We start from the raw sequence: 72089 nt of genomic DNA on the forward strand, positions 1-72089 counted from the left end.
TTGCAGTAGAACACTTTTAAAACAACGTTATTTCCTTTTATCTTTGTTGGCCTTCAAATGGCATATTGTTTCCTTTTGTAATACTCTCAACTAGAAATTTACAGACAAGTTTTATGTGAGTAAAGAACGCACTCGAAAAAGTCAGAGACAGAGTTTCCTTCAAGCTTTGAATTTTTTTTCTTGTACAGTAAAACGAGAGTACAAATTAAGTTGAACTTGTCATTTCTCTATGTTCAATTCATCTCTTGGAATCAGTTTCCACTTCCAGTAACAGTACCTTCCAATTATTTCAAGTAACAATCTATGGTGCTGCTCCAGGTAAAATGAACGTTTTGTGGCTTCATTGAAATAGCACAAGTATATCTTTGTACATGAGGCAACATGTGTTTCAGAAACAACTGAGTCATGAGAAAATACAGAATTTAAATCGCTTATAAAACATTATACATGTACATATGGCCATATAAAATGATGTTAAATGAAATGGACTCCAAGATAGGACACAACGTGATTTATCTTTATTGTTACCTCACAGGTACTATGTGATTTTTTTGTTTCTCTTCTATTTTCTACCTCCACGGTATAACCTCTGTTTTCACTGTATTTGATGTCGGAGATCTGCATATTGCATATACCTTTTTCTAATGTGTGGAGGGGAAGCGAAATAACAAAACGCTGAAACAAGGATACAGTATAACCCATTGTCACAATGAGTTCTACAAGACACTATGTAGAAAATGAACTTTACAACTTGGGGAGGGGAGAGGGTATTTGGGGCGGCAAGGAGGAAAGGGAAAGCAGGGGAAAAACAAAAGAAGAGGTAACAATGCTTGATAGATTATGTACTAATTAACTTATTTATATAACTCTAACCCCTCTGTACAACATTTTTCCAATGAAAATCATGAAAAAAAAAACATTATCCTGGAGTACAATAAGTTCAAATTTCCTAAGTACTCTATAAATCAAGACCAATTTTAAGTGAGAATGTTCTCAGAAATATTTGTGTGTGTGTTATGCATAATTTCACAAGTGTATATAAGTTCACAGTAGGAGAAACAATATGAATAATAGGAGAAAAAGAAATTCTGTGTTTAAGTATGGTTGCTCAATACAGTTAGAAAACTGCAAATAAGACAAATTTGAAACAATAAAGCCATGGCCAGTATGTAGATCTACGGGAGTGATATAGAGAAAGCATTACTACTAAGTGGAACATGAAGGATGAGGCCACTCTGTTTCTTCTACTAGCTCTAAATCGTGGCAACTAATAATGCAAATTTGTAAAAAGTAGAATGGAAGAATAATTCTAGATTCAAAGCAAGTCATATATAAGAGCATGGACTTAACTGGAAAAATGTCATGTTGAGAGAGTAGGAATTATACTAGCAATGAACTGGTGGCTAAGTTCACATATATTTTTATTTCTTTATTTTTCTTTTCTTTTTCCTTTAGTATTTGTGGGGCTTGAACTCTGGGCCTAGGCACTCTTCCTCTATTCTTCAGCTTAAGGCTAGCAGTCTACCACTTGATCCACAGTGTCACTTCAAGTTTTCTGGTTGTTAATTAGGGATAAGTGCTACATAAACTTTCCTACTTGTGTTGGATTTCAACTGCAACTTTCAGATCTCAGCCTCCTAAGTAGCTAGGATTATAGGAGTGAGCCACTGTCACCCGGTTTAAGATCACCTTTCTACCAGTGTACACTCAATATATGTAATGTGTATGTTCATCTATCTTTTTTTTAATTTAATTTTATTTTATTTGTGAACATACTGTACAGAGGAGTTACAATTACATGGGCAGGATAATGGGTACATTTCTTACCAAGCATTGCAGGCTCCTCCTTTGTTTACCTTTCACATCCCTTCCCAGCTTCCCCCCTCTCCCCAATCCCAATCCTTCTCCTTCCCCCCATTTCCCAACCCCCACCCCCGCACCGACGTTGTAAAGCTCGTTTTGGACATGACAACTTGTACTTCTCATTGTTGCAACAGGTCCACCTGTATCCTTAAACAACTGGTTTTTGCCCATCTCCTCCACAAGTTATACTGACATCAAATATAGTGTAATCAGGGGTTATACTGTGGGGGAGGGACATACAAAGCAACAAAGAGATAATCTTATAAATGCGTTAGAAACACATGCATGAAAGAAAAAAAATTAAAATACACATCTAAGGGTTCATTTTCCTGACATCACATTATCTGACCTTTTCCGCTTGATTTATTCATATACTAGATATAACAAATAAGGGAAACCATGGGACCTATGAATAGCAAAAATGCTCCTCAATGGAAAGAACACTGCTGGAGGAATATCAATACCAAACTTCAAACACTACTATAAAGCCATAGTAATCAAAACAGCTTGGTATTGGCATAAGAACAGACCTCAGGACCAATGGAATAGAATTGAAAACCCAGAAATGAACCTACAGACCTATAGCCATCTAATCTTCGATAAGGGAGCTAAAACAGTAGAATGGAAGAAAGACAGCCTCTTCAGTAAATGGTGCTGGCAAAATTGGTTAACTACATGTAGAAAACTAAAGCTAGATCCTTATATATCACCCTGCTCAGAATCAACTCCAAATGGATCAAAGACCTTGAACTCAAAGCAGACACTCTGAAAACATTACAGGATGGAATAGGAGAAACCTAGGTCTCCTTGGCTCAGGCCGAAATTTTCTGAATAGAGACCCGGAAGCACAACAAATCAAAGAAAGGTTGGACAAAAGGGATTGCATAAGATTGCAGTGCTTCTGCAGGGCAAATGACATAGCTGGCAAGATCAATAGATAGCCCACCGATTGGGAGAAGATCTTTACTAGCCATACAACGGACAAGGGTCTCATATATAAAATATACTTGGAACTCAAAAAATTAAACCCCCCAACAACAAATCCTCAAAGAAACAACTGCCCAATAAATAAGTGGGCGAAAGACTTAAAGAGAAACTTCTCTGAAGAAGAAAGAAGGATGGCCAATAGACACATGAAGAAATGTTCAACATCCCTAGCCATAAAAGAAATGCAAATCAAAACAACATTGAGATATCACCTCACTCCAGTTAGAACAGCAAAAATCAAGAACTCTAACAACAACAGATGCTGGAGGGGATGTGGACAGAAAGGAACCTTACTTCATTGTTGGTGGGAATGTAAACTTGTTCAATCACTTTGGAAAGCACTATGGAGGTTCCTCAAAAGTCTTCACATAGAAATCCCTTATGACCCAGCAATCCCACTTTTGGGCCTTTACCCAAATGTTTACTAACAAGACCATACTAAAGCTATCAGCACAACTATGTTTATTGCAGCATTATTTACCATGGCTAAGATATGGAACCCACCCAGATGCCCCTCAGTAGATGAATGGATCAAGAAAATGTGGTATATATACACAATGGAACTCTATGCCTCCATCAGAAAAAATGACATTTCCCCATTTGTTAGGAAATGGAAAAAATTGGAAAAAATTATATTAAGTGTTCATCTATCTTTATATGAATTCTTAAGTTAAAAATCTGGGCTACAAGTTAAACTTTACACTCACAAAACTGTTTCAAGTTTAAAAGTTGATACTCCTGGAAAGATAAAACCTAAGAATGTAAAGGATTCTGGGAAATTCCATTTGCATCCAGCCTGGTGGAAAAAAAGTATTTGTGACAATTTCTATAATTAAACAGCCTAAACCTCCATTGTAAGAATGCTGAAGTGATGGAATACTAGGTATGAGCAAGACTGCTGAATAAGAGCTTGAGGTTTTGGCATACATACATGCAAGCATGCACATACACAGAGGCATTTATATGTGTAAACACACATATGAAACAACACTCAGAATGTGTAGAAAAAGTTAGAAAATAATAGAAAATATGTCCTAAGACTAGAAAAACTGATAATTTTTAATATTATACAGTCCTCAAGTGAACTTTCCCAAAAAAGCTTGAGAAAATTACAAATACCAGAGATATTAAGAAAGTCAAGAAATCATTATTAAAGTGATCAGATCCATGGACGAATGAATCAGAGAACCCTGCAGGTGCATCTGAAAATGTTCATATCCTGTAACAAATGTTAGAACGTCTTTGAAAATTGTACATAAACAGTCAGAGCAGTCAGTCTAGTGGATAAGATCATCGGAGAAGTTCAGAATTGCTAGCCTGTTTCTAGATTAAATAAACCAACAAACTATGGTAGGGCAATGTGATACAAGCCAGGAATTCTCGCACTCTGACTAAGATAGGAGATTAGATAGTAGAATTACATAGTGATACCTTCCCTGGACCAGGTAGTATAATTTTGTCTCAATAAAACAAGCCAAACAACAAGAAAGGAATACACAGGTGGAAGTTTGGGCTAATTTTATCACTATGTTTTGATAAGTCAAGTTTCTTATTGAAATGCACTCATATATAATCCTCACTTGTGTTTTACATGCTCTCTTCATTACAGAACATTGCTAGATACAAAATAGCTCATGATTCCCAATCAAAAATTTGAAAAAGTAAGCATCCTTCTGTTGGATTCCAAAGAAATGATGAAGGATTACAAAAGCTTAAGCCTGGAGAAATAGCAAAGTGCATCTTATGTAGGACTTTGGAGACCTGCCTAAATTAGAATTTAGATTTGAAATAAATGTTTTTTGTTTGTAATTTCATATTCTCTAGGATACTACAAAATTGTTTTCAACTAAAAGATATGATTTAGAAATTCACAAATGATTCTGGCATTCTATTTGCCTAGAATATTCTTTCAAGTGAGGTATAATTAGAAATTAGTTAAATGATCATTCCAACAGTTCATGTATTACATGATAATCTGAATAATATAGACAAAGTTGCCAAAAAATGGATGCTATTAATTTATAAATTTAGAAAAGGAGAATTTTTTGAGACTTTGGTGTAACATGGTATAAAGAAAGTAATTGTATGACATCTTTTTTCTTCTACCTATATATAGCACAGGAAGAAATTTCCTTATGTACCACTTAATTACTCATACAATGAGGAGGAAAAAAACCTAGTTTTAATATTTGTTTTTATTTTGTTTTTGTTGTTTAGTTTATGCTAGGGCTGGACCTCTGGGTTTGGGCACTGTCCCTGAGCCTGTTTTTGCTCAAGGCTACTGCTCTACAACCTGAACCTCAGTGCCACTTGTATCTGGTTATTCCTTATGAGTTTATTGGAAATAAGAATCTAAGGAACCTTGCTACCTGGGTGGGTTTGAACCATAATCTTCAAATCTCAGTATTCAGATCTCCTGAATATCTATGATAGATAAAAATAATATATAATAACATCAATATACAATAATAATATAAATACTATTTGCAAGTGTTCCTATCTCAAGAATACCACTGGAGGGAAAATGATGCAGAAAAGTTTAGTGTAGTGCTATTTGCACAATTGGGAGGGCATCACAGCAGAAGTGTAGTATTTTTTTCACAATAGTGATAAGCTAGTCATGATGTGAATTCAGGCAATTTTCAGGTGCACCTTATAAGTTGCAAACTGTTGGGCTAGGATGACTATACAGCATAAAACCTTGGGAATGATGGTCATAGAAATAATAGCTTACTCTGATGAACAAAGGTTTACTCTTCAGGAATTATTATAGATAGGTCACAGTTTTATCTTCTACCAGAATGTGGGTATTTTTATTGACTTTTAAAAATGTAACATCTCAAAAAATGGCAAAACCTCCCATGCTCCTGGATTGGCAAGATTAACATCGTGAAAATGGCAATACTTCCCAAGGCTATCTACAAATTCAACGCGATACCTATCAAAATTTCACCCTCATTCTTCAAGGAAATAGAAGAGGCAATCCAAAAATTCATATGGAACAATAAAAGACCCCGAATAGCAAAAACGCTCCTCAACGGAAAGAACACTGCTGGAGGAATATCAATACCAAATTTCAAACTCTAGTATAAAGCCATAGTAATCAAAACAGCTTGGTATTGGCATAAGAACAGACCTCAGGACCAATGGAATAGAATTGAAAACCCAGAAATGAACCTACAGACCTATAGCCATCTAATCTTCGATAAGGAAGCTAAAACAATAGAATGGAAGAAAGACAGCCTCTTGAGTAAATGGTGCTGGCAAAATTGGTTAACTACATGTAGAAAACTAAAGCTAGATCCTTATATATCACCCTGCTCCAGAATCAACTCCAAATGGATCAAAGACCTTGAACTCAAAGCAGACACTCTGAAAACATTACAGGATGGAATAGGAGAAACCTAGGTCTCCTTGGCTCAGGCCGAAATTTTCTGAATAGAGACCCGGAAGCACAACAAATCAAAGAAAGGTTGGACAAAAGGGATTGCATAAGATTGCAGAGCTTCTGCAGGGCAAATGACATAGCTGGCAAGATCAATAGAAAGCCCACCGATTGGGAGAAGATCTTTACTAGCCATACAACGGACAAGGGTCTCATATATAAAATATACTTGGAACTCAAAAAATTAAACCCCCCAACAACAAATCCTCAAAGAAACAACTGCCCAATAAATAAGTGGGCGAAAGACTTAAAGAGAAACTTCTCTGAAGAAGAAAGAAGGATGGCCAATAGACACATGAAGAAATGTTCAACATCCCTAGCCATAAAAGAAATGCAAATCAAAACAACATTGAGATATCACCTCACTCCAGTTAGAACAGCAAAAATCAAGAACTCTAACAACAACAGATGCTGGAGGGGATGTGGACAGAAAGGAACCTTACTTCATTGTTGGTGGGAATGTAAACTTGTTCAACCACTTTGGAAAGCAGTATGGAGGTTCCTCAAAAGTCTTCACATAGATCTCCCCTATGATCCAGCAATCCCACTTTTGGGCATTTACCCAAATGTTTACAAACAAGACCACACTAAAGCTACCAGCACAACTATGTTCATTGCAGCATTATTTACCATAGCTAAGATATGGAACCAACCCAGATGCCCCTCAGTAGATGAATGGATCAAGAAAATCTGGTATATATACACATTGGAATTCTATGCCTCCATCAGAAAGAATGACATTTCCCCATTTGTTAGGAAATGGAAAGGTTTGGAAAAAATTATATTAAGTGAAGTAAGCCAGGCCCAAAGAAGCATAGGTCCCATGGTTTCCCTTATTTTCAATATCTAGTATAGGTATGAGTCAAGCGGAAAAGGTCAGATAATGTGATGTTAGGAAAATGAACCCTTAAATATTTATTTTAATGTTTTCGTTTCTTTCATGCATGTGTTTCTAACGCATTTATAAGATTATTTCTTTGTTGCTTTGTATGTCCCTCCCCCACAGTGTAACCCCCGCTTTCACTATATTTGATGTCAGTATAACATGTGGAGGAGATGGGGACAAACAAGTCGTTTAAGGATTCAGGTGGACCTGTTGCAACAATGAGAAGTACAAAATGTCATGTCAAAACCAGCTTTACAATGTCGGTGTGGGGGGGAGGGGGGTATGATTGGGTGCGGTGAGGAGGGAGGCAGGGAAGGGAGGTGAAGGGTAAACAAAGGAGGAGGCTGCAATGCTTGGTAAGAAATGTATGCATTATCCTGCCCATGTAATTGTAGCCCCTCTGTACAGTATGTATTCAACTAAAATAAAATAAAATTTAAAAAAAAATATGTAACATAGCATTGGAAATTTCATCTATTGCAGAATTAATTAAAATGCAAACAGATACTGTTTTAAAGGTCTCTGATATGGTATGATCTAAAAATGATTAGTTAGTAGTCATCTGAATTTTGAAGAATACATAAATTCTGTCCTCTTAACAATTATTCAGTTTTAAAAGTTAGGAGTTTCCGTAGAATTGAACTGTTTTGTGTTTTCGTATGAGATAATGGGGTTTTTTCAACATAAAGGCAAGTATATTGTGAAGATATTGTATAGTTTGATAACATTCAATTTGATGACCGTCTGATAAACAAAGGGGGAATAGAATGGTATTTACTATATCAATACAGTGAAATTATATTTTATGTAAGTTATTTTTAATTGAATTTTATTGTCAAGGTGATATATAGAAGGGGTTGCCATAATTGTAAGATGGTGAATATATAACATGTCGAAATTTTTACCCAATACCTCACTTTTCTCACAGTTTTCCTTCACCCCAATATCTTTCACAAGTTGTAATGTAAATTTCCATCATGTTGTCTTGTGAACATTGCTATTACATTGGTTTGTCCTTTGTCCGTTGTCGCGCCATGTTGTTGCTCTTCTTCCCTTCCCTAATTAAGATAAATACATATACAATGACACATGATACTGAAATCAAATACAGCAGGGGACAAACCGTAGGGGAAAACACAAAAGAAAAAAGAATCACAGAGTACATTAAAAACAACAATCACAAAGTAAACCTTTGTTTCCATATGTAGGAGTTCATTTTGCTCATCGTCATCTTATACATAGCTACTGAGCCATTCTGCTCATCTGCTAGGAATATCCTAGATATTTCCTACTTGTTACAATTAGGGAAAACATGGAATCTCTTTGTTTGTGTCTTGTTTATTTTACTTAGTAGGATTTTTCCATTTCCGTATGAATTGAAAGCATAGAATTCCACAGTGGATATAAATATATATCACATTTTGTCACTTCATTCATCTACTGAGAGGCATGTTGATTTAAAACATGATTGCATGTATGATGCCACCTCTCCAGATATTATAAAATCATGATTTTTATGAAGATAGGATTTCATGGTGGTACAAGTGTTGAGATATCTGGTTAAGTCTAATGTATATCTTGCACTGAATTAAGCAGGAAGATATCAAATATCATGTGGGTTAAAATGGTAGTGACAAAATATTCCCTTGAGAAAGATATAGGAGGCTGCCAGAAGTAAAAAGTAGTTCAGATAATTTTGAAGGATTTAGAAATGCAAGGTCAAGAATGTCTCTTTAAATAAAAATTATGTATTTGGAAGGGCAAAAGATGGGGAGGAGGAAGAAAATGACTGACAGCAGATCATTGTCCCAAGTTAGAGTATAAAAAGACATAAACTACAACTTCCCAGTTAAAAGGAGAGTAATATACTATGTCCCACTTAATTTAGATACATGCAAAATATTTACTTGAGTTTTTCCTACTTTAACCCTCCAAAATAAGTGAAGTCATAAGAAAAATTATGTTATTTCCATTACTTCAACCTGAACACTAACTGTGATGAGCCCTCTTTTTCTCTTTGCACTTGGAAAATAGTCCCTAAGTTGATGATGATGTGGCTGATTAGTCAGAGTTAGTGGCTTCTACTTGTACAATTATCCCAGAAGAGTTTAAAGCAGTTTTCCCCAAGATATCCAACTACATTTTCTTAAGCTGTACTTTGATCACACTCTCACACCTGAGCACATAATTTGAAATTATACTTCAGCATTTCCTTGGCACATTCTACGTTGTGCCTTTCGCTTTTTTGCACATTCTTTCTGAGTTCATAGTTGCTCTATTTCCATTTCATCTATACAAACTGCTAAGAACATTGTTCAACTACTACTTCTTGTTTGCACAAGATCAGTCTATGTATGAAAGTACTTTGTCCATATTAAGCAATAAGGTAGTACTCACTCTTTGAGGAGAAAAGTTCCACAGTGTAACTCTATGCCCACATTAGAGGATGTAGAATTTAAAGCATTTTGAGACAAACTGATATTAGAATTGAAAGTACCCTTAGGTCAATTTACTTGGAGCTCTTTAGTTTTCCCATGAGAAATATAAATATCCACAAAATCTAGAGCTAATTAGTAAGTATCCGAATTAACACTAGATCCTAGATGTTGTGTTAGTACAAGTCACCATTGTATTATTGTTACATCAGAATCCTTCCCTACTTGCCAATGGGTATGAAAAAATGAAAGAAAGACATTAAAGCAAAATGTCTTATCTTTTTAGGCATTCCATAAAAGCTTGAAGTTTATAAAAGAATTCCCTACATATAAGAATTTGTTGCAGGTTGATTGACAGGGTTATTTCACCACGGAGATATCACTAACAAGAACTAGAGTTAAATAGAATATATGACAGTTATGATGTGTCAATCGCTATTGAGGCATTTTCTATTCTAAAGAAGAATCAATTCGAGGAGTCTTCAGTCACATCAGTAATGCTGTATGCTCAACCTAATACTTGATGTTACATGTCCTACATTTATAATGAACAGACAGGTAAGACATCCAAAGATATCTAAAGATATTTCAATAAAATCCCAAACTAATGTGGATGGATGGCCACACATTGGAAATGTAGGACAAATTAGGCTTGTCTGTGCTGTAGCTCAATTTATAAACTACTGAATAAACAAAGTCTTCAAAAATATTCACACAATACCTATGAGTAATGTTCATGACAGTTATATCTGTACAATTATTCTAAGGTCAGGATAAAAGCATTGGTTCCCAACATTTAAAATCAACAGGATCTGTTGAATTTATGGATTCAGAATTTTATGACTTCACACTCATAAACCAAAATTTTTCAATATGACTTTCACCAAAACAATGTTTTTATTGAACTTGTCTATGTCCTTTTACTTTTCAAATCCAAATAGCATATTTTTTTCAATATCTTCTTGCAAATTCCTTCCTTTACTACTGTCAATCTGTGTTTATTACTTTTTCCATTTCCTTATTTATCTCTTCCAATCTTGTTTATAGTGTTGCCCACATTGCTCACACCTGTGTCAGAACTTTCCTTTTCCTTTTCCCTTCAATAATGCCCCCAATTTTATTACTCTTTTTCATATTCATGGTAGTGGATATTTTGATGATGTTTAAACAGACCTATTTTGCATCTAAACTTTAGAACTATCAGAATTTTCCCCCTAAATCCATCATTTCCACCTGTGGTCCTCATAACTAAGATTAGCACTAACACAGTTGCCAGCCAAACGTGTGTAAGCACATTAGATTTCTTCTTACCCTTCTACTCGCTCCCATTAGATAAGATGAATGATCAAGATTTTCTCAGTTTTTTATCACTCAAATGATTTCTGATTTTTGGGTGATTCTGGTCGTGGGGCCTGAACTCTGGGCCTGGGCGTTGTCCCTCAGTTCTTCAGCTCAAGACTAGCACTCTACCACTTGAGCCACAGCACCACTTCCGGCTTCTTTTTCTCTGCTTATGTGGTGCTGAGAAATTGAACGTAGTGCCTCATGCATGCAAGGCAAGCGCTCTACCACTGAACCACCTTCCGAGCCTCCACTCAAATGATTTCTATATACTCCTTTTTTATGCCCCTGACACCAGCCTGTTTCATTTACTCAACACTGTCACCTCGTCCTAAAACAACCATTTCCAAATTATGCTTTTTCCCCATAGTCTTTTCATATTAGTCCTCTCCATCACCAAATTACTCTCTTTGTAAGCACACAGAGTGAAGAGTTAAGACACAAATTCTAGTATCATTATTTACTCACTACATTGACAGTTGGCCTTACATTTCTCATCTATAAACGGATGTAATCTACCAGAAATAATGAAGAATATATGTGTTGACTTCTAGAGCAAGAAAAAGAAAAAGTGAAGAGTCCTTACATTTTCCACCTTACCTTACAAATAAGGAAAGAGTCAAATTAAATTTATTGGTATAAATTTACAAATTGTTTCCTGGAGAAATAAAAATAAATTTCACCTCCTGGCTCTAAGATCTATGTCCTTTTAAGGTAACTACAGATATGTAAGTGGTACTATGTAAATAGTGTCATGTTTTTTCAGATGTATTGAAGAACATACTCTTAATATATCATTGGAAACACTGGTTATTGAATAGTATCTATATGATACTATATCTATATGAACTAGATCTATATGATACTATATCTATATGAACTAATCACACTAAGCTGAAAACTACATCTTAGTCCATCAAAATGTGAAAATAATTAAGTTTATTCATAAGAAAATAATACCAACAAGAAAAGTGTGTACACCTTAGAGAGACTGCAGGAATAACATTAAGGTTTTTACTGTCTCTCCCTGTTTATGTGATAGTATTTCTTGATATTGAAACTCTCCTCTTGTTATTCTTATTGTATGTAATCCAACGCTATTTATTACTATATATTCAATATGGGAAATATAGCTTCAAAAATGTGTAATGTTTTTTCCTTTTCAATCACAATATTGTCATTATCAGGGTACACTGTGGTCATCATCATCCTCATCAAAATTATTATTAGCATCATAAGTGCTAACTATTGAAACTCTGATATGTATCTCTGATTTTGTGAATATTTGTCTTTTGATTAATAATTTTAATGTTACCACTGTGCATGCATCCATATAAAAATTTTGAACAAAGAAAAAAAAAACTAAACCATAACAGGTAGCTTGACTCTGTGCTTATAACAAATTATAGGATAGATTTTTGAAGTATTGCAATTTCCTAACCAGTATGACTTAACTTCCTCTCTCCCCACCACTACACACAAATATTTAAGAGTTTGAACTGAATTATTTCAAGTAATATACTATAAATATTACTAGAATATCATGTGTGTCTCTAAAATTCCCTTAAAAGTAATAAATGCTACATTCTATTGAAATATTAGTTATTTTATTCTAGGAAACTCTTGGAAAAATAGACTGTATATCTTTGAAACAAAAAGGTAAAAAACAGTAGCATAAAAAGTTTTAGAGAGAGTCTGTTTTCAGAAATATATTTGTATATATATTATGTGTAGAAAGACATACATTTTAGAGATTATTCATTATCAGAAATATATACATATCTCTAAATTTATGTGTAGAACGATGAACATTTTAGTGAAACAAAAATCTTGCAGTATAATTAAAATTAAAAAAAATACATTGAACCAAGTGCCAGTGACTCACACTTATAATTGCAGCTATTCTGGGTAATGAGGTCTTAGAATTGTATTTGAAACTAGCCCAGACAGAAAAGTACTTGTTTAGATTCTTATCTCCAATTAAACACTAAAAACAGGAATTAGCTCTATGTCTCAAGTTGTGGAGTGCTGGCTTTGAGCAAAAATGGCTTAGGGACAATGCCTAACCTTGCAAACAACATCAAGAACAACAACAAAATATATCACAATAATTTCACAGAAGCATCTTTCACCTCCTGTGAACATTTCTTAGACACATGAATACACGCCCATGGAAAATGTTAGGTTAAAAGTATAGAATATTTACGTCTATGTTAAAGACATGACTATTTAGATTGTTTAAGATATTTAGGTTATGATTCGAAATTAAGAATAATGATAATATATTGGGAATGGTCTTTTATTCTATTTTACGATAGTAATAAAATGATATTTGTAATTATTCTGAAAAATTGCTCTTGCTTGGTTTTTAAATTATAATAAGTGATAAACATTTTTAAATTATTTTCTTAGGAAAGGATAATTTTAATGGTATTAATTCTTTGGTAATTTCAAAACAATTAAGAAAATTATTCCAAGGCTGGTTTGCTCTAAGACTATATTTGTTTTCTTGTTCTAGTTTTCATATGTTCTTACAAATTAAAATTCAAAAAATTCAATGGATGTTGGCATTCAGGATCATCTTCATAGATACTAATAATGGAGTCGCTTAAGTGGAATTATTTTAATTCATTCGTTTTTGTCACAAATAAATCAAGAAGATTGTGTATTTTGTTTCTTTTCACGTTATTGGCTCTTATCCTGAGAATATTTTTTCTAGTAAAGTAGAGAAAAGCAATTGGATTGAGCAAGTAACATATGGGTATCATAAAATGCAGATGCATAGATTTGTGTTTTCTATCATTTGCTAAAAGTTTCTTTCAGAAAAGGTTATCAATTTCGTATAAGTGATGTGTAATTCCTAGATCTTCCAGTTATCACATTCATTTTTGATTGGGTTATCTCTGCATAAACTCAAAAAACAGACAAAAAAACTCAAAATGAACAGAAATCACATCTTTGTTTTAGAAGCTGTAGTTTACAAAGAACTTTTAGCCAACACCAAAAACATCTTTTTAGGTATTTTGCATTTTGTGTGAAGAATTTTTAACTATAGTTTTATTTTTTTGCTGACATGAAATTCACATGCAATATATTATCTCCTTTCATTGTATACATTTTAGTGCTTTGTAAGTGAATTGTACAATCATAGGTTTTCCAAGCCGAATTTTCACAAACTTGCATTTCTTCAAATAGAAATGCTATACATTTTATAACAGATATTAAAATAGATATAAAATTCAGTTACAGGAATTTGTCCTGCATACATCTTGTATAGGGTGTCTTTTCAAAATTTGTTTTGGGGAATTATTTCCACATTCTCACTCATACTGTCCAAGTGCACTGTCAGTGAACTACATTCCCGATCCATATAAGTTTTTTACTTCTCTTTAATAGTAAGTGGAAGTGTAATGGCTAGAACATATACAATTCTCTTTGCCCTTTTGGAAGACTTGAAAACTTGCTTGCTAAAATGACTGCAGTATTACACAAATCATTCTGCTATGCGGAGTATATAAATTTCTCCACAAATGCATTAATATTTTGTGTCATTTTTTATATTATGGTCATACTAGTGAACTTTCTTTTTCTTTTTTCTTACATACTAAAGAGGAGCTTAATTCATATACTCCTCCTATTGACTATTAATTTACATATGTTCTTTATAGAAATATCCTGTTCAGGAAAAATTTATACAGAATTAGAAGATATAAAACTACTTAAGATTCAGGATCATTGTAGCATTAATATTGTAGCATTAACAAATATGTGCCCTCTATCTGTTGGATATGTTTTCACTACTTTCATAGAATTAAGAAAGGTTTTCAGTTGATATTAGTTTATTCTTGCTTTTCTTTAGCCACTAATGCTTTCCATGTCAAATTTTTGGAAACCTTTACTGATCCATTGTCATGAATTTTTACATTTATGTTTTGTAAGTTTTTACAACTCACTTTATTTTTTTATTTTTTTTATTTTTAAATTTTTTTAATAATTTTATTTTAATTTTTGTATAAGGTTTGAAGTAGTAGCCTAAGATCATCCTTTATAACTAGAGAGGCAATAATGCCTCTAAAATTCTATTTTTATTTCATTAAGTCATGGAATCCTTTTCAAAATCGATTGACAATAAAACTAAGAATTTATTTTTGATAAATCTGTTATATTCTTCTATGTGTCAGTTTTTTCACTAATAAACATGATAATAAGATTCAAATCTAGTATGAGGGCTCAAGCTACACCATTTTACAAGATTGTTCTGACTGACCTGAATTCCTTGAATTTACATGTTTTATTGAGCATACATGTTTTATTGAGCATACATGTTTTATTGAGCAGGTGGACCAATATTCTACAGATATCTAGATGTTTGATAGTCACCCATATTTTGCACCTTGTGAAAACACAAGACTCCATATATAGGGAAAAATGTCTTTAGAGAATGCTTAAAACAACTAAAATTAATTTAGGAATAGTTAAGATTTAGATAACACTATAGCATTATAAAGTTGAATGATTACGACTTGAGCTGTACTACAGAGAAGAGTGAGAATATAGAATGATGTAACACCTAGGAGCTGTATGTCATTGTTATTGGGTTTCAAAAACAGAAAAACTTCAGACAAGAGAAGGAGGAAAATAATCAAAGTGTCCTTAATCAAGTTTCTTTTTAATCCACCTAAGAGTGTGGACTGAGAGTCAGAGAAGATGGGAAAAATAAAATAGAAAATAAAGCATTGTATAGACCTGTTACAATGTAAAGAAATTGTAATAGGAATATGATAATTAATTTCCAAAGAAATAAAGGAAACAATAGGTAAACTCTAAAGGCAAAAAGAATGAAGAGAGAAAAGAAGCAAAGTAAAACCTTTATCAATAACAAATACAAGAATTTGGAAGTGAAAAAGAAGTGGAAATATTCTAAATAACAATAAAATAACAATAAAAATTGCTAACATGGATAGAAAATGGATCACATTTTATCATATAATTTTGAAAAAACATACTAGGAATGAAAATTTAAAAGTCGTCATTTAAAACACTATTTACATTATAACTACACAGTATAGTTCAGTGGTAAAATCTTGTTATAGCATATGTGAAATAATGGTGTGATCTCCCAAGCATTACAAAGTACACACAAAGCACACACACACAAAAACCACATAAACACACACACACACTCACACACACACACACACATACACACACATACACACACATCACATACACATATTTAGAATATTGATATTATAATAGTAAATAGAGGAAATTATCACAAATAATAAAAATAGGTTAAGGTATGAAATCATAATATTGCTCATACTATTTAAACGTTTAGTAGAAATCAAATAGTCATGATATACTTGGATTCTTATAGATTAAGTAAATTGAAAATTAAGAAATAGAAGAGATGAGAAACTTTGCAAATAACTTTTAAATAATGAAAATTTTGAAACATGTATCTTTTTATTTTGACAAAAGTTTAATGTTACTGGTGCTTTAACCTCAACAATTAGAATATGATAACCAGGTGCTCTCTATCTCGCTATGGGTGGCTAGATCGCTAATCATTTCACTCTAGATATTTTTATGATAAGGTCTCAGAGTTTCTCAGGCTCTCCCGAATTACAAACCCTATTTGCAGTTCCTACCATAGGTAGAAAATGGAAGCCACAAATCACCATGCCCAGCTCAAATTTTTTTTTTTAATTCTAGTACAAATATTTACAAAAAAGTGACCAGGAAATGAAACCTTTCTTTATATAGTATGTGCTTCTTGAAAATACAGTAATTATTTGTTACCTGGAAAAATATGTTTAGAACTATAAGAAAATCAATTTATTTATATTCACTAACCATATAAAAATTAAGAAAATAATTTTAAATATTCACATGTTAAATATTTTAAAAGCAACATATATGTGTCTGAATAATTTACATGTGTAAAAATCATGCAAAATTAAATTAACTAATCCTACAACTCTGAAAAAAGAATTATCCTAAAGAAAAAAGAAAATAAGTAATTAAGATCAAAATTTGAAATATAGAAAATAAAATGAAGTGTACTCTTTAGTTGACTTAAGTAACTCTAAACCCTTTTTATATCAATTTTATAATAAAAATGCATGAACAAAGAAAGCAAAAGTACATTTGATCAATAGCAACAGCAAAAGCATCAGAAATTGAGTGTACAAAAAAAAAATCGATGGAGGGGATATCAATGTTCCTTCCGAAAGAAATGTACTCATTACCTTATTTATGTAACTGTAACCTCTCTGTACATTACCTTTACAATAAAATTATATTGAAATTAAAAATAAAACAAATAATATAGCAATTAAGAATTCTTAGAAGCCATTAGTTAAAAACTTTATAAAAAACTGCCCCAAGTACCCAAGGATTATACTTTGATGATACCATTTAAATACTTAAACTTCAGCAGAAAAGCAAAATGTTTAAAAACTGTTACAAATAAAGTAATAAATCAGAATATATTACTATAATAATCATTGGATGGATTTTTAGTGGCAGTCAAATATGTAAGAAATGAGGTAATATGCCATTCGTTTGCACTTAATAAGTGAGAAAGAATTTTCTAGGTCTTTTAAAATATATCATAAATTTAATGAAGAAACTATTCTGTCACACCATATAATAATCAGATAAAGATGATATTAGAGCAAAGAACAGATTGTACAAAGATTTGGGATGTTAATGTATGTACTTATTTTGGTTTTGGAAAATTGTGGGGATTTCAACTTGGGGTATTGTTATTACTAGGCTGGCATTATATCAGTGGTCAATTTTAGGATAGGGGTTCCCTTTCTACAAGAACATGCACCTAATCTGTCCTTTTGTCCTTCCCATCATCAATGGCATCAGAGTTGCACACCAACTTGTCTAGCTTCCTGGGTCCTGCAGTCCTTCCAATCTTAGTCTCTAGATAGTGCAGGATGGTGGAAATGATCCAATGCACCCAGCTATAAATTGCGAAGGAACTCCCCTAAAATTTGTCCTAGTTTCTGTTCTCAAGCCTCCTAAGTAGTTAAGAGTACAGATTGGAGCCCCTGGTGCCAAGCAGTAACAGTATTTTTAAAGCAATTAGACATATATAAATGACAGGCTTGTGATAACCTCAGGAAAAGAATAAAAAGAGCAGTGAAGCATAGAGGACAGATAAAATTTTAACTAGCTACTCAGAGGGTGAATCAGCTTAGCTAACTACTCAGGAGGCCGAGATCTGAAGACCACTGTTCAAAGCCAGTCCAATCGTGAAAAAAACATATGATTATCTCCAAATAACCAGAAGTGCAGCAGTGGCTCAAGTGGTAGACCACCATCCTTGGGCAAGATACTTAGAGCAGGAATGATGAATGCATGCATGAGCACATGAACATGCATGTGTGTGTACAGGCAGGTGTGCACACACACACAAATGAGTATTTCAATGCACAGTTCCTTATTTTTTAACTTGCTGTACTTTATTTCCCTGTATTAGTTCACAAATTAACAAAAATCAGCTAAGCACCTATTTACATACAACTCATCATGTTTATCTAAAGTCTAATCTCCTTTGGCAACCTGCTTTTATTTGACCCAAAAGTAAATTATTTAGTAGATCAATTCATCTCCCTAAACTCTGTAATGTTAGATGATTGTTTAAGTTCTTCCTAGAAATATAATTTTGTGAAATCCTTCATCAAGAAGCATATTTCTTTAATGAAAAGGGAAGCCTATGGGAAAAAAAATTAAACTATAGGTTTTACTCCTCCTGCCAAGCATCTGGAAATTTATTATCTTCATACAATCCATGAGATGTCTGTGTATGCCATAGATGGCTGTGAATATAAAAAGACCCTTCTAAGCACAAAGAATTCGTATACCATTAATAGGTATGAAGGATTTTTTTTTATTATCCTGAAAATACCATACAAAGGAGTTACAATTACATGGGCAAGATAATGAGTACATTTCTTATCAAGCATTGTTGCCTCCTCCTGTGTTTCCCCTTCCTATTCCCTTCCATCTCAACTCTCCTGCCCCCCCATTATACCCTGCCTTGCAAAAGTTTTAAAGTTCGTTTTTCGACATAACATCTTGTACATCTCATTGTTACAATGGATCCAACTCTCCCTTTTTAAACGATTTGTTTTTTTCCCTTCCCCTCCACAATTTATACCAACATAAAATAAGTGATAATAGGGGTTATATCGTGGGGGAGGAATAAGCAAAGCAACAAAAATTCATATTATAAATGTGTTAAAAACAATTGCATGAAAAAAATATTTGAATACTTATCTTGGGGTACATTTCACCTAACATGAATGAATCTTACCTTTTCTGCTTGTCTCAGACATATACAATTTATTACCAATAATGGAAACCATGGGGCATATGTGTATTTGGGCCTGGCTTACTTCACCTAATATAATTTTTTCCAAGACTTTCATTGTCCTAAAAATGGGGCAATGTCATTTTTTCTAATGGATACAAAAATTCCATCGTGTATATATATCACAATTTTTTGATCCATTCATCTACTGAGGGGCATCTGGGTTGGCTCCAAGCTGAGCTATGGTAAATAATGTTGCCATAAACATAGTTGTGCTGGGAGCTTTAATGTGGTCTTCTTTGTGATCATTTGGGTAAATGACCAAAAGTGGGATTACTGGGTATAGGGGAACTCTATGTGGAGGCTTTTGAGAAACCTCCATACCACTTTCCATAGTGGTTGAACAAGTTTACACTCACACCAACAATACAATAAGGTTACCCTATTCACATCTCCTCCTACACCTGTTGTTATTAGAGTTCTTGATTTTAGCCATTATAACTGGAGTGAGGTGTTATCTCAATGTCGTTTTGATTTGCATTTTCTATGGCTAGGGAGTTGGAGCATTTCTTCATGTGTCTATTAGCCATCTTTCTTTCCTCTTCAGAGATGTTTCTCTTTAAGTCTTTAGCCCACTTATTTATTGGGCAGTTGTTTCTTTGAGGATTTGTTGTTGGGGGGATTTAATTTTTTGGAGTTCCAGATATATTTTAGATATGAAACCCTTGTCCATTGTATGGCTAGCTAAGATCTTCTTCCAATTCATGGGCTTTCTATGGATCTTGCTAGCTATGTCCTTTGCCATGCAGAAGCTCTGCAATTTCATGCTATTCCATTTGTTCAACTTTTCTATGATTTGTTGTGTTTCTGGGTCTCTAGTAAGAAACTTTTGGCCTGTACCAAGGAGATCTAGGTTTTCTCCAATTACATCCTGTAATGTTTTCAGAGTGTCTTCATGACTCCGAGGTCTTTGATAATTTGGAGTTGATTCTGGTACAGGGTGATATACAGGGGGATATATAAGGATCTAGATTTAGTTTTCTACAACTAGTTAAACAATTTTGAGAGCACCATTTACTGAAGAGGCTGTCTTTCTTCCATTCTACTTTTTTTAGCTCCCTTATCAAAGATTAGATGGCTGTAGGCCTTTAGGTTCATTTCTGGGGTTTCAATTCTATTCCATTGGTCCTGAGATATGTTCTTGTGCCACTACCAAGGTGGTTTTATTAGTATGGCTTTGTAGGAGAGTTTTAAATTTGTTATTGATTTCCTCCAGCACTGTTCTTTCTGTTAAGGATCATTTTTGCTATGCGGGGTCTTTTATTGTTCCATATGAATTTTTGGATTGCCTCTTTTATTTCCTTGAAGAATGAGGTTGGAATATTGATAGGTATCACATTCAATTTGTAGATAGCGTTGGGAAGTATTGCCATTTTCATGATGTTGATCTTTCCAATCTAGGAACATGGAAGTTTTTGCCACTTTCTAAGTCTGTTTTGATTTCATTTTTTAGGTATGTAAAGTTTTCATCATAGAGTTCTTTCACTCCTTTGGTTATGTTAATTCCTAGATATTTTATTTTTTTGTGGAGCTATTACGAATGGAATTGCTTTCCTAATTTCAGCTACACTTTTCTCATTGTTGGCATACTGTAAAGCCATTGATTTTTGAGGGTTATTTTCACACCCTGCTATTTTGCCAACGTTTTGAGTCACCTTGAGTAAATTGGGAGCAGAGTCTTTAAATACAAGATCATGTGCTCTGCAAGGAGGGAGAGTTTTACTTCTTCTTTCCCTATTGGGATCCCCTTTATGTTTGCATCTTCTCCACTTGCTGTAGATAGGAATTCTAATACTAGATTGAAGTGCAGTAGAGAGAGTGGGCATCCTTATCTCGTTCCTGAGTTTAGAGTAAATAGCTTTAGTTTTTGTTATACACAGCCTTTATTTTATTGAGGAATGTTCCATGGATTCCTACTTTTTCCAGGACCTTCACCATAAAGGGTTCTTGGATCTTGTCAAAGGCTTTTTCTGCATCTATTGAGATAACCATGTGGTTCTTATCCTTGCTCTTGTTGATGTGATGAATTATGTTAATTGATTTGCATATATTTTTGCATATATTTGCATATAATTCATATATTGAAGCAGCTTTGCATCCCTGAAATGAATCCTGTTTGATTGTGGTGTATGATATTTTGGATGAATTGTTGAAGTCAATTAGGCAAAATTTTGTTGAGATGCTTTGCATCAATGTTCATCAAAGAAATGGGTCTACAGTGCTCTTTCTTTGATTAGGGTTTGGGATGAGGGTTATGATGGCTTCATAGAAAGCGTTCGGTAGTGAACTTTCTCTTTCAATTTCATTGAAGAGTTGGAGGAGTATTGGTGTGAGCTCTGCTTTGAAGGCCTTGTAGAATTCTGCTTTAAAACCATCTGGTCCTGGGCTTTTCTTAGATGGGAGGTCTCATTGCTGTTTCTATTTCAATGCTTGATATGGGCCAATTAAGATGGTTTAACTCATCTTGGTTTAGTTTCGGGATGTCAATATTTGCCAGGAAAAGGTCCATTTCTGCCAAGTTCTCAAACATATTAGCCTAAAGTTTTGAGCAGTATTCCTTTATAATGTTCTGAATCTTGGTTGTTTCTGTAGTGATGTTTCCATTCTCATCTCTGAGTTTATTTATTTGGGTGTGTACTCTTCTTTTTCGGATGAGATTTTTTAAGGGTCTGTCAATTTTGTTAATTTTTTTCGAAGAAACTTCTCATTTTGTTGATTCCTCCTATGGGTTTTTTGTATTCTAATTCATTTAATTCTGAGAGAATTTTAATTATTTTTTCCATCAACTGGATTGGGGTTTATCTTGATGCTCTTTTTCAAAGAGTGTCGAATCTCATTAAATTGTTGGTTTCAGATCTCTCCAATTTGTTGATGTAGGAACTCAGAGCTATAAACTTGCCTCTGAATCGTGCCTTTGCTTCGTCCCGAGGAGCAGATAATCTCTGTGCTAATTTTTGTTGAATATCATGAACATTTGAAATTCATTTCTAAGTTCTTCCATGACACACTGGTGTTTCAACAATGTGTTTTTCAGCCTTCAGGTGTTACTGGACTTTCTTTTGTGGCTTTTTGTGTTGAGTTCTAATTTTATTCCCTTTTGGTGTAAGAGAATGCAAGATATGAATTCAATGTTTCTGAATTTTGACAAGTTTGACTTGTGACCTAAAATGTGTTGTATTTTGGAAAATGTTCCATGTGCTTCTGAGTAAAAAGTGTAATCTGATGCTGCTGGATGAACATTCGCTAGATGCCTGCTAAATCATTTGTTGTATGCACTGGTTTAAATTGGCGTTTTCTGTTGAGTTTTTGCCGAGTTGATCTATTTAGTGAGGATAGTTGTGTGTTAAAGTCCCCAACAATTAATGTCTTTGGATCTATTTGAGATTTAAAGTAGTATTTCTTGGATAAATTTGGGTGCACTATTGTTTGGCAAATATTTAGAATTGTAATATCCTCTTGAAGGAGAAATCCCTTAATTAGTATGTAGTAACCTCCTATATCTCTTCTCAATAATTTTAATTTGAAGTCTATTTTATCTGATATTAGGATTGCAACTCCTGCCTGTTTATGGGGGCCGTTTGCTTGGTAGATTTTGTTCCAGCTTTTCATTTTCAAAATGTGTTTGTTTTTTTATGGGCAAGTTGTGATTCCCAAAGGTAGCAGATAGAAAAATCTTGCATTTTAAACCAACTAGACAGTCTACGTCTCTTAATTGGAGAGTTACATTCACTAATATTGAGAGATAGGACCTAGTGGTATTTGGGTGTTCCTTCCATTTTATCCACCTTCTTGGGTGCTACGCCTTCTGGGTTCTTCCTATGGTTCTTGGATTCTGTTTGAGTGTGGTTTCTTGGCCTTTATTATGGTCTTGTTGGTTTTCAATGTGTAGGACATCTTTAAGTATCTTTTGAAGAACTGATTTGGTGGAGATATATTGTTTGTTTGTCTTTGCTATGGAAGATTTTTATTTGACCTTCAGTTATGAAGGAGAGTTGAGCATACATATAGAAATATTTTAACATATTTTTGTATCTACAGTAGATTTATGAAATCATCCTTCATTATAAAATAACGTGGAAACAAGTTTAATGAGGATCAAAGCAAAGAGAATTGTCACGTTTCTTGTTTTTGAATGAAATATGAATTGTGAGAATCAGTTTGAGGAAAACATTTAACAAAATGGATAATGACTATTAATTTCAATCTCTTTATTTGCCCATATCGTGCATCCTCACACATGAGTGTCAAAGTCAAACCAAACTTTTTTGTCTTTGTATTTAAATCACCTTATAATTTAGCGGATAGGTGAAGTAATCAAATAAAGATTAAAATAATAGTAACTGAGACTATGAGTTAGAGCTGAACATTATTTTAAATATGATAATAGCTAATTAAATTCCATATCTCTTACTTTTATTCTATTGTCATATCCCTTATGCTCACATTAGGAAAGTACATAGAAGATTCTCACTAAATTATGTGTAAAATTATGAAAAAATTTATTAAAAGAATATGGGCACATTGGGGCTGGGAAAGTGGCTCAGTGGTAGAGCTTTTACCTTGCATGCATGAGGCCCTGGGTTTGATTCCTCAGCACCACATAAGCAAAAAGAAGAAAGCCGGAAGTGGAGCTGTGGCTCCAGTGGTAGATCGCTAGCCTTGAGCAGAAAAGCTGAGGGACAGCGCCGAGGCCCAGAGTTCAGGCTCCTCAAATGGACAGAAAAACAACAACAAAGAATATGGGCACAGTGTGATTTTAGGTGATTGAGACCTGTAGGGGGTAGTGTGTTTTTGAGGATTTGATAAATGTGATGGAGATGAAGGAAGGGATGTGCTTATTCTGGAAAATTGGCTAGAGGATTGCTCCCAGAAAAATAGGGTTAATTCTTCCAAAAGGTTACACTAAAATCACTCTCACAATCATGTTCACTACTGAACTATTTACTGTAGAGAACTTATGGAAACAGCCCAGACGACCTTTAGTGGAGGGATGGTTGGAGAAAGTGTTGCACAAATACAAAATCAGATCGCACCCATCCATTATAAAGACTGTTACAGCATTTGCAAAGAAATGGATAGATCTAAAATTATAAGTAAACGAAGTCAGAGCCAGACACACAAAGGATGCGCATTTGGAAGCCAGAATTTTATGGAAGTTAAACAACAGTATTAATCAAAGCATGCTATTTGCAGAGGAGTATTTATCTATCTATCTATCTATCTATTTATTTATTTATTTATTCATTTATTTATTTATTTTTGGGTCCGGTCATGGGGCCTGAACTCTGGGCCTGGGCACTGTCCCTCAGCTCTTCAGCTCAAGGCTAGAGCTCTACCACTTGAGCCACAGCGCCACTTCTGGCTTTTTTCTTTTTGCTTATGTGGTGCTGAGGAATTGAACCCAGGGCCTCAGGCATGCAAGACAAGCAATCTACCACTGAGCCACCTTCCCAGCCCTGCAGAGGAGTATTTAAAAGGTGTAATTTCTTATAAAATTGAACTTTTAATCCAACAAAATGAATACCAGGAAACTATCACTTGGAAAAAGTGAGGGGAAGTCAAAGGGAAGGAATAAAGAGAATTCTGGAAGTAGAGAGTGAAGCCATAATATTCAATGCAGATAGTATGAAACTTGAAAAAATGAAAGTGGGGTGAGGTTTGGAAGGATGTGAGAAAGTTATGTAAAGATCCATTGTACTTATAAACTGATTCGTTGAATGGAAAATCCTTTGTACAAATATTTTATAAAAATATAATTGAAAATGATGGAAACATCTGATCTTAAACCGTGAGTCAATATGATAATTTCCTTCTCAGAAATTTTCTTTGCAGGTATTTTCCTCATAATGATAGAAAAGTGAACAACACAATGAATATAAATACATCACTTTGCATATCCTAAATAGACACAATATAAAAATCACAATAAAAATATTAGAATATATCACATGATAAAATAACAGGTAGAAAGTATCAAACTCTGATTGTTTTTCCAAGTATTTTACCTTTGGTATCTAATTTAATCCTCACAATAATCCCATAAAGTGGAACTACTTCTATTTTTAATTCTAAGATTATGATATTTAAGCCTTCAGAGTTGGAATTACTAGTACAACATTGCACACACGGTAAGTGTTAGCCTGCATTCAATTCCCACCATATGAAATAACCTCATTCTATTTGATAACTAAATACTAGCACTCAGTCTACTAATTCTAGGAAAATTTCCCAAAATTATTGTGCACACTCTAATAATATTTCACTTTATCTTTCTTAGAATATAGGTAACTAAGCTGGATACCGGTGGCTCACTCCTACAATGCTAGCTACTCAAGAGGCTGAGATCTGAGGATTGTGGTTCAAAGCCAGCTCGGGCAGGACAGATTGTGAGACTCTTATCTCTAATAAACCACGAGTAAACTGGAAGTGGCACTGTGTTCCAAGTAGTAGAGCTCTCGCCTTGAGTAGAAGAGCACAGGGACAGTACCCAAGCCCAGAGTTCAAGCCCCATGACCAACAACAACAACAAAAAAAAAAGAAAATAAGTAACTGTAATATGAAAACTCCAAGTTTATTAACAATTTATACCTCCCTGGTGAAAGGAACTGATGAACTATAACATTCTTGATTTCTAGCTCAAAATAGTAGAAACCATATTTTATCCCTTCTCTCAACACTGCACTGCCTGGGGACCCCATCTCTGGCTAACACAGTCTTACTGAAAGAATGACCTGCCCAATTCCTCATGGAAACACTGCAAGTCTTTTGGAGCAATCGTTTCCACATTGTAGCTCACCTAAATTGTTTATCATTAGAAGTATTGTGATTGCTTTTTATACCCAACGTTTTGAGAGAAATGTACTACTTTAAAATGTTATTAAAGAAAGACTGATATAAAAATCACTTTTGACCCCAGATAAATATTTTACCTTTCATATACCCAAAAAGGCAGTCTGATATATCATTAATAGTAGGAACGAGAGTTTAAAAATCATAGACACCAAGACCTAAGTATGAATTAAACACTCTCCAACTTGTGAATACAATTGGTTTAAAAAGACATCAATACTACTGCATTTTTAATTCCCTATGATAATGAAATTGATTCCCTATGATAATGATAATGATAAACTATTAACACTTAAAAATAACTCATTTTCTTGGGAGTAGGACACAAAACACAAGGTTAATCCTACCACATTTAAAAAGACCTTTATTTATACTCAAAACTCACTCATAACTATAGATTCTAAAACTAACTGAAGTACAGAGACACAAAGGATATCATTTAATTGCATCATGTTCATTCAATGGACTGTTAATAGAAAACAAAGTTATACTAGTAATTAGCTTACCGAATTCACTTACATTTTTTATTCTATTCCATTTACTTTGATAAAAACTGGGTTTTCATAAAATGACCCATAAAAAAGACTATAAACCCACTTACATTTTCAGATCTTAACAATATTTATTTCAGAAATTTTAGCTCTACAGTCAATGAACTGAAATAATACTAAAATATTCAAAGGATTTTCAGAAATTGAAAGACTTGCTCTGGGCTGTTATGTATATTGGAAAAGATATTCAAAAAGCCTTATTTGTTAAAGTTGCCATAGTTACTCCCACAAAAGAGCCATTAGTTAAGATCCCTGTGCATGTACAAAACACCTTCAAATGCATCCACAATCTGTACATGCACATCCTTTTTGTTTATTCGTTTTTGAAAGGAATATCTAACAAGCATATCCACAATACTTATTTTCAGTCAATAAGATGGGATCTTCAAACGTAATATGGGTTTGATTATCTCTTAGTGAGAATAGATATGATCTTGTAAAGAAAGTTATTTTCAACAGAAATCCGGAAAGGGTTTATCCAACTTGTGTTTCACAGGAATAACCAGAGAGTAATACCTGTTTGGTCAAGTCGGTCCAAATCGCTCCATGAATGTATCTTAAAAGTATAACCAATTTAAGAAGTCAAATACGTATTGTGTACTGACAATCATCTTACAGCAAAATAACTTACGACCTAATTATGTCTGTATCTTCTTACACAACATACAATAAGAGCTGAAAGCGATCTCTTTATCTAACTTAATGTTATAAATGTTTGATTATGATGACGTTATTATTAGACAAGTAATATGTACAGAAGGGTGGTTCCACTGAAATGACATGACAGAACACTGGTATATAAAAACATTCCAACACAGTTAGCTCTTTTCAGCCTCACCGTGTCCACATTGGCAAGCAACATTGCAACAGCACATGCACACATATACACATGCACACATGTTTGCACATGTACACACACATATACATGCATGCTAAATTCATGGTTTATTGTACAAAAAAGTTCAAATAAAATGTTAGTGATTAGGACAAATGATAATATGCCTTATTAAAAAATAATTCATAAACCATCACCACACGTTACATTTTACCTGCCTCTCCACATGTGACCACTTAATTTATTTTTAATTAATTAATTACGTTAATGATTCATTTGTTTGGTGCTAATACTAGGGCTTGAACTCAGGCCCTGGCTTTGTCCCAGAATTTACTTTTTGTTTCAGTTTTCTCAAGGCTAGCATTTTACTGCTTGTACCACAGCTCCATTTTTAGCTTTTGCTGGTTATTTTCAAATCAGATTCTAATGGACTTTTTTTTCTTGGTCTGCTTTCAAAACACAATCCTCAGATTTCATCTCTCTGATTAACTACTACTAAAGACATAAGCTATCAGTGTGGCTTCTACTTTTTCCTCTATAGTTATCTATTGCACTTACTTAGATAGTAATTTAAAACTTAGAGAATAGAAGCAAGATGAACAGTGATGATACTGTCCTGTCAGAAATTCAAGTTAGTAATATAAATTTATTCTTAAGAGCATACACAAACAATACCATGATATAGTGTAAGAGAACTCATTATTGAACATATGACCTTGAAGAGCTTTCTGATAGATCCATTATTTGTTAGTACCCAACATTAGAAAAATGTCTGAGGCATTGGTAAAATAGAAGTCCTTTGCATGACTACATACATTCCTTGTTTTTTAAAGACACTTGCTTTCATCTAAAAAGGAGGCTTGTCTATTGTCCTCATGTGATTTTGATGACTTAACATGCTTAGTGAGAAGGTCAAAATGTATTAGTAGTCCTTAACTATCAATTCACATTTTTCTTCTTGTAGAATATAATGATCAAATCAATAGTTCAGAATCAGCAAGCAATAGTTCAGAATCATGCTTCCAGTGCAAGTGGATCACCAGTAAGAAATCCTCAATACCAATTTCCACAAAGTTTTTTCACAGGTACAATCTCCCTGCCTTCTCTGCTGCTATACTACCTTCCTATTCCTTCATTGTACAGGAAAAGTGTGATTTAACTGATTTCAGTCAGTTCTGTTACTAGAATTATCAAGGACTTAGTTTATTGTCTGTAATTTGGTCAAAGTTATATCTCGTTATGTAGGCTACTAAAAATGTGTTTACTAATTTCAAGTAAATACATAAATTCTATTTCCATCTTTTTTAAAAACTAAATTTTGTTTGCTCTATAAATTGATCAGAGGCATGGATTTTGTGGCTAGATAGGTCATTGCACATCGGTCTCTTTCTCCCTTTCTTCATTCTCATAGATAATATGATTGCTCCATAATTATTCTAATTTATTTTGCTTTTATTTATTTGCTTGCCTCATTTCAGTTTTTGCTCTGCCATTTCCCAAATCATTTATATAGAAGGCATTATTTCCTATTTTCTCATTCCTAGAATAAGCTTCACATGAAGACATCATTGATCCTCATTTTCAGTGTGTACAATTGAATATGGAGGAACATCTTTCCTCTACTCTCCATCAATTCCCTACTCTCCAGCTAGAATAATTTCGAATAGTAAAATTGGAAAAAAAGAAATTAAATCATGGTGAATAAACAGATGCAGAAAATTCACAGGATATTTCTGACCAGTTCAACCAATGTGAACTATTAGGGAAATACATGGCCATCTCATTCCCACTGGCACTCAAAATCTCTGGTTAGGCAATTCTAAGGAATATGAGGAACAAGACGAAAAAGTAAGGAATGTTATCAATTAGAGAAAAAAATGGAGAAAGATCCAAGCAAATTTCTTCATTGGGCTGCCAAAAATATTTGGCTTACTACAGTGCAGAGACTTCTTTCCCAAAAAGGCCACTCATGTGAATAGTAGGGATGACGATTAGTATACCCCTCTTCATTGAGAGCCTACAGTGGACAGTTAGACATTGTCAGTGAGTTTGTGTCTCTATTGGCACATGCAATAACTGTGGCTGACTGGACACCCCTGCACAGTGCATATTTGTGGAATAATACCAGAGTGGCTTCTTTCTTACTTCATCATGATACAGATACCAATGCCCAAACTAAAGGCCTCTTGACCCCCTTACATCTTGCTGCTGAGAATTGAGATAGCAAAGATATGCTGGGTCTCCTTTTGTTGAACCATTATATAAAACCAAGCCTGAAGAACAACATAGAAGAAACTGCATTTGAAATTGCCAAAAGGATAAGCATGTATCCCTTCCTCTATGAAATTGTGGAAGGCTGTACAAATTGTTCACCTAAGTCCTAATGGTCGGGTTAAGTTTCTTAAATTTCAAAAATGCAAGTCCATGTTTTGTGTCCCTACAAAATATTTTCACAATACAAACAAGGGCAATATCCCCTTTTTTTAATGGTCGATCATGGGGTTTGAACTCTGGGCCTGGGAGCTATCTCTGTGCTCTTCAGCTCAAGGTGAGTGCTCTACCACTTGAGCCATAGCTCCACTTCCAGTTTTCTAGTGGTTTATTGGAGATAAGAGTACCGTACCACAGACTTCCTTTCCCAGGCTGGCTTTGAACCATGAGCCACCAGTGCCCAGCAACACCAATATTTTACTGTAAATATGGATTCCGTGGAATTCTTCCAAGTGAATTGCCTGCATTGGATGTCAAAATGTATTCAATAGTTTTTGTATACATGTATAATGATTTCTTCAGAGTTTGTGATTTTTTAAATCAGAAATAATTTTAAATTACCTGTTGAAATGAGTAGTACAGAAACTAAAATATTTCTAGTGCTTGTCTGAAAAAGTATATTTTAAAATATTCTATATTCTATGTTTGCATAATGTTCATAATTTATTTTATTTTCTCCTATATATACTTTGAAATCTACATTACTTTATAATACATAAGTTCATTAATGTGTCCTTTCCAATTACGTTCCATATAGAAACAGTTTGATTCCTTTTTTTCTAGGTCTTAATATTATCTTTCTTTGGGATAAAATAACAATGTCTAATTTGAAGTTTTGTGAAGTTTATGCTATGTAAACGCCTTTCTGAGGTGAAGATTTAATACATTGATGTCAAACGAAATTTAATTATATGAATTACGTGTTTTGTTACACTTGTAATTTTGTAATCAACTTTTTAATAACTGTTTTTCATTTCTTGCATCTGAAGAATGAAAAATATGGAATGCTTCTCAAACTTTCATATTACCCTTGTGCAAGTGCCATGTTAATCTCTGTATTGTAATTTGAGTATAAGTGCTGCTGAATCATGTAGTATCTTCTAAATTTAAGTAGTTAATGATGCAATCTTTATACAGGCTTATATCTATGGGTGCCTACTTGAAAACAAGGAAACCTTCTTGTTCCTAACAATGCTATCAATCTTATTTCCATAAAATTCTGTGAATAGTGGAAAAATTGCTCACATTTGCAATTTTTTTTTGTCATTGACTATCTTAAGTCTTTTTATTTGGAATTTGATTGTACTCTCAATTATTCATAGATAGGTCCAAAGGTGATGGCTTTTTCAAGTACTATGAATCCAACTTAATTAGCTTTGTGGACCTAATGGATTCAAAGTAAGCATTGCTTAAGAGCTACTTCTAATCTTCTTTAGCTGACATTTTCCCAAATGAGGTGTTACTGGCACAAACGTCTACCTGAGCCTTTACCCTTCTTCCATGTGGGAACAGACCAATCAGAATATGTTACCCTGACAGCATCGATTGTCTTACTGGAACAAAACTAATCATGGTTACAAGGGATCATAGAGAGACAAACAGTTCAAACAGAACTGTTCAGACTAGAAGGTATTTTATAAGAATATAGTTGTTTATTATACCTTCCATTTCAAAAGTAACTAAAGCCAAGAAGGTGAAAAAATTGTTCATATGCATGATTACTTAATGTCCTGGCTTGTCTACCATACAACCAGGCAGGAACTTACACTACTGCCTTTGTATCACCAAATATTTTCATAGTTGCAGGAGAAGTCCATATGTTTCTTCTCGTTATTAGGCATTAAATTGATAATGTTTTAATCACAGTGTTTCCTCTTGCTTCCATGCAAATGGTAAAGCTTTAGGTCTAACTCTATCAAACACTGAGGTAGAGATAATGGAATAATACTTTAAAACAGAGTTGCCTTTGATACAGTAACTACAACAGAACAATGCAAAACGTGTGCCTTTTAATTATATTATATATAGTTATATATTTTATATTTATATGTGCTGATTTTATATTTCACACAGTGAAACTTACTAGAATTAGTTGATAATTTGACAAATAAATTGATATTTATTCAAATAAATAGAATTGGAATATAAATAATTAGTTTTAAAATATATATTAGAATATAAAAAAGTATCAATAAAATGTCTTTAATATAAACTTGTGATACATTCTAACTGTTCTTTGTCTTATGAATCCACATGGTAAAAAAACAATGTTTTCCTCTAATCTATAATGAATTTTACTCTGCTGCTCTGTTTATTGTTTTAACTCGCTGGTCCCAAACTGTTTTTCTCCATATTTCTGAAGAATTCCTACTGATTATGCCAAAATTTATCTAAGATGTCTAAAACATATTATTCTTCTGCATTACCCATGGGTTTTAGGATCCCAGGTCCCAGTTACCTGCATCATCAGATAACAGGGACAAGACTTCTCACCAAGACCCATGCAACATGTCAACATAAAGTAATTGAAGACCCATCTCAATCTGTCATTTCCTATATTTCAGGGCCCCAATTCCTTGAGATGCAGGAATTAGCAGTAAGCAATTGTGAAATGCAAGGCAACTTAGCAATTATTTATTAGAGTAAGCTATTATTTCTATGACTATTAATCCCAAGATTTATGTCATAAAGTCATCCTACCCCAACAGTTTCCAACTTGTAAGGGGCAGTTTAAAATTACTTAATTCACATCATGAATACCTTATCTCTATTTTGAAAAAATACTACACCTCTGCTAATGTGACACCCTCTTTGTTCTGAAAAGAACACCACAATAAACTGAGCTGCATCATTTTTCCTCCACTGGTATTCTTGAGATCAGAACACGTGCAAATATTATTTATATTTATATTTTTTGGCTATCATAGATATTCAGGATGCTAAGATAGGAAAATTATGGTTCAAAGCCCACTCAGGCAAGAAGGCTTCTTAGAATCTTATCTCCAAAAAACTTCTCCACAAAAGTCAGACTCAAGTGGCACTGAGGTTGAAGTGGTAGGGCACAAGCCTTGAGCATAAACAGACTCAGAGACACTATCCAGGCCAAGAGTTCAAGCTCTAGGATGAACCAATAAAACAAAAACAAAATTGAAAACCAACCCCAAACCTAGCATTTTTCTCCATGTATACAGAGGCATGTAAATAAGAAATGGCTTCCTGTGTTACATATAGGTAGAAGAAAGAAGTCAGGCAATTAATCTTTTCATACCATATTAAACCAAACTCTTAAAAATTGTTTTTCTAAATATATAAATTAATGTCATCCATTTGTTGGCAACTCTGTCTAGATTATTCACATTAGCATGGTACACATGAACTATGGGAATTATCTATTATCTATGTTCTAATTATAACTCTCTTGAAAGAATATCTAGGCAAATAGAATGCCAGAATCATTTGTGAAATTTTCAATTAATCCCTTTACTTAAAAAGAATTTTGTAGTATCCTATAGAATATGAAATTATAAACAAAACAAAAAAATATATTTTAAATCTAAATTCTAATTTAGCAATTCTACAAAGTCCTACATTAGACGAACTTTGCTATTTCTCCAGACTTAAGCTTTTGTAATCCTTCAACATTTATTTGGAATCCAACAGAATGAGGCTTATTTAGTTTTGCAAATTTTTGGATGGGAATCATGAGCTATTTTGCATCTAGGAATGTTCTGTAATGATGAGAGCATTTAAAACACAAGTGAGGATATATATGAGTTGCATTCAATAGGAATCTTGACTTCTCAAAACATAATGACAAAATTAGCCCAAACTCCCAAATGTGTATTCCTTTCTTGTTGTTTGGTTTGTTTCACTGAGACAAAATTATTCTACCTGGTCCAGGGAAGGTATCGTTATGTAATTCCATTCTCTAATCTCCTGTCTGAGTGCTAGAATTCCAGGCTTGTATCACATTGCCCTGCCATAGTTTGTTTATTTAATCTAGAAACAAACTAGCAATTCTGAACTTCTCCTATGATCTTTACCACTAGACTGACTGCTCTGTGTGTATATGTATGTTTGTATGTATGTATGCAAAAAACTAAAACTGTTATTCAGCAATCTTGCTCGTGACTGGAATTCCAGCTTTTGGCTGGTTAATTATAGGTAGTGTCTCAAAGACTATACTGTCCAAGCTGGATGCAAATTGAACTTCTCAGACTCCTTTATATCTTAGGTTTTATTTTTCCAGGAGTAACAACTTTCAAACTTCAAACACTTTTGTGAGTGTAAAGTCTAACCTGTAGCCCAGATTTTTAACTCAAGAATTCACATAAAGATAGATGAAAATATACATTACATATCCTGAGTGTACACTGTTAGAAATGTGATCATAAACTAAGTTGTTGTGAGATCTGAGGATTGGAGTTTAAAGCCAGCATGGGTAGGAAAGTCCTGGAGACTCTTTTCTCCAATAATTGCCAGAAAACTGGAAGTGGCACTGTGGCTCAAGTGGAAGAGCTCTAGCCTTGACATGCGTTTCAGAGGGATAATCCCACGAACAACAACAACAACAACAACAACAAAAGAATATAAGAAAAGGAATGAAACAGAAATGTGATCTTAGCCACCAGGTTCATTCCTAGTATACCTGTTCTCACAAGATGGACTCTTTTTTTCCAGTTAAGTCTATTCTCCCATATCTGACTTGTATTGGAAACACAATCATTCTTCCATTTTCCTTTTTGCACATTTACGTGATTAGCAAGCGTGATTTAGAAAGGGAGTGGCCTCATGCTTCATGTTCCACTTAGGAGTAATGCTTTCTCTATTTCACTCCCATAAATCTACATACTAGACTTGGCTTTATTGTTTCAATGTTTTCTTATTTGGAGAGTCTTCTATATTGTATTGAACACTTATACATAAACACAGAACTTCTTTTTCTCCTATAATTGCTATTGTTTCTCTTACTGTTAACTTATGTACACTTGGGAAATTAATGCACAGCACATAGACTCACGAAAAATGATATGAGAAATTTCTTCCCATTTAAAGTTCACCTTAATTTACAGAACACACATAAGAAGTTTGAACAAAATGTTCTCATGGATAATGTATATATAAGCAATTTAAATTTCATTTCTCTTTACTAAGTTGTCTCTGAAACACGTGTTACCTCATGTCCAAAAGTGTCCTTGTGCTATTTCAATGAAGCCAGAAAACATTCATTATTTTTCTGGAGCAGCACTATAGATTGTTACTGGAAGTAACTGTTACTGGATGTGGATACTGATCCCAGGAGAGGAATTGAACATAGAGAAATGACAAAGTTCAAGTTAAGTATTGCTTTCCTTTTTACTATACAAGAAAAGAATCCAAGGCTGGAAGGAAACTCTGTCCTTGACTTTTTTGAGTGTCTCCTTTACTCATATAAAACTTGTCTGTAAACTTCTGTTTGAGAGTATTACAATATGCCATTTGAAGGCCATCATAGAACAAAAGGAAGTAATTTTGTTTTAAAAGTGTTCTACTGCAAAGAAGCAAAGATATGGAGGTTTTAAAGTGTCTTTTGGATGGATGTTTCACTCCTGAGATGATTACCTTGTTGCAGGAATCAGTTATCAATTCCTTTAGTCTGGTCCTGAGTTTTCCATAGCAATAAGGATTCCAAAAAACCAAGATCCAGTGAGTATGATCAGCAAAGGCAGCCTCTTCTCAGACCACCACTATTTTAAGAAGAGTCCCAAAGAAATACTCAGGGTTTGTTTTGTTTGCTTGTTTGTTTAGTTTGTGATGGTTCTGGGGCTTGAACTTAGAGAGTTGGCCATGTCCTTGAACAGTTGTCTTTCTTTCCCACCTGGCCCAAAGCTAGTACTCCACTACTTGAGCCAAAACTCCACTTCTGTCTTTTTTGGTGTTTAATTACAGATAAGAGTTTAACAGACTCTCTTGCCTGGGTTGGCTTTGAACTAACACAGTGAGAAAGTGAAGTGACATCAACTGTATGGACTTCACTTTTGAACCAAGAAATATTAGATGAAGTTTATTATAAACTTCATAATATTATTATTATTTGACAATTTTTAAAGAAGAGAATATGTTTAGCAAAGAAGCCATAATAACTCAGCAAAAGTAGGAGCACTACTAAATCATTTGGGAAGATTATTATTGACTTCATTCCTTTGGGGGAAACTTAAAGCCATATTTGTACTTTTTTGTTGGTTGTGGGGATTGAACATTGATCCTGAGCATGGTCTCTCAGCAATTCAGCACAACTTGAGCACTCTACCACTTTAGCTACAGCACCACTTCCGGGTTTCTGGGGTTAATTGAAGATAAGTGATTCATGGACTTTCCTGACCAGGCTGGATTTGAACCACAATCCTCTGGTTTCAACCTACTGAGTAGCTAGGATTACAGGCATGAGCCACCACCTCCTGGCTCATATTTGCATTTTTATGAGAAAGAATGGAAATCTGAACCAAATTATGTGACATGACAGCTTTTCAGAAGAATTGAGGTAGCAATAAATATGTCCTCCTTTTCCATTTTGTTACATTAATGACTCATGAGCTATGGGACTCTTAAATTAGCATCCTCTTTCATCTTTGTAGGTGTATTTAGTATCAGGAAATGTTCATAGAAAAATATAGAAAGACAGATTTTTAGAAAGCAAAGGAGATCAGGTATGAAAGAACAGCATAGAAGGAGATACATTTATCACACAGAGATTTAGAACTAGCCTAGGAGATTTTGAATGATAAAGGCAATGAGGAATAAGCCTAGTTGATAACTAGTTCTTCAATAACCGAAAATGGTTCCCTAGAATGGTTTCTGCTATACCTTAGTTACTAACATTTTTTCATTCCATCTGGAGTTATTCCTTCTCTTCTATCACAACTGTTAATTAGCCTCTGCCTTTTTGGTGTGATGACTGGCCAAAATAGTTTCCAAATCTCACTTACTACCCTTCTCATTGTGATTAGTAGTGACCCCACTGAAAAGCCTGGAATCTTTGAATTTCCAGAATTAATCTTCACCTGACATCTAAGCACATTCCTGGCATTAATTGCCGTGACCTAATGAGCAAAACATTTTTTCAACACAGTATCCTATCATAGGTAAAGTATATGAATTAGGGACTATTTTCAGGTATCAGTATGGAAAGAGCAATTATATATTCCAAGTATGGGTTCTTTATTTTACTAACTAACTAAATGTTCATTGTTGTTGTTGCTGTTGTTGTTTTGGAAGTCCTGGGGCTGAAACTCAGTGCTTGGGAATTATTCCTCAGCTTTTTTTTTTTTTCCTCAACGCTAACCCTCCACCACTTGAGGCACAGGACCACTTCCAGTGTTTCCTTTTCAATTTTATGGTACTGAGGAATTGAACCCAAGGTTTCATGCATGCTAGGCAATCACCATACTATGAAGCCACATTCCCAGAACCCTAAATGACTTTCTTAAGCTGGCATTACATTTTCATTCTGTAACTATGTATCATAATTTTAGCCAGAAATTTTTTCTAGAAAAGAGCATTAAACACAGTACTGAGTCCAGTAAGGCTAGATGAACAATGGATAACTGTCACAGTGTAGCCAGGGCACAGAGGGACTTACCTCATGGAGCTAGTACAGCAGACTGAGTGAGACAGTTCCTTACCCACAGCCTACCTCCAGAATGAGAGGGCCACCTTGGTTCCAACCACATGGGGAAGCTGGGCCACCTCCTCTAGCATGCATTGAATCAGTTCCTGAGAGAGAAAGAGAAAGAAAGACGGTCAGAATTTTACTTAAGCCAGGTGCCGGTGGCTCAGGCCTATAATCATAAGTACAATGGAGGCTGAGATATGAAGATGATGGTTTATAGCCAGCCCGGGCAGGAACACCTGTGAGACTTTTATCTCCAAAGAATCACCAGAAAACTGGAAGTGGTGCTGTGACTCAAGTTGTAGAGTGCTAGCTTTGAGCTGAGGAGCTTGAGGAGATGCCCAGGCCCAAATTTCAAGCCCCATGACTGAAAAGAAGTGGACTTCCCACCACAAGAAGTGGACTGAATAGCACCCATTGTCCTAGGGAGCATGGCAGAGAAGTCAGGCTGAGCTTTCTGTCAGCTGGGAGTCATTAGTAGGTCACCCGGCTTCTCTGTGCCTCAGTTTCCCCAGCTTCAAAACTGAACAAGGTGAAGAATCCCGTTACTCATGGGGATAGGGTAATAAAGAAAGAGAGCCATGTTTTGTTTCATAATCCCATACCTGTTACACCATTAATAACACACACCATCTGAGATCTTTCCGGGTATCTTCTTATTATATGCTCACAGAATTGCCAAGAACAGTATCAGATGGCCCCTCCCTCTGTGCTTGTCCCTGCTCCAGAGATCCCTCTGTATTAATCCCTTGTTTCCTTACAACTGTCCCATGAGGAGATTGAAGTACAATGGTTGAGGCCCAACCCAGAGCTTCACCTCTGGTCAAGAATCGGCTGCCGTGGACTGAGTTTGGGACAATCCATCTAAACCAATGACTGAGCGTGGCGCTACATGTCTGCCATCCCAACTACAGAAGACCGGGCCTGGTGGCTCATGCCTGTCACAGAGAGGAGGACCATGATCCAGACCAGGCTGAGTATATATTAATTCTCCATCTCAGAAATGCCCAAGACAAAAAAGCTTGACTTGCATGGTAGAAGTCCTGACTGGCAAGCCTAAGGACTTGAGGTCAAAGCTTAATATACCAAAAAGAACCAGAGTTCCAGTGCCAGAGGCTCATGTCTATAATCCTGGGTACTCAGGAGGCTGAGATCTGAAGATCACAGCTCAAGATTGGTTGGTGTCGCCCATCAGACATCATGATGAGAAGACCCAGAGTCTGACCTATGCTATTGTGCTCCATACTAGCAGAACTCATATCCTTACTAAGTGTTGGCCATGCTCTCTGTCCCCCTGGGAAGCCATCCCCTGCAGGCCACACTCCCAGGTCCTCCCCAGCTCCCACTGCCACCAACCAGGCCCAAGGGAGTACACAGCTCCATTGCACACAGATCCCTTGTTCTTGTAATTTAACAGTTCTATGTCCCCTTCAAGCTTCTCACCAGGCCCCCAGACCTCAGCTGTGAAGCCCATACATGCCCCAAAGATAGCCGGTAGAAGTTACCAAAGCATTCATCCTCCTTGTGACAAACCACTTCTACACACACACACACACACACACACACACACACACACACACACACACACACACACACACACACACACACACACACACATCCAGACTGGTGACAGAAGACTCATCCATGCAGCACCTGCAAATTGCCAACTGATCATTCACCTGAGCACAGTCAGGCTGTACACGGAAAAAGATGATCTCTCTCTCTCTGTCTCTCTCTCACTCTATTTGTCTGGCTCTCTGTCTTTAGGTGAAAGATTGACCGATCACAGAAGACAATGGCTCACACAGCAAGGGTTTCTATCTTCTGCATCCAACACCTCCCATCCCCAGAAAAAAAGAAAAAGACAACAGAAGGCAGGTGTAGACATGCTGTTCCCTACCTCTGACTAAAGCCACCGGGTTCCCAGCGGGGAGAGGAAGGGGGCAGATGTGTGGCTGTGTGGCTACCACTGCTCCAGGCCAGGAGATCTGTGGCGCCCACTCCTCACCCAACCCTTTATCTCCCCATTTCCTGGGACACTAGCCGCTAGGGATGGGGGTGTGATCCTCGGGTCAACACTCACCACCACCCTGGGGCACATTTGTGTTAGGGCATGGGCCAGAGTGTGGGGCACAGGGGAGGCATGGGTCCGGGTCAGAGGGGAGGGGATATGGAGTCACAAGGTGCGGGGCTGTGTGGCAGCCACTCACATGTGTTGCTGGCAGAAGCTGTTGGCAGCTGTTCCAGGTGGGGCAAGCAACAATGGCAGAGGCATGACAGACACTCAGGCCCTGAGCAGAGGATAGGGATGCCAGGACCAGGTCAGGGCCACAAGCTGGCTCCTGGCACACCATTGTACCATTGCCTGAGGAAACCATGGGTCTGAGCCTGCAGCACCAGGTATGAAATGCTGCTCCATGAGAAAGGGGGAGGGGGCCAGGGCTCAGGCAGGCTAATGGAGGGCCTGAGGAAGGCCTATCCTTCTAAGGCCTCGAGTCTCTTACTCACCACTCAGCCACCTCTACCTTCCTCAACTGCTGGTAATGGTGTCAACAAACAGAGGGAATCAAGGTGCTACTGGGCAGCATGGAATGTGGGCGTGGCCACTATTCTTGTATCCCATTGGTCAGAAAAAACCATGAAACAATGGAGGTGTGGCTGGAATCCTCTGATGCAGGCAGAATGGGCGGAGTCAGCTCTGTCCAATCCAGTTGGGGACAAGAGGGTGACCTGCTTTAGCTGGATGGCTGCACAGATTGTTGTGTATGTTTGTTTGTTCCCAGACCTTGAGCTCAGGATCTGGGGACAATCTGTGAATTGCTTTTGATCAAAGCTAGCTCTCTACCACTGGAGCCACACGGCTTTACTTCTGGCTTTGTTGGCACAAGTTGGACAAGACTTTCCTGCCTAGGGTGACTTTGATTGTGATCCTCCTTTCACAGCCTTGTAAGTTTTAAGGAGGACTGCTGAGAGTCACCATTGCCTGGCTAATCATTGGTTTTGCTGATGTTCCTGGACAGACCTGTGAGTTCCCTATCCTCAGGTTTAAGTGGTAGGAGCTGGAGCTCACAGTTTGAATCCTGGTCCTGCCACCAACAAATGGCAGGAGATCCTATGAAACTCATTCCTATTCATATGATTACCAAAGGAATGTGATGTATGTCATGATGAAATGGGCAATATTTGAATGATTTGAGGATAAAATTATACACAATTACATTATAGGACACTGGTTGATTTTAATTAATACTTTATGAAGCATTTAAACAATCACATTCATTAAATGGAGGCCAAATGAAATACCTACGAATTGGGCATCACATAGCATGGAGATGCCATTTTTTTTTCTGCCAGGACTGGGATTTGAACTCATGGTGTAGGAAACCCTGCTGTTGCACTGTGTGGGAAGGGGAAGCTTGCCTCCTTGAATTCAAGAAATTCAAGTCTGTTCCTTAGGCCTAAAATCGATGCCCACCATTAGAAAACATCCTATTTGTGCACATTTTAAATATATGATTTATATTTATATACATATGTTGATTCCATATTGCATTCAGTGTAGTCATTTATTTTATTTTTTGTTTTATTCATGTATTGACTACTCATTTGATTGACTATTATGACACATAGAACAGTGATTACATTGATTACATAGGATATAGGTTTGCATATATATTGCACATCTTTCCTGAAACCCAGGACTTTCACAGAAAAGGAAAACATGTGTCACCATCAGCTTCTTACTACATGATTCATTTTTTGGGAGTGCTGGCATCTGAACTCACAGCCATCAAGGCCCAATTCATGAATGGGTGAGTGTCAGCCTGCCATCCTGTGGCAAATTGAGCTGACAGGCAGTTCTGAGTACCTGAGATCGAGACCCAGCGTTTGACAAAATAAGAACAGATTGACGTGCAGATGGTAGTACACTAATAAGTATATATCTTTATAGAGTGCTAAAGATGTCTATACATTATTCAGTTATATAGACTACATTCCTACCAATTCTTGGGTATTTATAATGCCTCCATGTAATTAACGTTATTGTTTGCATTCTTAACAAACTATTAAGGAAATCAATCAATATTCTGAAATTATTGCATTCTGTAAGTAACAGTATTCTTTTAATGCTTCATAAATATTAAATAAAATCAGTCTCTTGAAATGATCCTGTCTAATTTTATAGGAGCATCATTCACCATCAATTCATTCAACTGTGGCATTGATAATATTACCTTGTATTCCCATGGATGGGAACGAGTCTCTTAGTATCTCCTGCCATTAATTGGTGTCAAGACGGGGATTGGAAATCAGGGCCTACATTGCCATGTGGACCTATGACTTCCTCAATAGTCTGACAACCTTCAGCAATGCAAGGTTGAGTACCCTTTGCAACAGTGTCATTCAGACCCAGGAAGGTCACCGGGCAAAAGAAGAAAACATAAAAAGGCCATCTCGCTGCATTTTTTTCTGTACATTATTGCCACACAAGGCCTGGGGGTCTAGGATCCCAGGATCTACTGTGGGTCCAGTGGCCACACCCCAGCATAGGGTGATCGAAGCTGAGGCAGAGTTACCACAACCTGAGCTCAAGCCCCCTGCTGAGCAAAATATAATTAAAAGAGATTGGCTCCCTTGCTTGCAATTCACCCCCTTTTTTTTCTGCCAGGCTTTGGATTTGAACTCAGAGTCTGGATAAATCTGCAGCACTGTGGAAGAAGGGGAAGCTCACCGTACTTGAAGATAAGAAAGTCAGGCCTGTACTCTAAGCCAAAATTCAAGTCCCAGCCTTGGAAAACATACTATTTATATACATTGTAATACAGGATTTGTACTTATCTATGGATGTTCAGTCCATACATGTTTGTTGTGGTTGTTCCTTGTACTTTTTGTTTTGTTCATTTATATACCACTGATTTTACTATGATGACACCCATTCCATTTATTACATTGATGACATCCTATCACATGTAATCTGAATTTGTACACGTGTTCTCCATCATGCCTGACACCCAGGACTCTCAGAGAAAAGGACAAAAGTTTCACACTTGGCTTCTTACTGCATGATCCAATTGTTGGTAGTGCTGGAATCTGAACTCAGGGCCTAGCAGGACCAATTGGTGAATAGTTCAAGGTGATCACAGCAGCCAATGAGCAACAACGGAGTTAGGTCATTCCCAGGATCTGACATTAATCCCCAGGGAGGGCCACCATAGTCATAAATTAATAATTTAAACATAGAATCTATATTTACATATATGTATGAACAGGATCTTGCCTTTGGAGTACTTTTTCTCCTTATTTTCTGTCTTATGTAAGTATTGTGTATTTTACTGAATAATGTAACAGATATAACAGAACTTACATGGAAGACAACATATTGCCCTGGCTATAGCGTTTCCTATGCATTCTCCATCCAAGCTGAGACCGAGGACTTTCACAGGACAGGAAAACAGCTGAATCGATAGGCTTCTCACATCAGGACTCATCTTTTGGCAGTGTTGGGATTTGAACTCAGAGCCTATCAGGCCAAATTGGGGAAAGGGTCAAGGTTACGACATCAGCCTGTGAGCAATGAAGGAGATAGGCCATTCCCAGGACCTGACATTGAGTCCCAGGGAGGCCCAGATAGTCATAAATTCATAATTTAAACATAGGGTCTATATTTACATACATGTGTGGACATCTTCTTGCATTAGGTGCACTTCTCCTTAATTTGTGTCTAATTCATGGAGTTATTGTGTATTTCACTGAGTATGGTGACAGGTATAACTGAGCTGACATGGATGACAACCTGTTCCTATAGGTATATGGTTGCCTATGCATTCTACTTTCTAGTGGAAGACCGGGACTTACACAGGAGAGGAAAACAGGTTCAACGACTGGCTTCTGACAACAGAATGAATCTTTGTCAGTGCTAGGATTTGAACCGAGGTCTGGATAGGTCTGTTGCACTTTGGGAGAAGGGAAATCTCACCATCCTTGAAGACTAGGATGTCAGGCCTGGTCCAGGGCCTGATTTGAAGCCCCAGCACTGGACAAAATAACAAGCCTGCCTTTTTTAAACATAGGATCTCTCTTTACCTACAAATGTGGTATGCATCTTGCATTCAGTGTAGTTATTCTTTTTATTTTGTGTCTTATTCATGGATGTATTGTGTATTTTATTGAGTATAGTGATAGATATAACTATGCTGACTTGGATAACAATGTATTCGATGGCTATAGAATTGTCTATATAGAAGTCTCCATCCTCGCTGAGACCCAGGACTTTCACAAGACAGGAAAACAGGTGGATTGATTGGCTTCTCAAATCAAGATGAATCTTTTGGCAGTGTTGGGATTTGAACTCATGGTCTAGCAGGCCCAGTTGTGAATGGGCCATGGTGAACACACCAGCCTGTGAGGCACTAAGGAGATAAAGCTTTCCCAGGACCTGAGATGAAGCCCTGGTGTGGGCCAATACAGTCATAAATTCATCATTTAAACAGAGGTTCTATATTTCCATACATGGATGGGCAGCATCTTGCATTCTGTGTAGTCATTCTCTTTATTTTTTGTCTTATTCATTGATGTATTTTGTATTTTCTTCAGTATAGGATGACATATAACTGTGGTGACCTGGATGACAACCTATTCCTATGAGTATAGAGTTGCCTATGCATTTTCCATCCTAGCTGAGACCCAGGATTTGCACAGCACAGGAAAACTGGAGCAATGACTGGCTTCTCACATCAGGGTGAATTTTGGCAGTGCTGGGATTTGAACTTTGGGCCTAGAAGGCCCAACTGCCCAATGGGTCCACGTAATCACACCGGACTGTGAGCCACTAAGGAGCTGTTGGGTTCCCAGGAACAGAGATCAGACACCAGGGAGGCCACAATTGTCCTGAATGCATCATTTAAATATGGGATATATATTCAAATCCGTGTGTGGACTGCATTATGCATTTAGTGTAGTTATTCTATTTTGTATGCTATTCATGGACGTATTGTATTTTCTTCAGTATATGATTACAGGTATAACTGGGCTCACATGGTAACAACCTATTCCCATGGCCACAGGGTGGCCAATGTATTCTTCATTCTATCTGAGACCCAGGACTTGCACAGAAAAGGAACACAGGTGCAACAATTGACTTCTGACATCAGGATGAATCTTTTGGCACTGCTGGGATATTAACTCGGGGACCAGCAGATCCCATTAACGAATGGGTCCATGTGAACACACCAGCCTGTGAGCCACTAAGGAGTAAGGCTGTTCCCAGGACCTGAGATGGACCCCTAGGTGGGGGTGTGGGGGGAGGGCACACAGCAGTCATTCATTCATAAGTTGAAGGTAGTACGCAAATAAGTACACATTTGTATAGAGTAGGAGATATGATAACCTGTGATGGAATCCAATCTACCGTGTGTCTACTGTTTCTTGGATCTTTCCAGATGCATTCATTTCATGACAGTGATGATTATTGTCACGCTTAATCAACACTGCTTTACAAATAAGTGATGCCCCATGAGTCTTGCCTATCATTTCCTAGTCACATCATGCATGAAATACTCATTCGACGACATCAATCATATTCCATGACTTTTCCTGCTCCAGAAACCAGTATATCAGGATTTCCTGCCATTGCTTTCTCATTGGGCAGGGCTGAATTCAAGCCTCAGGCATGAAAAACATACTCCTTATATACATTTTAAAGATAAGATATATACCTCCATACAGATGTTCATTAGGTACCCTGTTTGGTGGGGTAGGATTTATACATCCATACAGATGTTCAGTCCATATCATGTTTAGTGTGGTTATTCATTTTATTTCTTTTTTATTCATTTATTTACGATTTATTTTATTGACTTTGATGACACCTATACCATTTATTACATTGTTTACATCATATCACATACCATCTATATTTGTAGATGTGTTCTCCATCATGCCTGAGAGCCTGGACTCTCCCAGAAAAGGAAAACATGTGTCACACTCGGCTTCTTACTCAAAGATTAAATTTTTGGCAGTGCTGGGATCTAAACTCAGGTCCTAGCAGGCCCAATTCATGATTGAGTGAGTGTGAGCACAGAAACCTCTAGCCAATGAAGCTGTGAAGTGGTTCCCAGGCACTGAGATCAAGCCTGAAGTTTGGCCAAAACAGCAAAACATGGATAGGCAGAGGGTGGTATACAAATAAATATATATTGTTAGAGTTCCAGAGCTGTCTATCTATGACTGAATGACATATACTACATTCCTACCAACTCTTAGGTATTTATTATATCTCCATTGAAACAATATTATTCTTTTCATGCTTAATAAACTATTAATTAAGATCAATCAGCATCCTAGGATTATTGCATCCAATTTTAGACTAGACAAATGCATGAACTACTCTTTCAATCTGTATTCTTATGCATAGGAACGAGTCTCTTGTGCTCTCCTGCCATTGCTAAGTGTAAGGATTAGGAATTAAACCCAGGGCCTAGGTTGATATGTTGGTCTCATTGCCTGCCAGCCATCAGCAATGGCAGGCCAGGTCCACTTTGAAACCATGTCATTCAGACCTAGGATAGTCACCATGCAAAGAAAAAATTGTAAAACCCTGAGCCCTCTACAGCTCCCCAGTTTTTGTGCTGTTCTCCTTATTTTTAATTCCTGCAAGCACTCTGGGCCTAGCTTCCCAGGATCTGCTTTGGGTCCCGAGGCTGCACCCCAGCCTAGGAAGAGTGAAGCTGAGTTGCCATGACCTGAGTTCAAGCCCCATGGCTGGCAAAATTAATTAACTAATTAATTCATTAATTAACTAACTAACTAAATTGAAATAATAAAGCTCCTTGGTTTGGAATTTCTGCCAGTTTTCTTCCCTAGCCTGGGATTTGAACTCAGAGTCTTGATGAATCCATAGCAATGTGATGTAAGGTGCAGAGTTGCCATTACTTGAGTTACAACCCCATGCCAAGCCAAAAATAATTAAGCCACTGACCTCAGCAGGGAAGTTAGTTGTGAAGATGGGAGGGAAGGGATGGTAGGGGAAAAACAAACCTGGAGATAACAATGTTCAATAGGAAAGTGCTCATGTAACTGTGACTCCTCTGTACAACATTTTTACAGTAAAAAACGTACAAAAATTATGTAGTGCTCAAGAAGCACTTTGGGGGTAAGGGATGGATGATGTCTGAATAGCTGCACAAAATTCTACACTGATTTTTTCAGTGTTTAGTATTGAACTGAATAAACATAACTGTTTCTGTTACAAATATTAGGTCACAGTCTTGGAAATGGGGCCAGTATTTCTGCCATTACTGGGATTTGAGCTCACTGTTCAAGTAACTCTTTTGCACCTTGGGTGAAGGCTAAGCTGCCTGTCCTTGAGGAAAAGATTTTCAAGCTAGAGTTCCCAGGGCCTGAATTAAGGCCCTGCAATAGAGAAAATATTTGTATATATGTGTAATATAATATATAGGTACATATGTATGTTTATTTCATATTATGATTATTATAATTGATTTTGTATTTAATTTTTATTTCATTCATTTTAATGTTTATTGTATTTAGTATTATTATACACATAATATTTATTATGTTGTGTACATATATTATAAAATTATACACAATAATTCAGTACATTGACTCATTTTCATTAATACTTTATTAAGTGTTGAAACATGATACATAATTAAATGGAGGCATTTGTCAAGTAATCACATGGTTAGAGTCTGTCCCCAATATGAACTTTGTCTTATTTATCTTTGGACAACTTCCTATAGGGATTTGTTTAGATGATTTATACTCAGAAGCCTTTTCTTGTGTATAGGCAAGTTGAGGGATACAATCGTAAGGTTGGGGCTGGGAATGTGGCTGAGTGGTAGAGAGCTTGCTCAGCATGCATGAATGCCAGGGTTTGAATCCTCAGTGCCACATACTAGAAAACGCCAGAAGCTCTGGTTGACTCAAGTGTAGAGTGATACCCTTGAGAAAAAGAAGCTCAACAACAGTACCCAGTCCCTAATTTCACGCCCCAGGTCTGGCAAAAACAATACACCAGATTCCAGTGGCTCTGGAGACCTAGTTTCTCAGGAGGCTTAGATCTGAAGATCGCAGTTTGAGGACAGCCTAAGGACGGAAAGCCTGTTAGACTGTTACCTCCAATAAACCATCAAAAAAAATCATGTGGCACTGTGGGTCAAGTGGTAGAGTGTTTGCCTTGAGTTGAGGGGTTAAAAGGACAGCGCCCAGGCTTCAGTTTGAGACACACAACTGGAAAAAGATTGAGGGATAATCAAAGTAATTTTCCTATTTACTATTTATGAGAATATTTTTTGGAAATGAATGCTGATATACACCAGAATTGGAGTCAGACTTCAAGGTTCAAGTGTAGCACACCCATAAGCCCAGCCTCTCAGATTCTAGCATTATAAACTTATGTCCTACAGGGTTCTGAAAGGCCCATTGTTGAAAGGCTTAATATGCTCTCTAAGCCCTTTGTGATAAGCAGTTGACTTGTATTGTCAATGTCATTACAGTTCTGACCCTAGCAGAGAACCAGTAGCTCATGACCATCACCCTAACTCAGGAGGCTGAGGTCTCTATCACAGAGTGAACCCAGCCAAGGCAGGAAAGTCTAGGACATTCTGACTTCCTGTTCTGAAACATCACATGCTCAAGAAATTCCTATGTTTCCCTTGGTGATGAGAAGTTACTTGCACTCTAAACATTCTTGGAGTTCTTGAGCTACAGAAAAAGGAAAGAAATATTATTGACCCATCTGGGGTTCAAAAGAGGTTCTCAGGATCCAAGCCCTATCTCTGTTAGCAGGAAGAAATCCAGTGTAACACTGTATTTGAAGGACAGAAAACAGTTTCAAAAGCCAGGCAAGGTGCAGAGAACTAGGCCTGCAGGATTAGGAGGCAGAATGTACACACTCAACAGAGAAGTGAGCTGCAAAACCACTTCATTCATTCCAGGCACAGCCAGCAATGGGGGAAACCTGAAACATTTGTTATAGTTACAGCAGGGTCAGGCTTTTCTCAGTCTCTTCAAACGATGACTAATTAACCTTCCTCCCTCAGGTGAAGGGAGCCTCAAGCTATCTTTAGGTTACCAATAGAGAGCCAGTTTAGTGGGGGAAAGGGTAGGAACAGAGTAGCAAAACCCTGCTCTCTGGTCTTAGGGAGTGGGTTTTTGAGACTCCATTTGTCAGGTTTGAAGGCCCTTCTATCTCTGCCAGTCCATTCTCCTTACTTCATTCTTCACATCATTAATGCAAATCCCCAATCCAGGGAGGGGCAGGGCCATTTCTTTTCTGTCTCCAAGCACCTGAGTTAGAACCTGGCTCTGCTCTCTTGACTCTGGGGCTCTTGGCTGCCTGAGAAGTGGGACGGAGACAGTCATCCTGCTCTATGTTTGTGTGAAGGCGATGCTGGTGTCCTGGCACACTGCAAAAAGCCTCATGACTGGGAAGTGTTCCCTTCTTTCCTTCTGATGTCAAAAACAGATTCATCTATCAACTTTCTTTCTTTCTTTCTTTCTTTCTTTCTTTCTTTCTTTCTTTCTTTCTTTCTTTCTTTCTTTCTTTCTTTCTCTCTCTCTCTCTCTCTCTCTCTCTCTCTCTCTCTCTCTCTCTCTCTCTCTCTCTCTCTCTCTCTCTCTCTCTCTCTCTCTCTCTTTCTCTTTCTTTCTATCTATCTACTTACCCTCCTACCTAGGTAGCTATCTCTTTGTCCGTTGTTGGGTTGAACTCAAGGCCTGGGCACTGTCTCTACTTGAGACACTCTGCTACTTGAGCCACAGCACATATTCTGGCTTTGTCTGTGTACGGGTCCCTAAGGGATAGAACCAAGGGCTTCTTGCATGCTAGGCAAGCACTCTCTCATTAATCCATATTCCCAGCCCCTTCATTTTCTTCTTAATGGTAGTTTTTACATAAGTATACTACCATTTTATGTTTTGAAATTTAATTTTCTGAATACCAGTTACCTCTAAGAAAGCTGATCTTCTCTTCCCCTGCGTGATTTGTGAGTGTTACTGCATTGCCCTCATAATAAAATGTAAATAAAGGCTGATGAGAGCTTCAGTGTGCATCATATAAAGACACAGGCCTAGAACCCTGGAACAGAAAATCAATGGGCCTGAAATGAAGAGAATGATGCAGTATGTACAACTAGCATATCTGAAAAACAAACCAGAAAATAAAAGCAGAGTTTGCACTATGAGAGGTAATATAGATACACACGTAAGTAGGTAGGGCACTGATACATAAACTTGGCCTTCTCTTTTTGAATTTTTTGTGGCCATCCCAGGGCTTAAACTCAGGGTCCGATGTGTTCCTGAGCTGCTTTGCTCAAGGCTGAGGCTCTACCACCACCACAGCTCCACTTCCCGCCAGCTGGTAGTTATTTGGACATAAGCAATTCCCAGGCTTTTCTGCCTCATCGGGATTGTATTTCCTGCTCAGTTTTCTCTCTCAAAGCTGGAGCTCTACCCTCTGGGCGACTGCTCCACTTCTGGTTCTCTGGTGGTTTATTGGAGAAAATAGTCTCAGAGACTCCACTTCTGGTTCTCTGGTGGGTTTATTGGAGAAAATAGTCTGAGAGACTCTCCTGCTTGGCTGGCTTGAATGGCGTTCTCCTGAGGAGGCTTCAAGTGGTTTCCTCAGGGATTCACTGAGGAGCCCCGCCACACAAACCCTTAGTCTAAATCTCAAGGAGTACTAGAGAAAAATGGAAACATTGTTATACCCCAGTCGCAGGAACCCCACCAAAAAGACCATTGAGACTCAGACTTTACAGTTGTTTTAAGGTTTTATTTAAACAGGCTGCAGCACGGGCCTTGTCCTACACTCCGACACAGCAGCACCTAGGAGGAGAGCCCCAAGGTAAAGATTTGCAGGGTCTTTAAAGGCACACAACCAACCAGGTGTTTGGATTACCACCACATGTTGCTCTGCTAGAAATAAGCAACAAGTGGTCAGTGCCTCAAAACTTTAACCCTTCATTCCCCCCCTTGACTTATGGTCCGGAGACACAATCCTTTGGCTCAAGCCTTAAACTAAACTCCAACAGCTCTTGATCTTGAATGGGTATGGTCCCTAACTGACCTTAGCCATACTATTAAACAACAATACCAGTAACAGTCAGTTCATTTTTATTTTCTTGAGGTGTATGCAGAGTTGTTGGGTAGGATGCTTGGAGACTTCCCATGTTTCCCTATGGTTGTCTAGGGCAAAGGGGTAAGCTAGTCTGGCGTGTGATCAGTGGATCCAAGCAGCAATGCCATCCACCTTAAGAGCAATAGGTGTAGCCAGTAGCACCATGTAAAGTCCCTTCCACCGTGGTTCCAGAGATCTCAAGTTGTGCCTTTGAACAAACACCCAGTCCCTTGGTGTAAACAAATGGGGGGGTAGGAATAGAAGCAGAATCATATAATACTCTAAGCTGGGGCCACATCCTCTTATGCACCAGCTGTAAATAGTCAAGCTTACACAGAAATTCAATATCATCCAAATCAGCAAGCAATTCAGTCTGAAGGCTAGGGATAATGGGTGGAGGGTGTCCATACATTATTTCAAAAGGAGTAAAGCCAAGCTGATAGGGTGAATTTCTTACTCTAAACAGGGAAAAAGGAAGCAGCGATACCCAGTCTGGGCCAGTCTCCAAGGCCAATTTACTTAAGGTCTCTTTTAGAGTCTGATTCATTCTTTCAACCTGCCCTGAACTCTGGAGTCTATAAACACAGTGCAATTTCCAATCCATTCCCAGTGCCACGGCTATTCCATGACTTACTTTTGAGACGAATGCCGGTCCATTGTCCTACCAAATGGTGGATGGGAAGCCATATCTAGGTAGGATTTCTTCCAGGACCTTCTTAGATATGAGGTTCGTGGTCTCATGCTTTGTTGGGTAGGCTGCAACCAATCCTGAACAGGTGTCTACAAAAACTAGCAAATATTTATATCCAAATTTTCCAGTTTTAATTTCTGTGAAGTCTATTTCCCAATAAACCCCTGGCCTGTCTGCATGGAGGCGAGCTTCTTTTGTAACCAGTTGATTAGGGGCATTGTTGAGCTGACAGGCTTTAAAATCTTTAACAATGTCCTCAATGAGTTGATTTCCTTGCCTGATTTTTACTTCAGAGTGTAGGAGGAAGTCCTCCATTCTTTGGGTACCCATGTGAGAGACCCGATGGATTCTCATAAGAATCCTCTTGCCCAGTCTTTGTGGCAAGGTAAGTTTCCCCTCACCAGTTTTCCACCAGTCTTTATTTCTTTCTCTGTTTGTGGGTCTATAGGCCATGGAAATTTTCTTTATCCACTCCAAGTCTTCTTGGAAGTTCTGAGGCTCAGGAGGCAAAGCTTGTGGCCCTGGGTCTACTTCTGCTCTGGGCTGGAGATCCACCTCCTTAGCTGCCTGATCGGCCAAGTTATTGAATCACTTACCTATTGATGGCCAGGACAGTGCATAACGGCAATATTTGCTGGTTCCCATAAGGCCCAGATGAGGCTTAAAATTTCTTGTTCATTTTTAATAGCCTTTCTCTCAGCTGGCAACAGCCCCCTCTCTTGGTAAATGGCTCCATGGACATGCACAGTGGCAAAAGCATACCGACTGCCCGTGTAAATGTTTAGTCTCTTTCCTTTTCCCATCTGTAGGGCTTTTGTTAGTGCCACTAATTCTTCTCTTTGTGCAGACGTTCCCTGGGGGAGTGCTACTGCCCACACTATCTCAGTGCCCATGGTGACTGCTGCATCAGAGTACCTTTTTCCATCTCAAATGAAACTGCTTCTGTCTATGAACCAGGTATGCTTGGCATGCGATAGTAGCGAGTCCAACTACTCTGGCCTCTTTTCATTGGCCTGGTTGCTCTTTTCACACTCAATTTCACATTCTCTGTCCTTCCTTTCCTGTCTTTGCAACTCTGTTTCTCTCTTATTCTGCCGCAGCTACTAGATCACTAACAGACTTTTCACCAAGTCTGTCTAGAGCCTGCAACTTTCGCTTTATGTCTGCTGCAGCTTGATTTATATAGGCAAACATAATCATCTGAGCTGACTCTGGGGTCTCAAGATCATATGGGTATATTGACTAAAATCTTCCATAAGCCGCTCAAGATATGCTGCCAGATTTTCACTTTCTCCCTGTCTAACATCATAAACTTTAGCCATATTAATAGGTTGGTAACCTGCTGCCTTGAGACCTGCCAACAGCCTGGTGATAGACAAGGAGTCTATCCATACTTTCAAATGTATTGCAGTCCCATGTTGGTCAGATCTCAGGAAAATAGGCAGTGATCAGGGCAGGATCGGTGATAGGTGCTCCTGTGGGGCCAGGGATATGTTTCTGGGCTGCCTCTTAGATACAGTCTCTCTCTTCGGTGGTAAAAAGGACCTGTAAAAACTGACTAACATCATCCCAAGTGGGCTGATGAGTAAAGAGAATAATTTGAAGCAAATGAAGTAAATCCTGGGGTTTCTCAGAAAAGGGGGCATTTTGGGTGGGCCAATTGTATAGATCACTTTTAGAAAATGGCCAATATTGGAGTTGCTGTTGACCATCTGCATCCAGAGGACCTATGACGCGTAAGGGAAAAACAGCTGCATTAGAAGCGGGGTTGATCACATGGCATCGTCGAGTGACTGGCCCCTCAGAAACTTTAGGGGCAGGTGCCAAGTGTTCTATAGCTTCCTCCTCCTCTTGATCATTCTCAGGTTCTGCAAAAGGAACCTAGAAAGAAGAGTATGGGGGAGGAAACATTTCTTCTTCCAATTAATCTCCCTGAAAAACCGGGGAGGGGGTACCTTTTCTTTCCCTCTGTCTCAGTTTCTTTTTGTAAGTCTAGGGGGCTAGATGGAGTGGTGCCTATGGTTTCCAGTACCATCAGACCTACAGTCCAAAAAAACGATAAACAGTACAAACAAAACACACGCAGGCCTGACAGTTCCCAAAAAAAAAAAAAACTTACAAAGTGGAGATCTCCCCAATTGGTCCACTGACTACAGTCACGGTGGGGTTCACACCAACACCACATAGCAGAAGGAGCAGAGCTACAGTGGGGGAGTTGGGCCTTTGTTAGGAGGCCCTCTTAGTCAGTTCCAGCCCAACACTGAACTGACCCCCGCCCCACAATTCACACGGCAGTTTTCCAAGGACCGCCTCCTCCCCCCCTGCCCCACACAGCGGGGTTCCAAGGACCCCCACCCCATAAGAGGTTCTTGGACGTCTCCCAGTTCCTCCAGGGTTGTGGTGCAAGCGCATCTGCTTCAACAAGCCTTTACGAATCGGAGTGGCCATCCTCACAAAGGAAAATAAAAGTAAAACAGACAAATGACAGGACAAGACAAATTAACAAAGACAGCTCTGTTTTACCTTTGGAGTCTGAGATCTCGGGGTCTTTGGAGGGATCCCGGTTGAGCCCCCAATAATATGTTACATCCAGGTCGCAGGATCCCCACCAAGAAGACCATTGAGAGTCAGACTTTACAGCTGTTTTAAGGTTTTATTTAAACGGGCTGCAGCTTGGGTCTCATCCTACACTCCACCACAGCGGAGCCTAGGAGGAGAACCACAAGCTACAGATTTGCAGGGTTTATAAAGGCATACAACCAACCAGGTGTTCGGATTACCACCACGTGTTGCTCTGCTAGAAACAAGCAACAAGCGGTCACTGCCTCAAAACTTTAACTCTTCACATGAAGATGCTACTAGTGTGTTCCAGACACTTACCGTTGGAGACACAAAACACTCATAATTATTAGATCATTTTATAGGCAAAAGGAGCAATGCAGACTGTATGAGGATCGCTCAAGCTTTCGGTCCTCATATCCTAAGAGAGTAAATTCACAGCAGCTCAATGCTAAGTGACAGAACTGGCATGTACTGTGGATATTTACTCCCAAATCTTGTGACACTCATTTCTTACTTTTGGCCTCAAACCTGTGACCAGAGGGCAAGATGAAGAAAGAAAATCCTTCTCAGGGAAAGCAGCTATAAAGAACATTGGGTAGTTTACTTATAATTTAAAACCTTGGGGATGACCCTGTTAAGAAGTCAGACTGTCCAGATTAAAAAATGAAGAAGAGAAGAAATAAGGTGCCAGTGGCTGCTGCCTGTAATCCCAGATCCTCAGGACGCTGAGATGTACAGAAACTTACTTTGAATCCAGCCAGTGTACGAAAGTCCATGACACAGTTATTTCTAAGAGATCACAGAAATACCCAGAAGTGGGGCTGTGACTCAAGCAAAAGGAGCTCAGGGACCATGCATAGGCTCATATTTCTACCCCAGGACCAGCCCCCACAAAAAGAGCCTGTACTTCCATGTCTTTGTCTATGTGAAATTCCCGAGTGGCTATGATGAATGGCACCAAACTAGGAAATTTGTATTCAGTACAATGAGTTCATAACAGAGAGACTTCTTTCAAGATAGTGCATATTCCGGGACTCCCCTAACTGTTCACAGTGTAACCTGAGGGTTTTTCTCCATCACAGGCCTGCTGGAAGAAGTCTCTCTCATTGTCTGGATAGGCACACAAAAGCCCTCACTCCTGTACAACTGGGTAACAAACTACTCCATCTGGGCCAGTTAGTGAGGATGAGTGTGGGTGGGCTCTGAAGGTCAGGAGAAAAAGGCTTCTTTGTACCCTTAGCTATCTCTCACCCCAGTGCTCTGTTTTAACAGGAGACCTTCATTTGTGCCACCTCCCATGGCAGGCCAAGTTTGTGCACTTATCCTGCCTTTGTGTGACTATATTCTGGTGTTCAGTTACAGTGCTCAATATAATTCAGGAGCCTTTCAGGCAGACAACTAGGGCACTGAACATAATGAAACGATTCATTGCAGGCAATGTTGGGCCTATGATGCCTCTCCTATGTTTCCAGAAGATTGGGAAATCCAAGCACATGTTGGATATCACAAAGCTTCCTGTCATCTAGGACTGGTGAAGCTCATCAGGTTTTGAAACCTTTGACTTCTCCTAGTTGGGCCCTAGGTGCCTAGGTTTTGGGGTTGAAAACAGGGCCTGGGTGCTGACCATGAACTCAGTGCAGAATCCCAGTGCTTTACCATTTTGTGTAACAATATCACTTCTGGTCTGTGAGTGTATTTGTGTGTGTGTATGTGTGCACACCACGGTGTGTGTGTGCACGGGTGTGTGTGTGCGTGCACACATATACATGAGTCCTGAAGCTTGACCTCAGGACCTGAGCACTGTACATAGTTTCTCTTGTAGAATGATATCCTTCTCCCACTTGAGCCACTTCAGGCTTTGTCTTAGTGACGTGGTCCTGAGAAATGAAGCCCACAATTTCATATATGCAAAGCATTCTACCATTAAGGCACATCTCCAGCCCTCTACTTCAGCTTTGTTAATTTCTGTCTTTTTTTATTGTGGTTGTTGTGGATTGAAGGAGTTGAAGTCTTGGCATGTGTGCTGTCCCTGACCTCTTCAGCTCAAGTCTTGTGCTCTACCACTTGAGCCACAGAGCTACTTCAGGTTTTCTGGTGGTTCATGGAGCTAAGTTTCTCAAGGACTTTCCTGCCTAGGCTAGCTTTGAACCATGATCCTCAGATCTCATCCTCCTGAGTAGGTAGGATAACCGACATGAGCTCAAGCACCCAGCTTCCCCTTCAGGTTCTTAGTGAGTTGAAGATAATAGTGTCATGGTACCTTTTGTGTCTGGGATAGTTTGGAACCCAGATCTTTAGAACTCAGCTTCTCGAGAAGGCAGGATGACAGACTTCAGGTACTGACCCCTTGGCGATGGCCTCTGCTGCAAGGGAGTCCATGGCTCCACGTGGTGGAGTGCTAGCCATGAGCCCAAGAGGTAAGGGTCAGTGCCTCAGCCCCGAGTTTAAGGTTCATGACCCATAAAAATCCAAACCAAACCATTGTCTGCTGTAGACAACTCATGAGTCTTCAGTAATACATAATTTTGTCCCTGACATGGGGCCCTATTTGAGCCTCAATATTCTTGTCTGTATAATCATCTAAGTTGTGGAGCTCTTACATACACAAGATGTAAGCGTGAACCCAATTAAGGACATAGCACATGGCACTCTTCGCACCACTCAGCACACAACATCCTGTGAAAGACTCAGCACCAAGCACCCAATGCAGGACTCAGCACACTGCATCCTGTGAAAGACTTAGCACATAGCACTCAGAACGTAGCACCCTATGGAGGACTCAGCACATAGCTCCATTCCACAAGCTGTCCCTAGAATTAGGGTGCTTTCATCAGTATCACCATTCTTTGAGGAAAAATTTTCAAACCATACCAGTTCACATCTGATGGTTTAATGAGGTGTTTTTCTGGGCAGGGTTTGTTAGCCATGGGGCTTGAACTCAAAGCTCTACCACTTGGAGCCACGTTTTGAAGTGTCTCTCAGACTTCCTGCCAGGACTGGTTTTAATGCCCCTGAGCAGCTAGGATAATGGGCATAAGCCAGGATGACATGGGTAACATGTGGAGCTGGGTTGCAGCGGTTTACATGTGGCTAAGTCAGGTTAGGTGACAGTTGTCAGCACTATACTCCTAAGTTGCTCTGTAATGAAGTTTTTGAAGTTCTGTCCTTCTATAATTACAGTTAGAATATCCTACCTTTTTTTGGCATCAGACCTGGGGCTTGAATAAGAGCTTAGACACTGTCCCTAAACGTTTGTGCTCAAGGCTAGCACTCAATTGATTGAAAGACAGCAGAACTTCTGAGTTTTCTGTTTTGTGGCACTGAGGAATCGAACCCAGGGCTCCGTGCTTACTATGAGAGCACTGAACCACCGAGCCTCAGGAGTGAACGAGGTATAAATAGATAGACATTGCTGTATATAAATATTATATACACAAAAAGAGATTTCTGCATATTATTAAATTATAGATAATATTGCTACCATTTCTTAGGTATTAAATTATGTCTCCATTTAATGATGTGTCCCAGTTGACAATTAATAAAGCATTAATTAATAATTACTCAATATCCTATAATTGTTTATCATATATGTACATATATCCATACATATAATTAGATATTTCATAGAATGAGACCAATGTCTAAATATTATTAAATTATGCATCATGTGTTACTCCCAATTATTAGTTATTTAATTAGGACTCCATGTAATTTTTATTCTGTTAATGCTTAATAAAATATTAATTAAACAGTGCACATCCTACACTTATTGCATCTAATTTTATCCTAGAATGATTCACTACTAATTCAATCTGTTTATCACTTACTGTAGTGGTAATTCTTCAACCTATGATGTTTTTTACCTTTATTACATCATATTACATAGCTTATACATTTGCATCCAAATTATGCATCCTACCTGACACCGAGCACTTTCACAGAAAAGGAAAAGATGTCATGCTCGGCTTCTCACTCCAAGATTACATTTTTGGGAGTGCTGGGATCTAAACTTAGGGCAAAGAAGGCTCCCTTCATGAATGTGTGACTGACAGCACAGCAAGCACTAGCCAATTCAGCTGCCAGGCAATGCCCAGGCCCTGAGATTGAGCCCCGTATATTGACTCTAAATTGTGCAGTGTAGTTATTCATTTTATTTTTTATTCATTTACTATTTATTTTATTGACTGCTATAACACATGGAATATTTACTACATTTATCACATAGGATGTAGCATTGCCTATGTATGAAACTTCACACCTGACAACCAGGATTTCACATAAAAAGAAAACATGTGTCTCCCTGTGTCTTACTGCATGATTCAATTTTTGTGAGTGCTGGCATCTGAACTCACAGCCTACAAGGCCCAATTAACGAATGGATGAGAGTCAGCATGCCAGCTTGGGGCATATTGAGCCGACAAGCAGTTCCCAGCACTTGAGATTGTGCCCTAGGGGTTGACAAAACAAGAACAGATGGACATGCAGATGGTTGTACACAAATAAATATAGATGTTTATAGAGTGCCAGAGATGTCTGTACATTATTTAGTTATATAGGCTACATTCCTACCAATTCTTGGGAATTTATTATGCCTTCATGTAATTAATATTACTGTTTTCATCCTTAATGAATTATTGATTATATCAACCACTGTCCTGAAACTATTGTGTCCATGTAATTAATAGTATTCTTTTAATGTGTCAAAAAATATTCATTAAAATCCATCGGCCTCCTAAAATCACTCTCTAATTTTATGCTAGTATCATTTAGGAACAAGTAATTCAACCTTGACATTCATAATTTTCCATCGGTATTCCATTGAATAGGAATAAGACTCTTAGGATCTCCTTCCATTGGTAAGGGTCAGGACCCGGCTTGAACACAGGGCCTATGTTGTCGGGTTGGCCCATGGCTTCTCTGGAAGCCCGACAGCCTTCAGCAATGCCAAGTTGCCAACACTTTTCAGCCCTGTCATTTAGACCCAGGATGGTCACCTTGAAAAGAAAATAAATGTAAAACCGGCAGCCATCTGGGTTTTTTTCTGTGTCATTTTATTTATTTATTTTTCTTGTTAGCCTTTGAGGCCCAGGAACCTAGGTTCGGCTGTGGGTCCAGTGACTGCAACAAACCTAGAGTGATCAAAGCTGAGGTAGAGTTGCCATGCCCTGAGTTCAAGCCCTGTGGTTGACAAAATAAAAATACGAAATACATACATGCGTAAGTACATATATACATTAAAAATATTTAAACAATTATTAGGCTACTTGGCATTGTATTCACGCCATTTTTTTCTGCCGGGCCTGGGATTTGAACTGAGGGTCTGGGTAAATCTGCAGTACTGTTGGGGAAGGGAAAGCTCACAGTGCTGGAAGAGAAGAAAGACTGGCTTGTTCCTAGCACTTGCAAAAATAATATTCGTATACATTTTAAATACATGATTTATACTTACACACACAAGTTTACTACATATTGCAGTTAGTGTAGTTATACATTTTATTTTGTTATTTATTTATTTATTATATATTTTAGAGAGTATGATTACATGTATAACATTTTTTACATCCTATTACACAGAACATAGATTTGGCTATTTATTATACATCATTTCTGAGACCCAGGACTTTCACTGGTAAGGCAAATAAGTGGGACAATTTCCTTCTTCCACCAGGATCAAGTTTTTGGCAGTTCTGTGATTTGAACTCTGGGCCTTGAAGGCCCACTTCATGAATGGGTCAATTTTAGCCCACCAGTCTGACACAGGTGAAGTTTTCAGGCAAATTTGAGGACCTGAGATGAAGCCCTAGGACTGGCCAATATATAAACAGATGGATGGGTAGATTGCAGTGTGTGTGTGTGTGTGTGTGTGTGTGTGTGTGTGTGTGTGTATTTACATATGTATATGAATCTATAAATAAAGTTATAGAGACAGATAGACATTTATGTAGATTCTAGTGTATAACTCTATATAAAGAATGATGACCTATATCTTATGTTTATATATTCTATTACTATGAATTATTTGGTCTAAAATTATGCCTCCATTAATTAGTCACAGTAGGAGACTTAATAAAGTATTAATTAAATTAATCAATGTCCTATATTTATTGCGAACAATCTTAAACTACAATGACTAGATAATTAGTAGTTCAATTGGTACATTACAAAGATTCTATTATTGTTCCTATAAATAGGAACGAGTAAGTCAAATCCCATGATCAAACTCTAGGCCTAGGTGTCTTGGTTGGGCTCAGGTTTCACTGACAGCCCGCCAGCATTCAACCATACAAGGTCATGTACAATTTTCAAGCCGAGTCATTGAGAACCAGGATGGTCACAGTGCAAAGGAAACAAAGGTAAAACTCTTGTCTAAAACTTCCTGGTTTTTCCTCCTCCATCTTGGTTGGTTTATTTTTTTGCCAGAGCTGGGAGTTGAACACGGGTCGTAGGATCCCTGGATGTTGGTGGGTGTAAAAGATGAACCCCAGCCTAGGGTAATCAAGGCTGAGGCAGAGTTGTGGCAACCTGAGTTCAAGCCCCGTGCCTGCTTGCCCAAAAAAGTTAAGGTCCTGGGTAGGAGTTTTTGCCATTTTTTCTGCCATACCTGGAATTTGAACTCAGGGACTGGGTAACACTATTGTGCTCTGGGTGAAGTGAAAGCTAACCTCCTAGAAGAAAAACAATCCGGAGCATTTCCCAGTTGTGAATTCCAGCCCTAGAACTGGCAAAAATTATATATATATATATATACTTATATATATGATAATATATATCATATACATGTATTTGTATACATATTACTTATTGTACCTAGGGCAAAATATTTCAACAGAAGGGAAATCAGGTCAACATTGGCTTCTTACTCCACCTATTGACTTCAGCACTCCTGAAATTTGAACTCAGGTCCTGGAATGTGTAATTCATCAAGGGGTCAGTTTAAACACAGCAGCCTCAAACAAATTCAATGCCAGGCACTTCCCAGGACCTGAGTTCTAGCTCCAGGAGTGGACAATATATAAATAGATAGATGTGTAAATTGCTGCAAATATGTGTATATAAATATATACAGAGAGTAAAAGAGAGAGATGTATATATATATTCCACTGTACATTTAAAAATAAATATATTTATAGAATGTGAGATGTCTATATATTATTAAATTTCATGTAATATATTACTAATAATTATTAGGTATTAAATTATAACTCCATTTAATGAAGTATCATGGATTAAGGCACAATAAAGTGTTTCCTTGCGTAAATGGAGCTCAGAGACAATTTCTAGGCTCATAGTTCAAGTTTCAGGATCTGCACTAAAATAAAAGCCAGTTACTGCATGTGTCTGTGTATATATGCATGTATTTCTATCAGTGAACATCCATAGTCGTTAGGAAGAATAGCAACCAGCTAACAAATTTGCTTTGAATAGAATGATGTCATACCAAAGAGAGTGCTTTCAAGACAGTGCATGTTTCTGGTCAAAAAAAATTTAAGATCCTGGCTTGGAATTTGCACCATTTTTCTGACAGGCCTGGGAATTCAACTCAGGGTCTGATTAACTCTGGCACTGTGGGGGAGTGGAAACCCACCATCGTTGAAGATAAGAATTTCAGACCAGTTTCCAAGGCCTGAATTCAAGCCCCAGTACTGGAAAAAATAATATTCATACATGAGATCTATTTACATACATGTGCTACTCCATATGACATTCATTACCCTTATTTACTTTTTATTTATTTTATTTAGTATTATTACATATATAACATTTATTTCATTTATTACATCTTATGACATGGATTTATTTGCATATAGATTATACATCATACAGAGACCCAGGGCTTTCACAGAGAAGGAAAAAATGGGTCAAAATGGTTTCTGACTCCACATATAAACTTTTGGCCATGCTGAGATTTGAACTCAGCCCACAATGCACAAATCATGAAGGGTCAGTTGTAAAACAAAAGCCTTTGAAAAACTGAACTGCCAGCCATTTCTGAGGACCTGTGATCAAGCAATAGTAGTGGCGGATAGATAGATAGATAGATAGATAGAGAGATAGATAGATAGATAGATAGATAGATAGATAGATAGATAGATAGATAGATAGATAGATAGATAGATAGATGTGTAGTTTGCTATGTATATGCGAGAGAGAATATGAGGATATTAAATTAATATATATAATTTAATATATATGTATGTATATATTATGAATTATTTGTTATTAAATTATTTCTACTTTCAATGAAATGAAGTATCATGGTTGAATACTTATTAAAGCATTAATGTAAAAGTAGTCAGTATTCCTTAATTGGGAGAATCATACCATGGTGCTAGAATGGAAGACATTATCCAATATATCTTATGTGGCAGTCTATAAGAGAATCATGAACTAACTGCAAATTTAATTATTTTTTTTTATTTTTATTTTATTTTATTTGAGAACATACTGTACAGAGGGGGTACAATTACATGGGCAGGATAATGCATACATTTCTTACCAAGCATTGCAGCCTCCTCCTTTGTTTACCCTTCACCTCCCTTCCCAGCCTCCCCCCTCCCCCCACCCAATCATACCCTCCTCCTCCCCCACACCGACATTGTAAAGCTGGTTTTGACATGACATTTTGTACTTCTCATTGTTGCAACAGGTCCACCTGAATCCTTAAACGACTTGTTTGTCCCCGTCTCCTCCACATGTTATATTGACATCAAATATAGTGAAAGTGGGGGTTACACTGTCGGGGAGGGACATACAGAGCAACAAAGAAATAATCTTATAAATGCATTAGAAACACATGCATGAAAGAAACGAAAACATTAAAATAAATATTTAAGGGTTCATTTTCCTAACATCACATTATCTGACCTTTTCCGCTTGACTCATACCTATACTAGATATTGCAAATAAGGGAAACCATGGGACCTATGCTTCTTTGGGCCTGGCTTACTTCACTTAAGATAATTTTTTACAAACCTTTCCATTTCCTAACAAATGGGGAAATGTCATTCTTTCTGATGGTGGCATAGAATTCCATTGTGTATATATACCACATTTTCTTGATCCATTCATCTACTGAGGGGCATCTGGGTTGGTTCCATATCTTAGCTATGGTAAATAATGCTGCAATAAACATAGTTGTGCTGGTAGCTTTAGTGTGGTCTTGTTTGTAAACATTTGGGTAAATGCCCAAAAGTGGGATTGCTGGATCATAGGGGAGATCTATGTGAAGTCTTTTGAGGAACCTCCATACTGCTTTCCAAAGTGGTTGAACAAGTTTACATTCCCACCAACAATGAAGTAAGGTTCCTTTCTGTCCACATCCCCTCCAGCATCTGTTGTTGTTAGAGTTCTTGATTTTTGCTGTTCTAACTGGAGTGAGGTGATATCTCAATGTTGTTTTGATTTGCATTTCTTTTATGGCTAGGGATGTTGAACATTTCTTCATGTGTCTATTGGCCATCCTTCTTTCTTCTTCAGAGAAGCTTCTCTTTAAGTCTTTCGTCCACTTCTTTATTGGGCAGTTGTTTCTTTGAGGATTTGTTGTTGGGTGGTTTAATTTTTTGAGTTCCGAGTATATTTTATATATGAGACCCTTGTCCGTTGTATGGCTAGTAAAGATCTTCTCCCAATCGGTGGGCTATCTATTGATCTTGCTAGCTATGTCATTTGTCCTGCAGAAGCTCTGCATCTTTATGCAATCCCATTTGCCAAACCTTTCTTTGATTTGTTGTGCTTCCGGGGCTCTATTCAGAAAATTTCGGCCTGAGCCAAGGAGACCTAGGGTTTCTCCTATTCCATCCTGCAATGTTTTCAGAGTGTCTGCTTTGAGTTCAAGGTCTTTAATCCATTTGGAGTTGATTCTGGAGCAGGGTGATATATAAGGATCTAGGTTTAGTTTTCTATATGTAGTTAACCAATTTTGCCAGCACCATTTACTGAAGAGGCTGTCTTACTTCCATTCTATTGTTTTAGCTTCCTTATCGAAGATTAGATGGGTATAGGTCTGTAGGTTAATTTCTGGGTTTTCAACTCTATTCCATTGGTCCTGAGGTCTGTTCTTATGCCAATACCAAGCTATTTTGATTACTATGGCCTTATAGTAGAGTTTGAAATTTGGTATTGATATTCCTCCAGCAGTGTTCTTTCTGTTGAGAAGCGTTTTTGCTATTCGGGGTTTTTTATTGTTCCATATGAATTTTTGGATTGCCTCTTCTATTTCCTTGAAGAACGAGGGTGGAATTTTGATAGGTATCACGTTGAATTTGTAGATAGCCTTGGGAAGTATTGCCATTTTCACGATGTTAATCTTGCCAATCCAGGAGCATGGGAGGTTTTGCCATTTTTCTTTTCTTTTCTTTTATTTTATTTTATTTTATTTCAGAACATACTGTACAGAGGGGGTACAATTACATGGGCAGGATAATGCATACATTTCTTACCAAGCATTGCAGCCTCCTCCTTTGTTTACACTTCACCTCCCTTCCCAGCCTCCCCCCTCCCCCACACCCAATCATACCCCCCTCACCCCCCCCACACCGACATTGTAAAGCTGGTTTTAACATGACATTTTGTACTTCTCATTGTTGCAACAGGTCCACCTGAATCCTTAAACGACTTGTTTGTCCCCATCTCCTCAAGTTCTGTGTTGGTTTCCTTTTTCAAGATTTTAAAGTTTTCATCATAGAGGTCTTTCACTTCTTTAGTTAAGTTAACTCCTAGGTACTTTATTTTTTGTGGGGCTATTACAAATGGAGTTGCTTTCCTAATTTCAGCCACACTTTTCTCATTGTTGGCATACAGAAAAGCCATTGATTTTGGGGGGTTAATTTTATAACCTGCTACTTTGCCAAAGTTTTGAATCAGCTTGAGTAATTTGGGAGTGGAGTCTATGGGATTCTTTAAATACAAGATCATGTCATCTGCAAAGAGGGAGAGTTTTATTTCTTCTTTCCCTATTTGGATCCCCTTTATGTCTGCATCTTGTCTTATTGCTGTAGCTAGGCATTCTAATCCTAGATTGAAGAGAAGTTGAGAGAGTGGGCATCCTTGTCTTGTTCCTGAGTTAAGAGGAAATGGCTTTAGTTTTTCACCATTGAGTATAATGCTCGCTGTAGGTTTGTCATATACAGCCTTTTAATTTTTACTTTTATAACAATCCATTAGGCATTCCCATGGATAGGAATGATTTTCTCAAGATCTCCCTCAATTTATAGGTGTCAGTCCAGGCACTTCAACTCCAGGCCTTGGTATTTTACTTCAAAATGCAAACCATTGGAATGACACTGTGAAGATTTCATATTGTCAGGATGAAAGAAAAGAATGAGAAGAAAAGAAAGCCAATTGTCAGTAGATCCTACCTGTAATCCTAGCTCTTCAGGAGGCTGAGAAGTAGAGAATGCCAGTTTGAATTCAGCCAGGACAGGAAATTCCACCACACTCTTATTTATGAGGGATTACAGGAATAAAAAATTCCCATGAATGGGGCTATGACTCAAGGGCAGAGCGCTACCCTTGAGCAAAAGGAGCTCAGGAACACTGCCTAGGCTCATAGTAAAACCCCCGCACCTGCCAATAAAAAAAAGCCAGTAACAACATGTCTCCCCCTGTATGTATGCATGTATTTCTATTGGTGAAGGTCTAGAGATCCTATGATGAAAGGTATCCAGCTAGGAAATTTGCTTTGAATAGAATTATTTCATAGAACAGAGAGAGTTTTCAAGACAAGTGCATCTTCCGGGGCTCCTCTCACTGTTCCCATTGTAGCTTTAGGTTTTCTCCACATCAGGGACTGCTTTAAGAAGTCTTCCTCATTGTTGGAACAGGCCTCACTCCTGTACAGCTGAGTGATAAAAAAAACTCCTTCTAGGCCAATTAGTGAGAAGTGTGGGTGGGCTCTGCAGGCCAGGAGGAAAAGGCCTCTATATACCACAAGCTATCACTTTGCCGAGAGCTCTGATGTGACAGGTAGACTTCATTTGTGCACCTCCCATGTCCAAGTTCCCTGCACATATTCTGTCTTTGTTAAACTATGTTCCAGTGTTGAAATAACCTGCTACAATTAATTCAAGGGTCCTTCGGGCAGACAACTAGGGAGCTCAACCTAATGAAATGATTCATTATTGGTAATGATGCCTCCCTGTGTTCAAAGAAGCTTGCTAAATCAAACCACATGTGTAATATCACTGTGCTTCCTGTCATCTATGGCTGGTGAAACTCATCAGATTTTGAAACTTTGACCTCTCCTAGTTGGGTCCTAGGTGGCTGTGTTTCAGGGTTGAACACAGGACCTGGGTACTGACCATGAGCTCAGACAGCTCAGTTCTTTATCATTTAGTGTCACAGCTTCACTTCTGGTATTTGTGTGTGTATGTGTGTGTACATACATGTGTGTTCATATACATGTCCTGGAGCTTCAACTCAGGACCTGAACACTGTACCTGAGTTTCTCCTGTACAAGGATAGCACTCTACCACTTGAGGCACACAGCCACTTCAGGCTTTTTTCTAGTGATGTAGTACTAAGGAATCAATCCCAGGGATTCATACATGCAAAGCACTCTTCTCTTAAGACACATTCCCAGCATTCTACTTCAGGTTTCTTTCTTTCTTTTGTTGGAAGTTGGAGGAATTTAGGTCTAGGCCTGGTTGCTATCCTTGAGTTTTTTAGCTAAAGCCGATCGCTCTACCACTTGAGCAACAGTACCCCTTGAGGTTTTTGGAGGGTCACTGGAGAGAAGCATCTCAAAGTATTTCCTGCCCAGGCTGGTTTTGGACCCTGATCCTCAGCTCTCAGAGTCCTGAGTACCTATGATGACAGGCACGAGTCAGCAGTGACTGGCTTCCACTTCAAATTTCTAAGTGGTAAATAGGAGATAATAGTCTCATGGGACCTTTTGTGTCTGGGATAGTTTTGAACCCAGATCATCAGATCTCAGCTTCGTAAGTAGGCAGGGTGACAGACCTCAGCTACTACATTCCTAGACTGTAACACTCTATTGCAAGTGGGTCCTTGGCTCCATGTGGTAGGGTGCTATCCATGATCTCCACTGATAAGTGTCAGTGGCTAGGCCCTGAGTTCAAGGTTCCTGATCAAGAAACATAAGCCAAAACAATTGTCTGCAGGAGACAACTCACTAGTTAGGTACATACGTAATTTTGGCCCTGACATGAGGACATATCTGAGCCACAAGTTTCTCATTTGCACAATCATCTTACTTGTGGAGCTCTTATAATAACCAGATGAAAAAATGAAAAAATGCACCCCATAAAGGACTCAGCACACAACAAATCATGAAAGACTCATCACATAGCTGTAACCCACATAATGTCATTAGAATTAGGGTACTTTCATCAGTATCACCATTCTTTCAGAAACACACCACAAACAATCCAAATTTAGATTTCAGAGGGATGAGATTTTTGTGGGGGGAAGTCAGCCACAGGGATTGCACTGAAATTTTGGGGGTACTGTCCTTATATCTTTTGATCATACTGGACATCTACCACTTTAAGCCACAGCTCAGAGTTTCGCAGAATTCCTACCAGGGCTGGGTTTTACATCCACCAGTGTCATATGTCAGCCCCCGAGTATCTTGGATGACAGGGTGAGCAAGCCAGCAGCATCTAGTCCATGGAACTGGGTTGCAGCGGTTTACCTCTGGCTAATTCAGGCTAGATGGCAAATGTCAGCACTAGACTCTTTTCCTTTTTGTTTGTTTTGGTGCCAGTCCTGGGTCTTGAGTAAGGGTCTAGACACAGTCCCTAAGCCTTTGTGCTCAAAGCTAGTGCGCCAGTGTTTGAGCTACAGCACAACTTCTGGATTTTTCTATGCACATGGTAGTGAGGACTTGAATCAAGGGCTTCGTACTTACTAGGCGAGCACTCTACCACTGAGCCCCAGTAGTGACAAGTGTATAAACAGATAAATGTGTAGATTGATAGAGAGATAGATAGAGAGATAGAGAGATGTAGATATATTTAATGAGAGATGTCTGTAAATTATGAAATTGCATATATGATATTTCTACCAAATATTGCCAATTAAATTATTCCTTCCTTTTATAACTATCATGATTGAATACATAATAAAGTATTCATTAAAAATTAGTCAATGTAGTATAATTGTTGTATATAATTTTATAATATAATCGTACACTAACTACTAATGTAATTGTTATTTTTACAACATTCTATTTGTACGGATATCTATTGGAAAGCATTTCTTTTTTATTTTAATTTTTTTAATTTGTTTTTTTGGGGTCGGTTCGTGGGGTCTGAACTCTTTGCCTGGTCACTTTCTCTCAGCTCTTCAACTCAAGGCTATAGCTCTACCATTTGACCCACAGCGCCACTTCTGGCTTTTTTCTTTTTGCTTATGTGGTGCTGAGGAATCGAAACCAGGGCCTCTAGCATGCAAGGCAATCACTCTACCACTCAGCCACCTTCCCAGCCTAGAAAGCGTTTCTTAGAATCTCCCGCCAGCCATTCATTAATGCGAGTCCCGGGATTCAAACTTCAGGCCTAAGTTGCTGATTTTGGCTTGGCTTACCTAATAGCCCGCCAAACATCAGCAATATAATGTCATGTACATTGTCTGGGCATTGTATTTAGACCCAGGATGGTACAATACAAAGGAAAAAAAAAACCACCTGATTGAACTTCTCAGTTTTATGCTTTTCCTTTTTACTTTTTTTTTGCCAGCCCTCAGATTTGAATTCAGGACCTAGGATCCCAGGATCGGCTATGGCAGAGATGCCAAGACTTGAGTTCAAGCCCAGTGGTTGGCCTAATACCAAATAATAATAATAATGATAACAATAACAATAACAATAATAAGGACCTGGCTTGGAATTTGCACCATTTTACTGGCATTTAAACTCGGGGTCTGGGTAACTCTGTGGTACTCTGGTTGAAGGGGTAGATCACTGTTCTTGAACACAAGAAGTTCAGAAAGTTCCAAGGGCCTGAATTGAAGTCCCAGTACTGGAAATAATAATCCTCATATATGAGATCTATTTACACACATGGGTTTTTCCCATATGGAATTTATTACCCTTATTTATTTAGTATTATTACACATAAAAATTTATTTTATTACATCATATCACATATACTGAGACCTAGGACATTAACAGAGAAGGAAAAAAAATGTGTCAAAATTGGCTTCTTACTCCATGAATACATTATTGACCATGCTGGGATTTCAACTCACAGCCTACAATGCCCAATCCATAAATGGGGTCACAGACTTAGCCCAACAGCCTCCAGAAAACTGAGCTGCCAGGAAGTTCTGAGGACCTGTGATCAAGCCACAGTAGTGCGATATATATATACATACATACATATATATATATATATATATATATATGCATACATATATATACTGACAGAGGGAATGTGAGGATATTATTAAATTATATATTTTTACAAATTATTAGTTGTTAAATTATGCTTCCATTTAATGAAGTATCATCATCTAATACTTATAAAATCATTACTAAAATATCAATGAATTGCCAAAAAGGTGCTAGAATGGAAGATATAAATTCAATAATTTTTGTGTGGCATTCTAAAATAAAGTCATTAATTAACTGCAAATTTAATTATTACTTTTATAACATTCCATTAGCATTCACATGTATAGGAATGAGTTAGTCAGGATCTCCCTCCATTTGTGGGTGGCCATCCTAGCATTTGAATTCCAGGCCTGGGATTTTACTTCGAATGTAAACCATTGGAATGACACCGTGAAGATTTCAGATTGTTGCAAAAAAAAAAAAAAAAAGAACAACAAGAAGAAAAGGAAGCCAGGTGTAATGGCTCTTGCCTGTAATCCTAGCTCCTCAGGAGGCTGAGATGCCAATTTGAATTCAGCCTGGGTAGGAAAGACCGCAACATTCATATTTCTTAAGAGATCACAGGAAATCAAAAAAAATAATAACAAAAAAATCCTGAGTGGCCCCGTGGCTCCAGTTTCAGAGCACTACCCTTGAGCAAAAGAGCTCAGGGAAAGGGCCTGGATGATGGGCATTCAGCAAGTTGCCCATGCCCAGCCCCTCAACCTGGGCAAGCTGGAACAAGCCCTCAGAGAGTATTAAGTCTGAGCAGGTAGCTTGAACAAGCATCCTTCACTACAGTTTAAGAACTGAAGCCAGGAAGGCTTTGCCTGGGCTGGTGTGTGCAACTGGAGTGTGCAACGGGTGAATTATGTCCTGGCAATTATCAAGGGAAACCACAATTCTTAGGCTGCAGGAGTTGTCGAAGGTTGTGGCTCCATATCCTCTATCCCTCTGTAGAATGTGAGCCTAGGTTTCTGGGGCCTGGTGGCCATCACTCATTAATCATTCCTCATTGCCGAGTCTCAGGCTGGTCCCAAATCCTGGGAAAGATAGAAAATAGCCAGAAATTTCTGTGCCAAAAGGAGTAATCCAATAAATCCCACTGTCATAACTCCCGTTTGAAGTAAGCCTTGGGCTTCAAATGTGGCTTACTGGTAGAGTGCTTACTTAGCACACATGAAGCCCTGAGTTCGATTCCTCCCTACCACAGAAACAGAAAAAGCCAAAATTGGCACTGTGGCTTAAGCAATAAAAGTGCTAACCTTGAGCAAAAGAAGCTCAGGCACATGCCCAGACCCAGAGTTCAAACCCCAAGACTGGCCAAAAAAAAAGGTGAGCATGGTGAGACATTATCTACTGGGACTTAGAAGAGGGCTGAGGTTATGGGTAACAGGTAGAGGGCAGGTGCTGTTGGCTCACCTCTGTAACCTTAGCTACTCAGGAGGCTGAAATCTGAGGATCCCAAATGCAAGCAGGAAAGTGTATATGAGACTCTTTTCTCCAATTAAACTCCCCAAAATCCAGAAGTAGAGCTGTGGTTGAAGTAGTAGAGTGCTAGTCTGAGCACCAAAGATCAGGGATAGCGTCCAGGCCCTGAATTCAAACCCCAGGCCTGGCACATGCAAACACGCACATGTAACACACACACACACACACAAACACACACCAAGATAGAGAATTTGACAGTCAGCCTGCACAAATTCCACCTCTAGAAACATTCGTTAAAAAAAAGAGGGAGCAGGGAAGGAGAGACTTGCTCCAGGAAGTGATATAATCAGTGCCAAAATTCCACAGGATTTCTAAGTTGTGGAAAAGAACAGAGAGCCTCAGGCACAAGGTAGAGCATGGGCAAAGGTCCTGAGGTGTGGTGTAAAGCAGGTGGTGTGGATGGAATGAAGGTTCTGTGGCTTCAGACAAGTCTGGCCAAACACTGAAGGCTGGGTCAAGTTTTGTACTTGAGTCACAGGTAGGGCAGAAAGTGGAGTCCCAGAATGAGACCCAGGGAAAGATTAGCTTGATTTTTCTCCAAAGACCCCAGCCAATTTCTGTGGCTGGAAGCCTATTTTTCACAGCTCCTGACCCTCAGGCCCTCTTTGCATGGAGGAGTCAGGGCAAATGCAAGGAAGAACTCTTGCTTAAGAAAAGCTTCTAGCTCAACCTGGTTGGGCTGCATCTGAATGTCAGTCCTCTGATCTCAGCCTGCTGAGGGAGCTAGGAATATGAGCCATTAGCATCTGGGCACACTTTCCTTCTTGGATAAAACAGAATACCTATTTCCTAGCCAAGCATCCATCTACAGCTATCCCTCCCTCCCCTTCCCCTTCTCCTCCAGGCTTCAGAGGAAACATACTCTCCCCTGAGGACAAAGAAATAGGATGCTCTGACAGGTTTGAGCATTATTTTCTCCACACAGTCAAGGGCTGCTGGGAGCTGATGTAGAGGTCAGAGATCTAGGCCAGGGCAAGTAGACAGCTGTTAGAACAGAAAGTATGAAAAGACATCTGTGCAGCTGCCTGCCAGTTGCTCATGCCTATAATCCTAGCTACTCAAGTCTGACACTGAAGGATCAATCAAGATTCAAAGCTAGCCTGGGCATACTCTTATCTCCAAAGAATCACCAAAAAGCTGGGAAGAACAAATACTATAATTCAAATGTTCGAGCACCAAACCTGTGCAAACATCCTAAAGGTTACCACCTAGGATCTTCAAGCCTTGGTAACACACACACACACACACACACACACACACACACACACACACACACACACACACACACACACACACACACACACACACACACACACACACACAACCCATATGCATGCAAAATCAGAGATTTCTACACTGTAACC

At 37.9% G+C, this 72089-nt stretch overlaps 1 long non-coding RNA gene and 1 pseudogene across 1 annotated transcript; both read right to left on the bottom strand.

The window, feature by feature from the left end:
- Window positions 1-8046: 8046 nt before the first annotated feature.
- LOC138821290 (uncharacterized) lies at window positions 8047-40082 on the bottom strand. Its single transcript, XR_011370123.1, has 3 exons — window positions 40015-40082; window positions 37477-37610; window positions 8047-8239 (listed from the first exon to the last, which is right to left on the bottom strand). It is a non-coding gene; the product is annotated as an uncharacterized lncRNA (long non-coding RNA).
- Window positions 30852-30948, bottom strand: LOC138821292 (U6 spliceosomal RNA; annotated as a pseudogene).
- Window positions 40083-72089: the final 32007 nt, after the last annotated feature.

This window comes from Dipodomys merriami, unplaced genomic scaffold, assembly GCF_024711535.1.
Source record: "Dipodomys merriami isolate MVZ:Mamm:240054 unplaced genomic scaffold, mDipMer1.0.p SCAF_908, whole genome shotgun sequence".
Taxonomy (NCBI): Eukaryota; Metazoa; Chordata; class Mammalia; order Rodentia; family Heteromyidae; genus Dipodomys; species Dipodomys merriami.